General features: G+C 40.1%; 2 protein-coding genes across 5 annotated transcripts; one reads left to right on the top strand and one right to left on the bottom strand.

Moving 5' to 3' along the window:
* Positions 1-20,704: 20,704 nt before the first annotated feature.
* On the bottom strand, positions 20,705-32,796 carry LOC148039486 (uncharacterized). Of its 4 annotated transcripts, XM_087691114.1 has the most exons (9): positions 23,033-24,487; positions 22,744-22,907; positions 22,177-22,364; positions 21,949-22,080; positions 21,671-21,847; positions 21,454-21,582; positions 21,280-21,370; positions 21,105-21,206; positions 20,705-21,015 (listed from the first exon to the last, which is right to left on the bottom strand). In XM_087691114.1, the coding sequence occupies exons 3-9, from the start codon at positions 22,203-22,205 to the stop codon at positions 20,956-20,958; spliced, it is 720 nt and encodes a 239-aa protein (XP_087547240.1). In that variant the 5' UTR covers positions 22,206-22,364; positions 22,744-22,907; positions 23,033-24,487; the 3' UTR covers positions 20,705-20,955. The 4 variants fall into 4 exon arrangements, with proteins under 4 accessions (XP_087547240.1, XP_087547222.1, XP_087547231.1 ...); XM_087691096.1 differs by having other exon boundaries at positions 21,949-22,364; XM_087691105.1 differs by lacking the exons at positions 22,744-22,907; positions 23,033-24,487 and adding an exon at positions 32,739-32,796 and having other exon boundaries at positions 21,949-22,364.
* Positions 29,652-32,459, top strand: LOC148039487 (FAD/NAD(P)-binding oxidoreductase family protein). The gene is made up of 4 exons (XM_087691083.1): positions 29,652-30,019; positions 30,541-30,842; positions 31,389-31,599; positions 31,909-32,459. The coding sequence occupies exons 1-4, from the start codon at positions 29,720-29,722 to the stop codon at positions 32,419-32,421; spliced, it is 1,326 nt and encodes a 441-aa protein (XP_087547209.1). The 5' UTR covers positions 29,652-29,719; the 3' UTR covers positions 32,422-32,459.
* Positions 32,797-72,089: the final 39,293 nt, after the last annotated feature.

Raw genomic sequence — 72,089 nt, 5'->3', positions numbered from 1 at the left:
CATTAAATCCTTTGTGCATTAATTCTTTTCCTTTAAATGTATACACTAAGATTCAAATAACCACACATGCTACATTTAATGACTACCCATATGTAGTGCACAAGTTGTTAGGGCCTTTCCTTCTTCCCATAGTGTATTCTTTCCCATAGTGCATTCTTTCCCTACTTGGAGAACATTGAGTCACATGTGATTATTGGGGATCCTCTTTAACAACTAGTGCATCCTTGACTTTATAAAATTAATGCTCTACATAATGGATTTTAATGCATACATATTGTAGTGTGGTGGCTATGGTAGTGATGTGACAAGGAAGCTCTGCTCATTCTTGAAGGTGACTTCTCCCTCTCTTCTTGGAGCAAAGAGGAAGAAGGTGATGGTTGTGATGAAGGGGAACTAATAGAGGTGAAAGCAATAAGGTAAGAGAAAAAGCACAAGTGAAGGAGATGGAAGAGATGAATGCTCTTGCTGATGTTGATCCCACTGTTTTTAAAAGCTACTAAAAGTTGTATCACTATAGCCAAATGTTTCCCACAAAGCTGGAGAGCAAAGTAGAAACAAAGAGAATGACCATCCACGGGAGATTTACCCTTCATTGAATAATTTCTAGACATCATCAAGTGGAAGATTATGAAGAAGCTGTAGAATGTGAGCTCACCGCCAAGACCCATGGACCGCTTATTCCTTCAAGCGTTTCAAGCGAGCACCTATGGCTATCTCTCACCTAGTTGATGCGCCTTCAATCCTACCAAGGTGTAGTGAGCTTACCTCGATGCCCAAATGAGTTGCCTCCTCGTTCAAGCACACCGGTAGCTCCATGATTCTTGATGCAAGGTCAAGCATTCTCAAACCTCCACCTCCAAGCTCCATCCTCCATAGTCGTGCATGAGACAAGAGAAGAGAAGAAGAAGAGAAGAGATGGTGGAGAGCTTCACCTCCTTGATTCCTCATCCTCACACTCTCACACTTCCTCTCTCAGTCACACACAAGTAAGCAAGGAGAAGAGAAGAAGAGAAGAAGAAGAGTCTCTTGCTGCCACACACCAAAGAATGATCTTTCATTCACTTTTTGAACTTTATATACATGCCCTAAAATCCCATGGGCGGTCATCCCCTTCTTTACATGACCGGCCATTATGGCAAGGCCCTCTTTTTCATTCCCTTGTACTTGGGCTATTTCTTTAGCCTATGCCCATCTACCCTTTTACAATTTGCATAGGAGGGAGCTTTGCACTCTTTTACCAAAGTTTTGGGGCGTCTTTCACTTAAAAATGCGCTTTTGCCTTTAATTTAATTTTAGAGGGCGTCCTTGTGGCTTTGCTTGTTCTCCGTCCTACTTTTTGCGTCTCGAGTTGGGGTTAATATGTGGAGTGGTTGGTAGGAGGGACGGGTGTAGTGGGGTGGCTTTATTGAGTTTGTATATAGGCCCTTGCAAGGGTTTTTGGTGCTGGGTGGACTAGCCCTTGAAATTGAAGATGAAGTTGGGGTGGGTCCCTCTTTGCTACTAGTGTTGAGGAGATTTGTCCTTTGAAATTGAATATCGTGTTGGACGAATCCCTGTGTGGGGAGAGGCTACTGATGGACAAATCCAACTTTGAAATTGACGATGGTATTAGACGGATCCATCTTTTGGCCCTTCATGGTTGGCTTCTCCTACACTGTTCCAAATGAGCTTCTTCATTCACTTTTTGACTAGGGTTGCCTCGGTCTGTCTCTGTTATGTTTCGTCTGCATGGTGACATCGTCGCATAAGATGTCCCCATTCTTAAGCGGGTGCTGATTCCAAGACACTTGCAATTTTGAGCTGGTGAAGGTTCGGTGAGAAAGGGCCAACGTGTGACTCGATGTTGATGGGGTATCAAGGGAATTGGGCTTGGAAAGAAACGGATCGCCTGGTTAAGGTGATGGAAGCCAGGGGCACATTGCATGGATGATGGGGCTTTTGAAGCTGGTGGTTGGGGCCTTTGTTTGTACCTGAAAAGAAAAGAAGATGCACTACCTGGGTGTATCTACTTTGTTGTGTGGTGCATTGCGCTTGTGCTAGTGGAACTGGGAGTTGGGTCAACCATAGGCAAAATCTTGGGTGTTGTCCCCCACTTGAGGACCCAGTGAGTGCATAATGGGGGTGCGATGCGAGTAACTTAGGGTGACATGCCTAACCATAGGTGAGTGTTACCTCCTTAGGTATGTATTGCCCTTGAGGTGCCTTAACTGTGTGTAGTGGGGCATCAAAAAGGGGCTAAGGGGTTAGACATGAAGTCAGTTGAACGAGGCCACCGAACGCACCTAACTTGAGAACCCATAGGTATAGTCACTATGGTCGACGTGTAACTTGCAGTGTCTTGTGTGATATCTCTTTCCATTTCCATTTTCTTTGTTCCCCTTTTTTTGTTTTTTGTTTTTTTGAGTTACATAGTTATGATACAAGCTAGTCTTCATCATAAGAGTGAGGCAGAGAAGGCTTAATAGATTTGTAAAGGAATTGGTGGCTTTAGAGATATCCCTTGAGGTATAGGTCGACTTCAAGGGTGGTGATGGAGAGGAATGGATGATTGTAGCAGGTGAAGTGGCTATCATTCATATCCTCTAGAAGAGCTAAGCAAAACGAAAATAGTAGGATATCTTGAATCATTAGTTGAGCCATCACGCAACTATCTATAGCATTAGGATCAAAATGGAGGACTGGGAGGCCATGCTCCTAGGGAGTGGGGTCTTGCCTAAGGAGTATCCTAAGAAATCTAAGGTAATTACAGGTGGTAATAAAGGCAGGGTCTGGGCATGAAGAGAATTCATTGGATGAAGTGGATCATGGTATCATAGAAATTTTTTTAAGTAAAAATAAGGGCATCTTCATATGTAGTACAATGTAGATTATAGATTATCGGGAAGTCATAGTGGCTGTGGACATTGGAGTCAAAATCCACTCCCACACTTCGAGGGTAGGGCATGAAAGTTGGGTCGTTCTGCTCGAAGGGTTGAGTGTTGCAAAAGGTCATCCAAGTGTCCATGTTGATGTCACAGATCCTCCTTCTCCATGTAGGTTGGCATTCATAACCAAGCGCAAACATTGGCATGTCAAAAACTTTATTTTGCCAAAATTTTGCATCTTCGGTGCCCCATAGTCTGGGGTTCTACATTCTCTCCTTTAGCCACTTCTCCCCAAGCCTGCCTCCGAATTAATCACCTCCTCCACCACCTTGATGGAAAAAACTCTACGCAGGGTGGTGGGGGATTGGAAATTAAAGTCGAAGGGGTGCTTGACTATTTCTTGCCTCCCCCAGATTACAAGGTTGGCGTGGAAGCTTGTTGGGATTTTGTTGGAGGTAAAGGCGCCTCTGCCTAGCCGTCCATGTATTACTACACTAACAATACCCGCCACTGCACACTACAGTAGCGGGTGCCTATCATAGTCACTTATTCTTTTTTTTTTTAGTGACAATTTGAATAAAGGAAGGCTTGGCCGCACATTGTGGTTGTTGGAGTTTCCACTTTGAGTTTCACTCTCTCTCTTGCTCTTGCTCTCCATCTGCCATTGCTCTCACTACCAAGCTTCTTCCTTCTGGGTTCCACTTCCCTTTCAACTAGTATCAGAGCAAAGGCATTGGAGCTTGCCCGGCATTCTCTTCAGCCCAGATTTGAATAGCTTCAACCCAAGCTTCAATGGCAGCCATGGCACCTTCATTTGCAGGTATGTTTTGATCTCTCACCTCCTCCTCGAGCTTTCAGACTTCCATTGGCACCTTCCAGGGCTGCATCGGAGCCCCCTCGACATTGCCAAGTGCTCCCAAGCACTGTTGAAGACCCCCCATTCCCCACGAGAAGCCATTGCAAAATGCGGCACATTTTTTGGGGGACTGGGTTGATCTGCTCCTGGCACTTCCTGCTTCTTTCTCGGCTTCCCGACACTCTTGGCAACCTTTCCGATCATTTTTTGACTCCCCGGCATTAGTTCTTGGCTCCGAGTGATCGATTCTAGTTCTTTCCCCCTTCAGCCATTGCTGTATACATAGTCCCAGGACTATCAAAATAGGGCAGCACTTAAGATTTACTATTTGATGCTTCTTGGCATTACCCATTTGATGCCTATTGATGCCTATTGATGCCCGATGATGCCCAGATGTTATGGGATGCTATGTCTATGCTTTGGGACTGATTTGAAGAAGATTTGGACACCAATTCTACTTCATTTAATAGTAAATATGATGTTGTAATATAGTGGGCTAAAGCTCATTTACTTGGTGTATGCATTGGCTCTTGGATACGGGGTGCTTACTAGAGGTTTGAATGATCATACCGATGTATTTGGAGATTGTCAAATGCTTCTTTTTGGTTCCGGAATGCTTTTGAGATTGGATTAGGCTCCGACTTGGTCGTCCTTCATTGGCATTTGGCTTCAGTTGGCATGCTTTGGATTGGTTTATGCCTATTGTCACTACTTGCCATTTAGGCTTCTTGCATTTATGCTTTGGTCAGATATGGATGCCACTTGGTTTGCCCATGCTTAACAGTTACTTGGAGCTTCGTCTTTAGATGTATTTGAACATTTTGGACCTACTGGGAATTATATTTGGTTGTCAGCTACATGCTCTTTGAATGCTTTCAGGTTTATGCTTTACAAGTCTGAGATAGCTTGGGATTTATGCTCTGGATGTATCCTACTGGGATTTGGCATGTTTAATGCTATGTACTCCATGTATTAGAGCATTTCTTGCTCTATTTGCATCTGAATTTACTTCCAGTGGGAGCCTCTTGGTATATTCGGATGTACATAGAGTCTTACTTACACTTGAGCTTGAACTTGTGGGACAAAGACATGCATTTGCTCTCTTAAGAGCTTTATGTCTGCAGTTAGCCTGTAGTGGATTGATTTGATATGCCTATTGAAGCAGGCACCTATCTCTATCATAGGTTTGTCAGTTTTTTATGCATCTTGGATGGTTATGCATTGAGCTTCTTTCTCTATCAGTTGTGCTTGTGCTTGGTCTCTTCTCTTACCTCGAGACCCATGACATTGCATGACTTCTAGACCTATGAGATGTCTCTTGCCTAAGAGGTTATTGGTTTGATAGTTCTTGGTACCTTCTTGCCCCTTGACACTCATTGTTGGATGCATCCTTCTACCTGGGAGTTGCAATGACATATGTATCAGTGATTGCTTCACTTTGGGACAGTTTTACATACTAGTGTCATTTATTACAGCAAGTTGAAATCTGCAGATTTCGAGCACTTCTATGAGGGTAATGCTTACTATTTGATGTTATCTTGGTCATATTTGGTGGACAGGTGCTTCTCTTGTTGATATCCACTCTTCAGCCAGTTTTAGCAGTGGTTTTAATGTATTTTCTGCTAATTATAGCAACTTGCAATTTTGCTTTTTGCTTTGATTTGGGATAGTATGGCTGGTCATTTGAAAGACACAGCTCTCTTTAACATTGCCAAGTTTGGATGGTACCAACTATGGGTATTGGAAGTCCCAAAATATGGCAGGTTCTAGTACAAAAGTTGCAGATTAAACCCTTGTGTTTCAAGGGTGTTAAACTCGAGGATATGGATGATGATGTTTGGATGGAAGTTGATGAGCTATGCAAGTCTACCATTATCTTGTCACTCTCAGAAGAGGTGCATCATAATGTTGTTGAAGATGAGAATCATAGTGCATGGGATTTATGGGAGAAGATTCAGGAGCTCTATGCGCAGCAGAGTCCTACGTCACAGATGTATTGGCTGAAGTAGTTAATGGACCTTTGCATGAAGGAGGGGACCTCCCTATCATCTCATTTCAGTCAGTTTCATGCTATCATGAAGAGTCTGTTGTCACAGGATATTAAGTTCAAAGACAACTTACACCCATTGTTTCTGCTTGGCACCTTGCCTAAATCATGGGATGTCTTCCGTACTGCTATATGCATGAACCAGCTTGATGGGCTGAAAATAAAAGATGCTGAGAGTGCTTTATTGACTGAGAAAATGAACAGGAGAAATAATGATGCTTCTCGCTCTTCACATGCATTGACCATTAGAGGTGGCAAACATGGCAGGCATAATAATGATCATAAGGGCAGGGACTCTCAAAAGTCCAGGTCCAAGTCACATGGTCATAGTTAGTCCCGTGGACGAGTTCTGAACTTACCTGTTATTATTGTGGGAAAGCATGACATATTAGGCTGCAGTGCCATAAGATGTGCGATGATAAGCACAAGGAAAACGGAAAAGAGAAAGTGTAGGAAAAGTCTTCTGAGCGCAGTATTGTACCTGCAAAGTCTAGTGTGAAGATAGAAGAGGTTAATGTCATGCAAGCCATTGATTCAGATGATGATTATATACTTGCAGCTTCTTCATACGATGCCTTACAGGCTTCTAAGATACATTCGATGTATGCGCAGTGCTGGCTCTTGGATTCGGGTGGGTCATTTCATGTGGCATCATGTAGAGATTGGTCTCATACCTATCGTACCATCTCTGGTTCTGTGTGTCTTGGTGATGACATGTCTCTTAACATTGTGGGCATTGGAGATGTTAGACTATGGTTTCCTTCTGGCAGTTCTTTTGTTTTGCATGATGTATGCCATGTACTTGCGTTGACTCAAAGCCTTATGTAAGTTGGACAGCTTGATGATGCAGGGAATTTTGTGTCTTTGGGAGACTCTGCATGGAAGATTACTTGTGGTAGGCTTGTGCTTGCAAGAGGTGCAAGTTTGGTAGCCTCTATCCCTTACTTGTATCTGGAGTTGCATTGGATAATGTTTCATCTGTGGGTTCTATCCCCCATATATCCCTCTGGCATGCTCGTTTGGGGCATATGTCCCTTAAAGGAACGAAAATGCTCCGTGCTTTGCAGTATCTTCCACCTTTTGACTCTTCGCATTTTGATTCTTGTGATCATTGTTTGTATGGCAGGAAGATTAGAAATACGCATAAAAAGTCTGGTAAGAAATGCATGGGTGAGACCTTGGCTCTTCTGCACCACTCAGATGTATGTGGGCCCATGCCCCCTGTCAGTCACTCGGTGGGGCAAAGTACTTTGTTACTTTCATAGATGATTACTCAAGTAAGGTTTGGGCTTATCCCATAAAGAGAAAATCCGATGTTTTAGACACATTTCAACATTGGCTTGCATTGGCAGAGAACCAGTCTGGGAAAATGCTAAAATGCCTAAGGTCAGATAATGGGGGTGAGTATGTATCATGTGCTTTTGAGTAGTTTTGTGATGAGTGGGGTATTAAGCGTCAGTTGAGCTTTGTTGTTGCTAGAGAGCAATGTATCATAAAGATTATGAAACTCACAAGCCATTTCTAGATGGCAAGAGGGCCTCATCTCACTCACCATTTTGGAATTGGAGAGAGAGAGAGAGAGAGAGAGAGAGAGAAGAGGGGGGGATTTCATGTATGGCAAGTCATCGATGCTAGGTTGTAATTACATGCATGTATGGAAGGGATTGGCCTACTCCTTGAAGCTTCCAATGAGGGAGAGCTGACATCTATGGAGGCAAGATTGTAAGAGATTTCTCTCACCTCTTTGTTTCCACATCAAGGTGCACTCAACTAATGTTGCATCACACAGTTCAATTGCTAGAAAAAAGGTAGAGGTAAATGCATAATCATAGCATCTCTCTCTCTCTCTCTCTCTCTCTCTACCCCCTTCAAATCTAGCAGAGTAGAGTCTTCATATTCTAGCAATGGAGAAGGTGAGCTATCCCAATCAAAAAAGAGAAGCACATATTCAGGGTTATTCTGAGCTAGCCATGTTGAGAAACACATAACTTGAGCAAGGTTAGCTATGGAGGTCGAAAATTATAGATAAGAAGCATGATGACTAAAACTCTTAGGTTCCAAGATTAATTGACTTGGACTCATAAAAACAATCTTGAGTAGACAAATACTTAGAATAAAATTACAAAGTACAATTGCATTGCATTCAAATGATTGTCATGTACACTCTTTTATAGTTGCAGGATGGTACCACTTTTCTCTCACTAAGTGTATGGGATACAAAGTAGCTCTTCTAGATTGTTGCACGTTCCTTGCCTTACTGGTCCATACAAAGAGGCTATCCTATCGTTCCTTGCCTTACTGGTCCATACAAAGAGGCTATCATAGGATTGTGATTGCATATTTCTCAACACCCCTCCTCAATCACAACCATTAAAAAACACTGAGTATACAAAGGTTGTCATGAGTAGAACCTTGCTAAGTGTAGACATGGAAAAACCAACCATATAAAGATAGAGGTTGTTACAAGGCCTCACTAAGGGTGCAAAGATAATAGTGCACAAGTCACATGAGGTCTACAAGTCTTATGATTGGAGCATTAATGCAAGTACGTTCAAGGCTTTAAAAAGTCGATCTGAATAGTGGGAATAAGGATTTACAAGACTTATTCTTCTTCTCTTGAGTGTCTTCTTTTTCTATTTCATAGTCTTCTTCTTCTTTGATAGTTGCAAGGTTGGCCTTCTGTGATATTTTTCTAGCATGACCAATTTTTTCAATGTGCCTAGTTTTTTTTGCAGAAGTCACAAACAATATCTTTCTTGCATTTGTACTTATTATTGACATAGAGCAACAGTTCTTCATTTGAAGTGCTTTCTTTCTCTTTACCTTTGAGCTTCTTCTCTTCGTCAAGAGTGATGCTTTGATGTCTACCAAATTTGGATTTGGCATATCAATTAGTGTGGTGGAGACGTTACCAAATTCTAGATGAAGACTCTTGAGCAAGACTCCAATGCATATGTCTTCTTCCATTTTTAAGTTAATCCTTATAAGTTGAGTTAGAAAACTCTCCATATAATTAAGATGAGTTGCAAGGAATGATTTAGCCTTCATATCCAACCTAAAAAACTAAATCAACAATCCATAAACAATGCAGTACTTTACTAGCTCTTTCCAACAACCACTGTAGGTGAGCTCTCAGTTATTCCTATGTTAGATCCTGTTTAGGCAATTCGGGTTCACCCCCATACATAAATTTCAATAGCATCTGCCAATCAAGAAATTTTGCATCCCAAACTTCCATAAAGCAAAGTTTTTGTTATCAAGCTTCTCTCCCACAATTTGAGTGATTTGTCAATGCCTTGAGCATTTTCCATATTTGCAACTAAGATATTTGATGTTATATGCAATCTGTAAGTGTTTTCAGGTTATACTTGGCCTATCCCTTGTGGATTTTCATGCGGCCTTGATTTTGTCAGGGATAAGGGTGAGAGTCATTCTTGTGCTTTGTTAAGTATTATGTTTTTGTGGTAACTTGATGCTTTTTATGATTGTTGTTTGTGCAGATTAGTTCGTGGGATTTGACGGCATGAGTCACCCTGTTTCGTTGTTGCCAATGAGAACAAGATTTACATTTCCAAGTCATGCCAAAAAAGAGTGGAATGATGCAAATTTTACATAGAATTTAAAGCTCAACAAAAGCGAAAGATGCGGATTTGATGATATTAAGTGACCGTGGAAGACAGGAATGAAAATTTCAACCTTTGCAATGGTTGTGGATTTTTCATAATTTTTATGAGTGCCAGATTGAAGTAAGGCAACTTCTCAATAATTCAAGACCTCAAGCTGGACTGATGTGCAAGATTTTTTGGATCTCAAATCAATTATTAGACGGGGAATAAGCTAAAAGTCGAGTACCTAGAAGGCCAAAGAATGCCCAAAATTGAGTGGGCATGACCCTTAGGAGGCCTTAGGCCCAAAACTAATCACGTGGGGCGAGGGGGAGGAGTGTTTTTAAAACGGCACCTCCTTTACGTCGATTTATGGAATGGGGGGTGAAGAGACTACAAACTAGTCATCAAATTAATCATTACTATGGAATCCTTGATTTTTTCGCTTCTAATTGTTAGCTTCATCGCATGAAATGGCTGCTTGGATGGAGATCTCCAAATTTAATCTCTCTCTCTCTCTCTCTCTCTCTCTCTCTCTCTCTCTCTCTCTCTCTCTCTCTCTCTCTCTCTCTCTCTCTCTCTCTCTCTCTCTCTCTCTCTCTCTCTCTCTCTCTCTCTTAACGCATGTTTCTATGGGTTAATTTATGAGAGAAGGGGGTGGACTGATTTGAAAGATTTTGATTTTGGAAGATGATTCTAAGACACAATGAAGCATAGATTGATGTTCGAAGGAGTGTTAGCGGCTATTAGTGAGCATCAATGGCCTTCTAAATATGAGATACGTGTGGGATAAGATGTGGTTTTATGAGAGTGATAAATTTCATTGTTCTATGATAGATCTTGATTTACAAATGGTTGAAAATGATTGCTCTTGATTGTGAATGACCAGTTTTATGAGAACATTAAGAAAATAAGTGAGAATCTGTCGTATATTGATTTTTCCATAAACATGCAAAACTTGTAAAATTGGATTTTAGGGTAAAGCATGGATTTTGGGGTTTTGATGTGTTAATGGTGTTCACTTGGGATGAAAATAATTATCAACAAGTTTAATCAAGTCACATGATAAAATCAAGAAATATCAATATTTATAAATAAATAAATAAATAAATTTGGTTTTTATGTGCTTGAAAAATAGAAAAAAAATATATATGTGTCCGTGGATGTATGGTTAGGCTGAAGCATGATGTTTAGCCTCAGTAGTTTAGCTCTATATTTATGTTGAAGTGAGTATGTATCGCTCTGAAGAAAGATACATTAAACCGCTCTCTAAACCTACCATCAAATGCACAACACTAAATCGTAGGGAGGATGGGGTAATAAGTGTTGATTAAATGCTAATTCCGATTATTTCTAATGCACTTTGCATATAGGTTACGAGTGTTTTGAGAATTAAGGGGTACGATCATGCTCAGTGCTGACCCTATGCATGACACAACAATAACACTTAGAATGAAAGCATGAAAAGAAATGGTTTTGCACTGTCACAATAGTGTTGTAAATTAATAAAAATGGTTGAGTACTATGAATCATTCATAGTTGCATTGCATTCAACACATGGTATCATCCTAGACGCATGGCAATTATCTTCATGAACTTTGATCCACTTTGAGACTGAGGTATCCCAAGCCATAGGGCTAGCAATCAATTTCTTTAATAAGTGTGTAGTGAGAATCATATTCTATCTCCTCGAACGATTGATTAAAAGAGAGGACTATGTATCATACGTGCTTTATGTGTTCACAGTGCATCTTGGGGCCAATCCCTGAGGTGTAGGAGAGTCGTAGAAGAGCTGCGGCAATTAGCTGGAGGGGTGCTCTCTGTGTCTGTTTTACATGGTGTACAACACCAATATGTGTAGGAGCTCCTTGTAAGGATTTTGGAAAGGTTATCCATTGGACTATGAGCCATACAAATGCTTATTTGATTAGAGCACTATGTAGCCTCTGGACGCTCTTGGCTGTGAGGCCGTGGGTTGTTTTGGTTGAGCATAGAGGCTAGCTAGAGCCTTAGAGCTAGTGTTGGGCCCGTTTTAGGTCTCAATAGAATGGGACGATTGCCCATGGGAGGTTGATGAATTGGGTTATCTGCAGCACACCGATGATGTTGATGCTCTCTATAGTAGGGGGTACATTTCCTTATTGTAAAGCTAGAAGTCAGCCATAGCCATACATGTAGTGAAGGGTGCATAGAGGGCATAGAGAGGGAAGATTGGGGAGCTAAGATGATAATCACAATAGGGAGATAAAAAATGAGATTAGTGAGAGAGAAAAACCTCCTTAAAAGGTTGGTGAATTAATGCATAGGGTATGTGGCCAATGCATGTGTACCATGTCAACAACAAAACCCATAACCACTTATCATTGCAGTTGAGATTCTCAAGAAATCATGCAGCTCTTAGGCATATTCTCAAATAAGTGGATGTCATAAATGTATGCCACATCAGTAGGACTTGCAACTTCTAGATTGAATTCAATTTGAAGGCACACAACCAATGGAGAAGAAAAATTGAAATCCGATGGTGTAGAAGGAGAAGTGGGGGAATCCAGATTGAGGGGAAATGGGCACTAGAAGCTTCCTACATGGTAATATCATAGTCGAAATCCATTAGAATGCCTCCGCAGCAACTTACCCTTGTGACATCTGGTGAGATAGAGCCAAAGACGCATTAGGTGGAGCGTGGATTTTTCCAAAACACTAAAATCATCCAAGAAGACCCTCATGAAATCCATGAGGTAGGGCTCAAATATCTCTTGTATATCTCTGTGAAAGGATGTCAAAGCATTCTTGAGGCTGGAATCACAACATTGTGCATACATATACTCCCCATATAGTGATGAAAGTTGTCTTAGATTGGGCTTCTAGGACAAGGCACACTTGATTGTATCCGCTTAAACCATCGAGGAAAGAATATATCTCATGGCTAGCTACTTCATCCAGTATGGTATCTAGGTAAGGGATAGGGAAAGAATTTGGAATTGTGGCTACATTCAACTTCTAGTAATCCACACATATCCGTAGCTTCTTGTTCTTTTTGGAAACAATGATGATCATAGATATCCAATTTGCACGATCAACTAAAGTGATTAAACCTATCCTCAGGAGTCAATGCAACTCCTCTTTGACTAATTTTTCCATATGAGGGGTTCATTTTGTATGCTACCGACTTGCTTGCGGTCCATTTGGCCACTTCAGAGTGGACTTTCTCTTGCTCGGCCCACGAAGTGCCTATGTGGCACAACGCAGCCTCCTTGTAGGTCCTACTGGACTAGGTGATCACATGCATCTTTGGTTTTGATAACTCTTTAATCCCCACTATATTAGCTCATGGCATCTGTGTTGTGCCTTTTCCTTTCCTCTTTTGAGTAGCATATGCTTGAAAGGATTTGTTGAGGGTTAATAATAGGGGCTTAGTTATGATTACTTCTAAGCAACAATCTGCTCAAAAGAAGTGAAGGGCTAACAACCAAGAGTGCTTCTTATGTTTCTCATATGAGAAGGTGATGTGGCTCTAAAGGATCTAATAGGGCATGGATACACTAGCGTTTCTCTAGTTTTCTATCATTTCTGTCATTTCTTCACAGATACTAGCCCTTGACTTGCCATACCTGCTTTACAAGACCCTACGTCTTCTAGCCATTATGCACATAATGCTCCGACATCTTTGGTAAGCCCTATTTGAAGCTGGGATAAAGAGTTAGGTATGGATGTAAGTGCAAATATGCTTTCTTGGTAAGATATGCAACAAGTCCTCGATTACATTATACATATGCTTGATTTTAGGTATATAGATTATGCAATTGGGAAGAAACTTTTGAATTTATGTTAGAGGCCCATTGTAGCATATAAGTGCGTAGTGACACAATAAGGTTCTATGGATGAAAATATGCTATTTGCACAAAATATACTGCAAGTGGTGGATTCCAATATAAGATGATTTAGCTTGGACATGTAACTTTCAAATTTTGGAAGAAACTTGTGGATGTATGCACGAGGCTTGTTGTGCATATAATTATCAACAATGGGTGAAATGGGAAGAGGAAAAACAAAGGATGTGGGATGAGGAGTATATAAAGTTGCAAATGTAGCCCGAGGAGGATGAACTTAGAGAGGAAGCACATGATTTTTCCCAAATTTCAGTACTTCTTATTGAGGTTGAGAGTAACCCTACTACGGATGTTTTTGATCAGCCTACTAAGGTTTTGAGTACTTATGTAGTGGATGCCTATGCTAAAAGTACTAAGGATATGATTGGCCATACAAAGGATACTTGTACAAAGATTAGTGGTGCTTTGAGTTGTCTAACTCATACATATGATGACTATACTAATCCTATTAATGTTTTGTGTAACCATGCAGAAAATATATTGGGAGAATCTAAAGGAAAGGAGGTAAACATTGCATATACTAATTCTATGAGTGCTTCTACAGAAGCCTATGAGGCTCATGCACTCCTAGATGCAAAAAAGTAAAAACTGATTTCAAAGACTATTGATGCCTTGAAGAGCCAGGCCGCAGATGCCTTGGGAGAGCTGAAAGTAGAGGAGACAACCCTTGCATATGCAGATTTTCTTAGTACATATTAAAGAGGCTTATGAAGCTCATGTTTTACTTGATGTAGGGACTTAGAGGGAGATTGGTGACTTGGTGGATGCACATGATTTGCAGGACATTGTTGCAATCTATGAGACCGTTCATGAGTTAGAGGCTATGCAGATAGAGGATACTAGGTATGATGCTCCACAAGTGGAGAATATGTTGGATGATTTTTCTGAAGCCTTGACAAGAAATGTTGAGGTGCTTTAGGATATTGCATGTCTCGATTTTTTAGTGATGGTCAAAGTGTGTTGCATGCGAGTGATGCTTAGATTAAGTTAGATGTGGATCGAAAAGGGCAATGGAAGCAGCTTCTAGAGCGATGGATTCACAAAGAGTTGGGATGTTGCTATATCTTTGTTGATGGTGGGCACATTTCGAGTATGCATGTGGAGGTTCGTGTATGAGAACTACCTATGAGCTTATGATCCTAGAGGGGGTGCTTGGTATGGTATTAGAGTTGTGCGGATGATTGTGATTTTCATCTATGATCTTGGTGGATACTTGCTTCAATGCATGTTTAGCAAAGTACTCATTATTTGGGCATTTGACTTGGGTGGATGCACAAGTAGCACAGACTTTAGTGCATACTCAGCAAAGAGCTCGTTATTTGGATGTTTGACTTGGGTGGATGCACAAGTGGCACATCTGGGGGATGTGCAGGTTCGGAGGGGTGGATATTGGGCAGAATATTGCCCATAATGTGAAACTCCTGAGCATTATGTATTGAGGTAACTTCAAGCTGATGGTGATCATGCAATGATGACCCTAGAGGAGTGGTTCACAATAAAACTTCTAGGTCTATTGAGTAACATCTACCAATAAAACTTTGCATTGGTACGCAATGGGTCATGCAAGAAAAAGGATTATGTGTTTGTTGGACCTTGAAGTCCTGGAAGTGTCAATGGAGAATGTGCACTCTTAAGTGCTTACCGAATTCTTTTGCTCGAAAAGAAGCAGTACATTCAACATGCTTTATGTAAGATTCTTATTATCGTTTGGGTTAGACCAACCAAGAGTGTATGAATGGTTGGTATGGTTATCAACGTAAAAAGAAAAACAAAACAAGAACATGGCAAAAAGCTTTCTAGCTTTAAGCTAGCTTGTGAAGCAACGATTGCATGGTGGAAGAAGAGGGAGAGCTTTTTTGGGATAGAGTAGAAGGAGAGAGTGCATGGATTAATGAGAGGAGCTCTCTTGACTAAAAAAAGTAAACTATGGGGAAAAGAGGACTCTCTCGCTTGCTTGAGCTCTACCACCAATGACAAATAGGGGCTTGATAATTGGAGGAGGGAGCATTATGAGTTGTTGTTGAGGGAGGGAGAGAGGATCGTAGAGTGTCTGATTTCGATCAAAAGGGGGGCTCCTGCTACTACTGACATATCGGGGGGAAGCCTGGCAGACAACCCTCAGCACTATCTCCCACGAGGTCTTTAAGACCCCGGGGAGTTGGGATCAACGGCTGTCGTTGACCCCGAAGAAAGGCACACATCCGAACCGCTACTTTATGCAAAAGTAAACCCAACCACATTTAAAAACTCACCCAATAATCGCAAACCCAACCAACCGGGAAAATGGGAGTTGACGGAGGAACGACGTCTCGAAATTCGAGGTTATTTGCTGCCACATACAAAAGTAAACCCATCCCAGGTTTATAAATGCAACCAGCCGATGAAATTGATTGCATGGGTTGCCAATGTAAGAAGATAATAGATTCTGTGAGGCCCACTATCTCTAATACAAGTTTTTGAATCGTAGAACAAAAGTAAACCTAGCCATTATAGTAAACCCGGTCTTGGAAGTAAACTATCCCGACCTAGAACCGAAAGCCGAAAAGCTCTTGGTATTACCCACAGGAAAATCCTGCATGCAGGGCGCATTCGTGTGATGTTGTGAACGGAGGTTTGAGGCCCATATTGGTACCGCATACAAGCTCACGAGATCATTGGAACAAAGGTTTGAGGTTCATATTGCGATTTCTTGCTCATGGCTTCCACTACAAGGTGCATATCTCTCTCTCTTTCTTCCTCTCATATTTGCATTGGATGCATTATGACATTGGAATGTTGTTTTGATGATATATACGTATGTAGTCAACACACATGGATTATGGAAAGTGACATTGAGATCGATGATCTCGACATCGATGAAGAGACATCAGATGTATCATCAAGTGATGAGGTTGAGATGCTTGATTTCTTAAGTGGAGACAATGATTCGGCACCACAAGAAATCACTATCAATGCACCAAGCCCAGCTACCTATACCTCATCGAAGTACTTCTCTTTCAATAGATAGACTTACAGCTTGATGGTCAGTGATTTGAGTGGGCAGAAGGCCATCACATTGGAGGTGCTCAAGCAACTCCATAGGAGGGAGTTGCTCGACTTGAAGAAGTGGAGAAGAATTAGAGAAGGTCTTTGCATTGGTAGAAATGGCGATGGACACATTACATTGGCCTTGAAATCAGACCCATCATTGCGCATTGCATGTATAGAGGAGTGGGAGAGCATATTCCTTGAAAATCACATAAACAAGGTTACAGGTGCTCACGAGGGTATCAATGTCACAATTGATTCCATCAAATCCACGTGGTGTACGGACTTGAGAAGGCATGGCATTCCTCTTCCATATGTGAGAGATCTCATCGGGTGGGTGTACTTGCAAGGTGTTCACAAGGCCCCATGGTTATAAAGGCCCATTTCTATTTCATGGGAATGTTCTGGAAAGAAGAGCACCCATCTTGGAGCTTACTGTAGATAGATCTCTTGTCGAGCGAAGGCTTCAAGAAATCATGCTTGAACACAAAGTTAGGTTGGGCAAGGTCCGCTCGACCAAAAAGCATGGTTTAGGAAAGACAATAGTGGAATATGCATGTCATCGCAGTGGTAGAGCAACTCGAAAGGGCTCCCAAATCCATAGGTTGCGAACCTTGAAGAAACGTGGTTGCCCTTTCAAGGTGCAGATCGAGTATAAAGACGATCTCCATGATGTCACTATACGGGTCCATGGACCACACGAGGGTCATATACCTGGATCTCGTGCTGACTTGTATCACTTGCCGGTGCATCCATCTGTGATTGATTGCTGCAAGGATGACCTGTTTGACGTGGTTTCATTTGAAAAATGCATCTCCATTGGATCGTGTCATTTATAGGTTCTTCATGATACCAAGGGAGGTGCAGACACTATCATAGCAAATGCGAACTGAAGGTATATTACCTTCTAAGCCATTGCTCTATGATATTAGGTTGCTTTTGAGCGTCAATGTTCTGCGTGTTATCCTGCTGCAGGCAAACTTTCGAAGGATGATTGGACGACAATGTATTTGAAGGCTCTCCGTCTACGAGATCAAAACAAGGTATTTGTCATATTCTCATTAATGTTTATACGCTGCGAAAATTAGTACATCTATTTGATAGTATCATCTACATGGTCTTTTAGGTACTCTATTGCCAACCATATAATCCTCATGCAAAAGAGGACAAGGACAAACAATTCGTATTGATAGTCCAGGATGAATGGATGTTGCAAATGAGTAAGAGGTTCTCAAAGAACAATGCTTGGGCAATTGATAGCACATTCAAGACCAATGTGTTTGGTTTTCCACTTTATGCGGCGGTTTTACCAAACCAACATGGGGTGGGTATCCCTATTTGGTTTATGCTATGCACTAGTGACAATGGGTCAAACCAAGAGATTATGGCTTTGCAACTCACCATAAGACTAGTCCTCTCTAGGATGGGAGATATTTGCCCTGCTGCCCTGGTGATTGATAAGTCCTAGCTAGAGCTGGAGACACTCTCGAAGGTTGTTCTGGAAGACCCTCATTGTTAGACCACTGACTACCTTGGTGGCAACAAACGTCAACATGCATGCCATATTATTCTATGCCGGTTCCACACAAAGAAAGCATGGGTTGAAAATCTCTTGCCACAGGTACACCTTTTCAATATCATTTTACTTTTAAGCATTACCTTTTTGTGAATTCCATGAGCTTGAAAGTGAGTACTTCACATGTTCTTGCATGAATCAAGATCCCCTACAGATGATCGCGATCATGTGTATGCCTCTTTGTCCAATCTTATGCATTGCCCTACAGAGTCGCAGTTTGATGATATGTTTGAGCAATTGCTTCATCATTATTCCGCTCATCCAAATGTGGTCTGATACGTTACCAATGGATGGTGTGGGAAAGATTATATTTGGCGTGCCAAATGGCGCAAGTTTGGTCGCATGTTTCCACATGGCAATGTCGACACAACCAACCTCATTGAGAGACTTTGGCAATATATCAAGTACACTCTACTTGATGCTAGGATCAACAGGTCCATTTTGGATCTGTTGCACGCCCTTGTCGGTGACTCATCATCAGGGTCTAGAATGGGTGGATCGGCTCTGGAGTTTTTCAAGCAAAAGAAAGAGATAGGTAATGTGGTCAATTTCCTTTCTATTTCCACATTTGACCTTTCCTTGAAACACATTGTTATCTTATACATGTTTTTTATGCCAGCTGATTCTGAGCACTTCAAAGTCTATGGGTCAAGCAAGAGTCATACGGCTAGATTGGCAACAGGGGATAAGATTCTTCAGTGGTATGAGCAAGATCCCTCCTCTCTTCAAGTCATTAACGAGGGGACCATGTTGTTTAAAATAGCGAGCACAACCCAACATGCAAAATGGTATCATGTAAGTGTACAATCAAACCACTATGATTGCCCTGATTGGTCAACTGACTGTAAACATCTTCATGGTTTGAGGCTCATCTTGAAGAGCTATTTTCCTCACCTTCATGAGGTTCTCCCCATCATCGATAGTGCGCATGCCTTTGATGACATAAAGGAAAGACTAGGTGGCGATGAAATCCCAGGATTGGAGAGGCCATATTCCGATGGTGGTGTGCAGGAAGGGATCTCGTGTCCTCCATTGTAGACTTTAGAGGGATCCTTCAGAGGATCGAGGATGGGATTCCATCCTACATAGCGGCACAGATGGATGCTTGTATGCGCCAATTGGAAAGTGCTAAAGAGTCTCTTGTTCACATGTTCACTCCACAGGAGATTGACATGCCTAAAAAGGGTGGGATCTATCAGATCCAAGAAAATGTCACACAGACACGCCTAGGGCATGGCAAGGATCATCGTCATCGTCCAAACGAGAGGGGGGAGTCTTCATCACAACCCAAGCGTCCATCTATCACAAGCGTGTTAAGGCGCAAGTATCAATGAGGGAGGGGCCATGTGAGGTTTAGCCCAAAACCTTGCATATATTGTCCTCATTACTGCACCAAAACATTTTTGGTGGACCCTCTGGCAGTGTATTCATGCCATAATTGCCATGCACTGCTCCTTCTGTCCTTGCGGTATGCTCCTCGTCTAGCGGATTCTATCTTGATCGGCAAGGCGGTGCGACTATATGGTGAGTCTTACATTGGCACTTGTCGTATTTTGTATTGCACCTACACCAGTGAGAATGAGAAGCGACAATTTTCTCTCTCATTCCCTGATGGGTCCACGATCACAGAAGTTTTGGCATCTAGGTTCAGAATGTTTGTATTGTACACATGATTGTCCATTTAAGTGAAATCCCATTGGCATCTCATTATTGATTTTGGTGTCTCATTCTTGCATATGTTCTATTCATTGTCCAAACACTAAAGCCTAAACCATTACCATAAACCATATCATAAGATCCTAAAGCATTAACCATGTGCTCGTTGCGCGAGGATGTAACCATGTGCTCGTTGCTTTCATTGCATTCGTTCTATTCATTGACATAATAAACAATGACATAATATACCTTGACACAATAAACTTTGCATTTGTCTCTAACAATGTGTATGCCAAACTTTGCATTCGTCTCTAACAATGTGTTCACACAAACTTTGATGGTAGAAAATTTGCATGTGATTGCATAATGTATGGCAAATGACAACAATTCATCATGGACACATAGATGCATACAAGGAAACTTTACATATGCAAATGCCACTCTTGGTCCTCTTTTTTGGCTAAAAGTATACAACAATATTCACTTCCAAGGGTAGGTCATAATTTCAATATAAGCCTATTACTTAGATAGCTCTAGAGCTTTAAGACTTGTATGTAGTTTTCAAGTTCTCATTTGAGCTAAAAGAGGATTTAGGATTTCTTCTTAATCTTGAGTTTTGGAAGAGTTAAACTTCCACACCTTATTTGTGTCCATGTACCTCTCCTCCTTCTTTCTCATGCAACTCTTCATTAAACCTTGGAAAAGCATCATCTTTCATTTTGCATTTGAGTATTTTGGTTCATAGCTCTTTTTAGTTTACTTTATTTCATGTTTCATGGTTGGAATTAGCTTAAAGATCAAGTGTTTAGCAATGTGTGTTAGCTTATGGGTGTCCCAAAGCTAATGTTGTGCCTCAAAAGAGAGGTAGCTCAACCCCCCTCACTTAGCAATTCTAAATCTATCATCCAATTTTAGCCATGTACATGAAACAAAGAACTATGTTGGTGAGTTGAGTAAGACTATGTCAAACAAAAAGGCATGAACAAGAATGCAGCATAAGATAATGTCTCTTAATATTCAATAAGTGTTGCATGAAAATAAAAGCATGTAGATGGAGGAGAATAGCTCCATGACATTCTAGTCACTCTCTCTCCCTCTCTCCCCCCCTCTCTCACACACACACACACACACACACACACACATAGATATAATAAACCATGACATAATAAACCTTGACACAATAAACCATGACGTAATAAACCCCAAACCATAGCATAAAAGCATTACCTTGACATTAAAAAACTTGACATAAAAGAAACCTTGCATAAGTATCATTACATAAGAGACCATAAGACCTTGACAAGTGAGTACATGTCTACTGCAAACCAAGTACATGACCATAAGTGAGACCATAAGTCCATGACTGCCACAAACCAAGTAAATGTCCATAACCATATAATCCACACAAGATCGCCTCTCCAACACTCCAAGTGCCCACTAGTAAAGGTCCTCCTTCAAAGTTGTAACATATGCGGTATTGAACCATTTTCTTGTTAACTGCAATATGATAAGTTGATTATGGATTGACGTATGCACACTAGACCATTCAAAGTCGCATAGCAAAAGCTATACCAGTATAGGCTTACCCAATTATTGGTTGGTTTCCCAACCACGCCGCCCTCGATGAGTAGTCTTATGTAAGCCATCACGTAGAATTCACAGTCTATTGCATTTGTTTGTTGAGGGGCCTGTGAAAAGAGATTCTAGTCATCTTTATGTGAACAACCCTATGTTACATTTCTAAGTGACAACATTGCACACCTTAATGTGGACGAGCTTCATTTTATCCACGTCCGATAGAAACTTGGCACACGTTGGGTCTGTACAAGGCCTCGATAATGCAAACACAACCCTGAAACACAGACACAAAAGCAATGAACATAATACACATGTGACACAACATATTACATGGATGCATATAGATTGTTAAGATACCTGTGTACATAGGGTAGACATTTCGTGAAATCAGTGCATTCCAATGAGTCAAGGCATAGGATGGCGCCCTGATCACCAGGTAATTTTTCAACCCTTTTTAGCATAGGGTCAAAAAGGCACCAATGTGACCTATACATCAAAGATTGCTATTAAAACTAGTGCATCAAAGGGCTATGATTTGTCATTTCCATTAAGTATGCATGCAGGAACTACAAACCCCACAAGCATTGGAAGAAATATAAATGTGGCCCTCGTGGGATCGCAGCTATCAAAGTAATTTCTCAATGACACACCATCGTCTTGTGGCTCAACTATATTGATGTATGGAAACCACAGACTATCCACGAAACATACATCATGCACGTGCTCTCTTGGAATCACATACTCCATCCAACTATGAATGAAAGCTAAAATTAGTTTAGTAAAATAATAAAACCCCTAGCCCTAATCATCCGGCAACCACCAAGAAAGCTATAACTAGTTTAGTAAACTTACATGGCGAAAAAATTCATAGTACAGGTGGATGCTTCCTCTACGCACCAAAATGCATCCAACAAAGCATGGTCGACATCCACACGGAGTTTTGAACATAGAGCCACGAACTCGGTATGTACGGAACTCTCTAACCTAAAATAATACGAGAAAGCAACCACACACAATGCAACCAAGCACAAGTACAAGAAATACAACACAATGAAAGCATTACAATTAATAAGAACGCACCTTGAGGTGGTACTTTTTTGCCCCCTCATCTTGATAAAAGAGCCATTTTTAAAGATGTCAACTGAACTACATCCAATTGTGAATATGCAACGGGGTGCGTCACTTGGATACTCAAGAGGGGAGGAGATGGTGATTGAGGTGGGTCGAGGTGATAGGAGGAGCGACGTGAAGCACTTACTCCCCTCGCCCTACAATGCCATAACCATAACCATAATCCATAACCATAACCTTGACATAATCCATTACATAATCCATAACCATAACATAATCCATAAGCTGTAATCCATAACATAATCCATAACCCTAAAGCATTAACCTAACATAACCATAACATAAGCCATAATCCATAACATAATCCATAATCCTAAAGCATTAACTTAACATGACATAACATAACCATAACCATAACTATAACCATAACCTAACATAACCATTGCACAACCATGACATAACATAACCATAACCATAACCATAACTATAACCATAACCTAACATAAACATAGCACATCCTAGCATAAGCATAACATAATCCATAACCATAAGCCACAAACTTGCCCATAAACTAACCTAAAAATCCATAACATCGCCAGTGGAGGACCAGTCCGCAACAAGCTATCCATCTCCATCTAAAAGTTTCGCTCCACTGTTTGCAACTCAAGATGGTGGTCTAGGACTTGAGCCTCATCCTCAATATGAGGCACATCCTCAGACTCTCGTGTGCAAGGCCGTTTCTAAGGAAGGCAACTTGTGAGTGAATATACATATATAAAAAACGATAAGCTCAAGGCCAAGGTAAAAAAAAAGCATTCGCATATGACACTATAGAAGGGAAAACAATATTAGGTAAGAGACTTACATGTTTTTCGTAGCCATCCGCTATTCGACTTTGAGTTCTCTACACACGCTCATCTCTTTTGGAATCATATTTTTCCATCTGTCTACTCACAAATGCCTCCACATACTCCTGCCTCTCCATGGTACGCTCAACATCTTCGAGTAAGTCCCATAATGAGCTCGCTCTCACATACTGAGCCTCCTTGTACTTACTCCGGGACAAACTCAACTTTCTTTCAAGGTTAGAGAACCGAGCCTCTGCCTGGCGGTGCCAAGCACCAACAGTATGGCGAGCATGCTGTGTGCCTATGGGACAGCCGGTCTTTCGACATGGAATATCAAAGTGGATACCATGCTCATCCTTCAAATGCTCTATCTTCCTTGCCCGTCTCTTTATGTTGATATGCCTCTTCGGACAAAGAATATCAACACGGCACTGACGGGCAAGAGACCCATCAGGCAGTGTGATCTCCATGTACGATGGGTTTTCCTATGTAAAATGACATTCTATTAAGTATCACATCTTAGGAGTATGCTTACTAACAATATCAAAAGTAGAATAAACACTTACCTAAGTGTAGCTCGGCACATCTATTTTGATGGATGTGCGTCACAAGAACCCCTCTACGAGTACGTTGAGGAGATGATGCAACGTTAAAAAAAAGAAACGGAACTACACAATATGTGAGAAATCAATAATGAATTTCAAGAAAACCCTAAACTAATATTAAATAAGGCATCTTACTCTCGTATTTTTTCGCAAATGGACATCCAACGAAGGATGGCTGCGAGTGCGTGGAGCCATTTGCCGGATGTAAAAGCATGCCTACCTACTCATAACCATAACATAATCCATGTCACAAAACAACAAAAAGTGAGTAGTTTATAACTACTCATAACTAAGTACATGTCAACTAAGTGCAAAGGAAGTGAGTACTCCATGACATAATCTATGACACAGTATCGTCCATAAATACTCATAATCCATAACAAAATCCATGTCACATAATCCATGACAAGTACGTTACAACAAAAAGTGAGTAGTTCATAACTACTCATAACCATGACATAAACCATGTAACATAACAGAATCCATAAAGTAATCCATCATGACAAGTACATGACAACAAGAAATGAGTAATTCATAATGCTTCCCAAATATTATGAGCCCCATCCTAGATTAGCAAAATAATCAACATGCTCTTCAAAAAATGAGTAGCATGGCTTACTTTTGTGGACATGCTCGATGAAAGACCAAAGATTGAATATGTCATGATTCGTGACCAATGGTGGATGCCACATCCAATCTAATGACTAGATGTGTTCTATTTAGTAACAATTAAAAAGTCCATCCATCAAATAATTGATGTATCCTATTCAAAAAATTGGTAGGCCATCAATAGTAGGTCAGATACCTCTAATGTAACAATTCTTCACCAAGCTATCACCTCACTACAACCACTTCCAAGTACTAGTGCCTTGCCTTATTGTTCCTAGTTCGATAATATATATTTTGACATTGTAACATGGTTGTTGGGCTTCTTATATGATTCCAATTAATGAATTTTGAGAAGGATTGAGACTCAACACATTCATACAATTCCCAATACTCGCCAAAATTGACCTATATAGATGATCTATAGGTAGATCTATGCTTTGCACATGTATTAATTGCCATATCCCTAATGGCATGCGGCCATTAAGTAGATTTTGGGGCATGGAAAAAGCTAAAAGTGATGATTGGTGGGCTTGCAACTACATCAAGGATAGTCCCATTAATGTGGATGCAACCAAGATCGAGGTTCTACATTGTAATCATATTTGAAAATGACATTAGGCTCGTGACTACATTAGGGGTAGTTGCATTACTATGATTGTAACCAAGATTGAGGTTTTTCATTATAATCATATTCCAAAATGATAGTGACGTTAGCAACATAGAGACCTAATCAAGAAACCTTGAAAATGCCAAGTGATGGCACTTGGACTATGCTTAGCATGTATGCAATATGGTACTACTAACTCCAAGCATTGGCACTTCCAACATAAGTAACTCTTCCAACATCAATATGTTTGCATCCAAAGAGAGCATTGTTATGATATTATTGTGAAATTATACAAAAGGATTGAAAGATGCAAGGTTTCCCAAATATTGTGAGCCCCAAATGCTAGTCTAATCCATATTCAATCACATTGACACTAGTCTAATCCATTTTATTGATCGAGGCAATCAACCAAGAGCGAGAGACCAAGACAAAATGAGACAAGGTGTGGCAATTTATTAATAGATAAAAAATCATTACTTGGTGACATGAAAAGGTTACAACATTCTAATCCATCGTACTGCCTTGAATCCTTCAAAGGCACCAAGAATACATAATATGGCTTCAACACACACATAATTTAGGATCCTCATCTATTGCGTATTGAGACATAGACAGTGAAGCGTAAGACATCTACAAAGAAGACAACATGATGAGGATCATTACCTTCTGTCTTAGCCCGAACCCAACAAACAGAGGCTCCCCCTTGCCCAACAAAGCGCGCTCGAACAGCGACTAGCCACAAGTCGTAGGCCTCGACACTATCTCCCACGCTGCAGGTAACGGGACGCGGTTGACCACAAATGTGCAGAGAAATGGCCGTTTGAGTGGGTAAGGGTTTTGCAGGTTCAAATCTTTAAACGGGGCAAAAGATGTCGCTTGAGTTTGCGATTTACAAAGACATGTATGGAAACTGCCCGCGACCAGTCCGCAGAGAGGACAAACTTGTCATAACTAACCAATCTGCAGAGAGGGTGTTACCATGCATGCAGGGCCAGCTAGGTAGGCGAAGAAGAACAAGCGCCTCTTGTGTAGGCCTGTGTAGGCGAAGAAGAACGGGTGCCTCCTATTCCACCTGTGTAGGCTTGTGTAGGCAAAGAAGAACGGGCTGTGTGTAGGCGAAGAAGAATGGGGTCCAGTGTAGAACGGCCTATGTAGATGCTGAGGGAAGTCGAGGCGCCTCAGCTAGATTGGCGCCTCCTGCGGTAGAGTGCTGATGGCGCATCCTGCAGCCTCCTATGGTAGAGTACTGATGGCGCCTCCTGCGGTATAGTGCCGATGGAAGTCATAGAGCCTTCTCACGAATGCGCCTTCAATCGGAAATAGAGCTGCGCGAAGCAATGGACGAAGCGCATTCGTGAGAAACAAGGTGCATCTCCAGCTTCGCATGCACACACAAGTGTCGAGGCCACGCAGTTTGTTGGCGGCGCTATATTCTCTGGGCCCCTCCCAATTATAAGGAGTTAAGGCATCTCCAGTTTTGCATGCACACACGCGCCTCGCCAGCACTATCGACGTATACTTTTCTGGCTGGACGGGTTTAAAATTGTGGGTGGGCTCACAAATTTAGGATGGGATTACTTAAATGTGGATAGACGTCCGCGATGTGGTCGTGAGGATGGGGGTCAACAACAGCTGTTGATCCCAACTCCCCGGGGTCTTAAAGACCCCGTGGGAGATAGTGCTGAGGGGAGACGACGGCCTACCCAACTATTTTAAATGCAAGAGCAGCGAACTGAACAGAAGGATAACTACACCAAACTCGGATAATAAGTAGGATTCCTTAGTAACAAATAGACTGAACAACAAGCCCCAGTGTGCCTTCATGGTGATTCTTACCTCACAATTTGCTACAACATTTTGTCAATCTTCATCTATGTGTCATCACAGGTTGGCGGCCATGGCTACCAAACAGCTATGCCAATAACCCAAGGGGAGCATGTGCTGGTTCTGAAAAGGTGTACAAGAAACGAGCTATTATGTTAGTGTGTTGAGCCGGCATGAAGGGGAAGACATCGTTGCTTTTGGTTTTTTTTTTAAAACCCAAGGGAGAAGGATGTACATGAAAGGTTGATGCAACCTTGAGGAAGAGAATCTTGGCTCTCAGCTTGGGACTTTCTAATCAAGAGCTGCAGGGAATGCCATGTATTGCCTCTATCTTCTTTCCATATGCATTACTAGGTTACTCCAGAAAATCAACAACAAGACATACAAGCTACAGGGACAGGATTCGAGGATGTTATGCTTAGGAGTCTTGTTCGTAAACAAATGTATATTACAATAAGGTTTCAGGATGAGTTGACATGATGAAGTCCTGGGGATGGCACGCTGAACATGTGACCTGAGGTATTCTTAGTGCATAAACTCTACTTCAAAGACATGCTTTGAATGAAAGCCACTATTGTCTACCCATTACCTTCTTATGTGAAGGTTAGGCAAATTATTCCCAATTAGATTATGAGAGGGTCAAGATGGCCAAGTTCCCATATGCATCTGAAGTGGACAATTTGATGTATGCCATAACAGTCACTCGACTTGACACCGCATTTGCAGTGGAAGTTGTGGCATGTTATATGGCTATATCTGGTAAGTGACATTGGGACACCATGAAAGGTATCATGAGATACCTTAAAAGCACTGCAAATATATACATTTGCTATGGTAGCCACACTAACTAAGATTATGTAGGCCATATAGATAGTAGGAAGCCTACCTCTGGGTATGTCTTTACCTTTGTTGGAGGTGCTATCTCTTGGATGTCTAAGGTGTAGAAATGCATGGCATTGTCCAATAAAGAAGTTGAGCACATTACAGCCACTAAGGCTTGCAAGGAAACCCTATAGTTAAGTCACTATATTCAAATTCGATGAGTGTTATTCAATTAGCTCATATTCAGGTATTTCATGTGAAAACAAAGCACATTGAGGTGTGCTATCACTTCATCAAAGAGGTGGTAGAGGACAAGTCCATTGAGCTTGTCAAGATCCCCTACGAATACTAATCTTGTAGATTTTCTCACCAAAATTCTCCTAGTAAAACTATATATCTTCCTTACGAAGATGATGGATGTAGAATGAGATGACATATTTCCTCATCTAGTTGTACTTATATATGTGTTGTACTTTTCTTTTATTTTTTTCTTTTTTCTCATTACTCAAGGCACATTTGCCTTTAAGTGGGAGGTTGTAGGCACATGTGCCTAGCTACCCACATTTACTTTGTATATGGTACTCATACACCTATACACCATAGGTGGCGGGTGCCCATCATAGTCACTCTATTCTTTATTCTTTCAGTGGCAATAGAATAAAGAAAGGTACATCATATATTGTGATTGTTGGAGTTCCCACATATAATCTCGTCCTCTCTTGCTTGAACCTCCATAGCTCTTGCTTCTTTCTTGCTTTCATTTGTGCTTCCACTCTTGCTCCACCTTTTACCCTTTGCTCATAAAAGTGCAAAGCGAACGAGGCGAAGCCTTGTGAGCTTTGTAAGTTCACAAACCATGCAACGCTTTGTTAATGAGTCTGAATGGTAGCTAGTTATTACGTATGGTGCTTGTTCATAGGAGCATTGAGTGGAGTACATTTGCTTGAGAATCCATGGTGCATCCTTGGTGCCACTTTGAACTTGGTCCTCTAGCATGTGATTGCATACAATTATGTAAGGGAGGGTGTAAATAGTTAGGGGTTTTTCTAATGGTAAAAGTGCATATATGTAAGATATTTAGATGACCACATAAATCTTGCATATACATGTACTTTGAAGTGTAACATGTTGATAGTTTTAAGGAATAATTAGGTGTCCATTGGTGCCCAATGGTCCATGACTCTCAAAAGGCACTAAATGTGCTAAACCATAAGGGCTAGGTCATGCTAACATTTGCAGCCTTATGTGGAGTTTTCAGTATCCATGCTAGCCTGGTGGTTGCACCACAAAGAGAGGGTGAAGTTATGACTCAATCTACCACATGATGCTCATTATTGACGAAAAGCAAATGAAAGCCATTGGCTCTCTCACGAATGACAGGATCATCCCCACCAATGAGATGCCTTAACCTTATAGCCCATGGTAACCCACCTTTTAAACTACACTTTTTGACGTTCTTAGCAAGGCTAGTAGTGGGTTTACAAAACCCCATCGCCCCCACATCCTCATGGTGCGATAGAGGGTGCCACTCCCACCACTAGCCCTCGGTGCGACCCAATCTAACAATGATCTATGCATGAGCATAACAACAACAAAAGCCCTAGCTTTTTGTAACTCCAAGGGTGGATTCAGACCCGACAGACAAATAGGCATCCCAAATACAAATGGCCAATCAAATTTCAACATGGAAAACTGTATGTTCACACACATGGTGGAAGGCCAAAAAATTTAGGGGCCTTTTTCGACACGTCATGGCCAAGTTTTTGCTCCTCTCTTTCGGCCTGCCCAGCACGGATACTTCTCCTTCATGCCATGTCTTCTCTTTGGCTCCTTTCCTTGTCCACCACTAATGTAATGAGATGGCGGACAACTCTTGGGAAATCCTTGTAGATGGGTGGAAAATTGGATTTTTCACCCTTTTGTCCACCGGGCAAGTGTGAACCCACCCCAAGTATTTCCTATTAACACACATGAAAAGCTCGAAGAATCTTGAGGTGGGCATTTGAAAAGAAAGAGGTGGTTAACTTCATGTTTATTTTAGAAGGCCAAAAAAGAAAAAGAAAAAGACAAAAGGTCTCCCTAGATGTGAACGAAAGTTTCAGCCATGCTTACAACAAAGTGCGTGGTCTGAGAGCATCTTCTTCTCTCTCTCTCTCTCTCTTTTTTTTTCGTAAATCTCTCTCTCTCTCTCTCTGTGTCTGTGTCTCATGTATCGGCGATCGTAAAGCACGTGCAGGATGAGAGGGAGGAGAACGACGATGCTGAGAGTGGTGGTGGTGGGGGGCAGCGTGGGAGGGCTGAGCTGCGCGCACGCCCTGCTGAGGGCGGGGGGCTCCTCATCCTCGTCAGGCGTCACGTCGAAGGACGAGGCACAGACAGAGGCGGAGGTGGAGGTGGTGGTGCTGGAGAAGGCCCGGAGCATCTCGCCACAGGGCGCCGGCCTCGCCCTCGACGAAGTCGAGTGCTGCCCTGCCCTTCGCCACTGGGGCTTCGCGGACTCCCTTGCTCACCACACCATAGCTCTGGCCGTGGAAGAGGTTCTCTCTCTCTCTCTCTCTCTCTCACACACACACACACACACACACACAATGCATTCTACAACTTATCTTCTGTCTTGTGCATCAAAACATACAGCAATTGATCATGAGAGTGGAGAATGCTCTCCATAGCCACCAAATTCAATTCAATGCCCCCGCGAGTCTCATCTAGGAGCATGCCTGTGGACGAGAGTGCATAAGAACACGACCATAGATCACAGTGGTAGGATCAATAAAGATGGATATGGATGGTGATTTGGGAAATGTTGTGCATTAACCTGTTCATGTTTCCTTTGCTTCTTTGCATCACTTGTCTTGAGCTACTGTAGCATAAATACACACTGTCATTATGGACCTTACACGTAGTTGCAACAGTTTAGAAGTATGCCTACATCGATGATGAAATTATTAGAGGGTCCTACAACAATTAGTCAGGGTAAAACATACCATGCAAACACTTATATAATTGTTATGCACAGACATTCTCTTCCTTAATATGATGGTGCATAACTAACTTACAGAATCGTGTCATCGAGCCCTACACCAAATCCCCCCTTCTCTTGGTTCGCAATCCTTCTCACAATTGCAAAGCAATGCACTGGAGCGACCTCCACAAGCTCCTCTATGATGGCCTGCCTGACCCGAGCATAGTCCGCTTTGGCCATGAGGTCATCGGCTTCGAAGAGATCGAAGGTGGAACTCAAATCAAAGCCCTTGTTAAGACCGACAACGGCCAAGTAGACTTCATAGGGGATCTGCTTGTTGCTGCAGATGGGTGCAATTCGCGAATCCGCACCCACTTTCTACCTGATGAAAAGAGAAGGTTTGGCTCATACAAACTTCCATCACAAATACCCAAGACTATATTATGATTTTCCTATTCCAAGTCCATCATGTAGAGACTACATGATTTTCCTATTCCAAGTACATCATGTAACAGGAACATCAGCATTAGTTCTCAAAAGCTAACTAGGTTAATGGATGCATTGCTCAAATGTTGCCTAAACATCAAAGTCTTACCTGTTTAAGTTGCCCAAAGGTGATTGACATAAAACAGTTAAGCGTGCCCTTGGTATTTTTTTTGTTAATAATGTTGCTCAGAGGAGCACCCCATTGAGAAGCTAAATCCCACACTAATAAACTGTTACATAAGTCTAAATCAACTCACAACTACTTACCTTTCTAGGTGACAAACCAACTTATCAGGTATGGACTACTCAACATTTAAGTATGTATTTAGGTATATCTTCCTATACTGTATGCTCTCTCTCTCTCTCTCTCTCTCTCTCAACATGTGTTTTGTGTGTGCCCCTCTAGGGGGAGAGAGAGAATTAATCAATCAATAAAGAGAGGCATGTCTATATGGCAGGTATTCAGGATATAGTGCTTGGCGAGGAGTAGTCGACAAATCAGCAAGTTTAGCCAAGGAAGTGATGGACAGCATGCACGATCAGTATCCTGACCTTGGTAAAACAGTTTACGTTGAAATGGCCGGAGACTCCCATTCTGCTGTGTTTGAAATTCCCGGAGGAAGAATAAATTGGCTGTGGTATGTCAACCAAGAAGAGCCAAGATTCAAGGTACTTTTCACTGGCAATGACTGTTTGCTTGAAAGCACAACTTTGTTCAGTATTCATGCTGCCGTTGGATCCATTTATCTCAGGCTAGTCTTGGTTAGTGAGAAGACGTAAAAGAAATTTCTAGTACTGATAAGGGCATGATTCCACTTGTATAAGTACATTCCTTGTTTTGCAACAGTTAGTTCCCCATATCTAAGCAATAGGTGATTATGTTGGTATTTTGGATGAATGCAGATTCCATAATACTTGTCCAAATCTAGAATTAATCTTGAGCTATTGTTGTGTGGTATATGCGGTGCGTGGATGCAGGGCACATCCTTAACACGAAGGGCACGAGATGAAGACATAGCAAAGATGATAAGAGATGCAGAAGGTCTGTTGACCCCCGAGATGGTGGGCTTGATAAAGGCAACAGAAGCGCCATTTTTGCAGGCAATATGTGACAGGGATCCGATCAAGAGGATGGTATGGGGCAGGGTTGTTCTGCTAGGAGAGGCTGCACACCCCACCACTCCTCATGCTGCACGCAGCACCAACATGTCCATCATGGATGCGGTCACTCTGGGAAACTGCCTCTCCTCTCTTCTCTCCTCCTCTGAATGTGTAGATACTACAAGTTCCTTATCTGCTGCCCTTTCTCAGTATGAGGCGATACGATTGCCTCAGACCAACCATCAGCTTCTCTTCTCTCGCTACCTTGGCCAACTGAAGCAAGGCCATCTGCATCCCAAAAACTTCTCTTGGCTGGAGGCATCTCCCATGGAGTGTCAAAAGCTTATACAAGCACATTGGCATATGCAAAAGGGTGGCATGATGTATTGAAAAACCTTGTGACCTCATTTCATTATCACTTGCCTTGACGTGTAGCCTTAACGTAATGATTAATTCCCAATGTGGGTACCCTATTCCTCTATTAAAGAACACAGAGCAAGAGGCCCTTGCTATTCAGGAGATCTAGCGTCTATTGGTATACCTAAGCTACAAATGATGTGTTTGCTTCAGACAAAAGCAATCACGACGGATGCAAAATCAATCAATGCGGTAGCATATCCACATATCTGTAAGCTTCTCTGTTTAACTCCAACAACAGCAGCAAAAGAAATCGGTTCTTCTGTAGTGAGTGATGAAAGAGCGCTCACGCGAGACGAGTAGATTGTGTTAGTGCTAGAGAAGCCATCCTCTCTCGAAGTGAACCAAATGTAGGTATGCTTCTCTCTTCACCAATCTTGACAGCAAGGCCTTGTAGAGCCAAGAAACCTATTCATGAACCAACATATGTTGTATTCGTATTTGTGTGCCCCCTCCTCCCTTTCCTACTCGTCCCCTGCACATGTCACATTCCATATTCTTGTCTCATAACCTTGTCTTTCTTGCAGGCCCATTGCTCAAAATATAAAATCTCTAAGAAAGCTCCTCAAACTCTTGCGGCTACATCCCTACACCTTTCTCGACCATCATAAGAAGTTGCTTCTCTATTATTAGGATGTGGATCAACCATACGAAATGGTTCGACCTCTCTCATTTAGCAAAGTTGCATAGCTCAACAACATGATAAAGCAAGAATAGGTGCAAATTGTACATCCCATCTACTATGCAAAAATGCCGAAAGCATTCTCAACCACTACTCATCCATTGCACATGTGCTTACCAAACAAGTCTTTCTCTTGTTAATACTACCTATGGCTATTGTTAATAACCTTTGCTTTGCTTTGTATATCGAATTTGCAACAACACGAGGGCTTTACATTCTCTTCTTGTGTATACAACATGACAAAATGTGCTCTCTAAAATGTGTCCAGTCAATCATGTGTATCAACTACTATGCTACATATCACACTCCAACTACGACAATCTGGACATTCCATCCATTATTTTTTGAACAATTATGCTAGGGAGCCCATACTTAAACGCATCTTTTACTTGCTAGTCTCCATTAATAGGTGAGCATTGAAATTGAATGTGGTAATTTTCACCACTCCATACATGTTGAGTAACAAGGTGAACCCTCTAAATTCATAGATGGTCCTTTATAGCTACTTGCTGCTTGGAATAGATAGTTTGTACCTTTCCAAACTATTTCTTGAATGGTTGCAATGGCTTCCACGTACTTTGTTATGGTCAAATTGTCTATTCTCAAAACCTCAATTATTGTGCAAGTGAAATGGCTATAAGCAAAGTGCCACAACATGCATGCAAGGGATTTCTCACTCATTGGGACCAACATCCAAGCCAAACAAGCCTTTTGATTAGCTTTCACTAATGATGAGATTTGCGAACTGAGAAATAGGACAATGCCATGTGTGGTCGAATATAACATTTGACTTTCTACTAATTTGGTCAAACTTCATCTATATTTGTGAAAGGTTAAAAGCAACCCTAAAATTATCTCACAAGGCAATTCCATCCCAAAGGTTTGTTCTTCACATGATCTTTTTCAGTTCCCCTTTTCTTACTTTCGGCATCCTTGATGTGACTTTTTGAAAAGTAGGATTCTTTTAAGCCACCTCAAAATTTAGAAATGTTTTTTTTTCTCAATCTAAGAGATATTTCAATATGCCAAAAGCCTTGTCCTTGACACGATGTTTTTCACCTCCCTTTTCCTTGATTTTAGTACCCTTAATGTGACTTTTTAAAAAGTGAGATTATTTCAAGTTGTCTCAAAATTAAAAAGCTTTAAAAAAGTATATTCTCCAATAGATATTTGAACATTTTATTGCTTGCACCCTTTTTGTGTGTACATTTATCTCGTAGCTCGCCTTATTTTGCCACCTCAGCTCCTCCAATCTCATTTTTTTATTACATCTACTCTATTCCAACCTCATTTCTTAAAAATACACTAGACTTCTTCCATGTGACAATCTACATCTATATATGTGTGTATATGCTTAAGGGAGGATGATATGTAATATCCAACAACCTACAAGCTTCATGATTGGATAACAATGTTTCCCTATTATAAAGGTCCTCACAAGATCATTAAATGGAAAAGAGAACATGTGAGCTTTCACTAGAAAAGACAAATTCTGGGATTTAAGTTATAGAATAAAAAAAGGTATACAAACATGCAACACATGTATTCTATGAAGGATCTTCACCTAACACCTTCTATACATCAATATTTTCCACCTCATTATGACACAATGGAATTTAACTTTGAAGGAAGTTTAACATTAAGTGTATATTTTCTTGGGTTTTTATTGTTCCATTGAGCCGTAAGAGTAACTTTGAGAACTTTGTGATGAAGATGTATTTTCATCAACAAGTGTGGAATGGTAGCCACTAGAGTCACTCACAAGTACATTCATTGATATACATATTGAATTCAACGACCTTATTTACCCCTACTATCCTTCATTTTTCTTCATTGAAAAGAGATTTAAAAAAAAACTTTGTATTATACATTATTCCAAAAAATATATGAGCATTAGGAAGGTTGAAAAAGCTTCCTTCAGTTAATCTCAATTCAATTACAAATTGGGGTACTCAGAATGATGGAACCATCTAAGGCTTCAAGTTGAAGGTCATCGAAGATGTTCAAAGTTCTATGAATATTGGGCAACATCAAGGAGAGTCCATTTATCTTGGTCCATTCTTATTCATGTTCTTTCAATGAACAATTTTCGAAAGAATAAATACGGTATGGTTAGATAGGAAAATATCATCTACCACATTAGTTAAAATCTTTGGACTAGATTGGAGGTCAATGTACAATGGTGATTTATTTCTCTACAAATGTTTCGAGAAACTCATTATGTTATCATACAATATTCAAAGACAAACACTACATCTAGCTTCCCATTACAAAGGATGAAAGAAGACTTGAGGCACATAGACACTTGTGGACTCGACTCTAAGGGAAACACTGATCAATGTACTATTACTTTTCATTTGAATGATGAGGGTCCAAAGTTTCATTTGAATGATGAGGATCCAAAATATCTGTCTATAAATAAGAAATAGACATTAGTCAATGTAAGAGAAGCGCCCCAAAAAGGCATTGTAAAATTTTCAAATCCTTAAAACTACCAACATAGTGAAATTTCATGTGCCTTTTTAGTGCTTTAGCTGATAAAAGATTCGGGCCTTACAATGAGACACTTCAAGTTCTACATATTTATTAGGACCTATGAGAGTATCACAAGTGCATATATAAAATGTAGAACAAACATATACATAAAATTTTCCTAATGTAACTCATAGAACACAAGTATATTTGAGAGAACAAATGAATACAATGTCAAAAATCATTTAGGTTGTATCGATTTTTGTTGTATACAAGTAGCCACATATATACAATGACATATTTTACTCTTTTTTTTCAAACATTCTCTTGCTAAGGTCTTTCTAGGAGATGTCCCAATGTCTGCCTCCTTTTGTTGGCATCCTCTGAGTTGTAATGACTCTCCATCAATAGGAGGATGTGTTTGGTTGGTGAGGGACTTGAATGATATAAAGAAATAAGTGAGGGGTGCTTCTCCTCCAGTATAGCATACACTCTTTTTGAAAACTTGTTGGGAATTTTATTAGTAGTCAAGTAAAGAATATTGCAAACACTGTAACATTCCCATGGAAACCATGGAGGAATTTATGAGGCAAATCTTCATGAACCTAAGGTCTGAGATGACAGTACTCCAATTTGATATACATGAGAGAAAATTTAATAAAAGGTAACTAAAAGATTTCAAACCTTTTTCTAATCAATCATCTTCTAGCATGAAATAATTCCCTCATTATAAGGAATAATAACATACTAGACTTTTCCCACAGTTTGGTTCCTACAAGAATTCCATTATATTTGCATTGGTCTTTTCTAAGATGAGAGGATCCACTATAACACTATTTTCTACTTGTCAACTAGTAGTGTGCAATTAGATACCTTATAAAACAACATTTTAAGGTTCAAATAGTTTGCACCCAAGATTTGTAAAAACTAAGCAAAAAAGGTATTATATTCATTGATGGAGGGCTCCAAGTTATTATGGAAACACATTATGAATGTAATATATGTACAAAAGAACTCATTTTGGAGACTAGATCATATGGTGCATAGGTCACGTTGCCTCCCTATGCACTGTAGGATCCACTCTCCAAACATAGTTCTTTTGTGCATATTGTATTCTCATAACGGTTGAGCCCTTTATTAGCAAATATCATGCATATGATAATTAAGAGAAATATGAGATTGGTATATCTTGAAAATGGAGAAATGTGGTGTCCTTTAGAAATATAGTCAAGTATTATGGAGTGCCTCTCAACCCCAACATCAACCACTACCTAACCTAGTTTTTAGGTCCTACACTGGCTCTAAGGCACTAACTGGGCCTCTACTACTCACCTCAAACCACTCCCATGGCCTCGCGGCCAGGAGAGTCTAAGAACTTTGCATTTGTACATTTTTGTAGTCCAACAAATAATTCTTCCCCACACTCCTCAGAGGGAGTCCCTAAACATGTTGATGTTATACATCACATAAGTATACACAAAGGGAGCACCCCTCGGCTGATCACCACAGCTCCATTAAGGCTCTCCTACACCTCAAGGATTGGCCCCAAGATGCATTGTGAACATAGAATGCATTCGAAACAAACTCCACTCTTTTGATTTATTGATCTAGGAGATAATGAATAATCCTCACCAAATAAACCCTAAGGAATGGAATTTCTAGCCCTATGGCCTAGGGTAGCTCAAACTCTCAATGTAGGGCATCGCTCATATGAACAGGTGCTACGCATCCAAAATATGATATCATATGGTGTGTGCAATGTTATTGTGTATGACTATTGTGCTAAAAAAAATACATATTCATTAGCAATATCAACAAGGTGAAAGTGCGAAGATAATTTTTTTTCATGCTTCTCTTCTAATATGATAGTGCTTTGTTGCTTAGGGTTAGTATCGACCTTTCTCGTGATACTAGACCCTTTAAATTTTAGAAAACATCGAACCCTATATGATATGCATAATGAAACATCAAAATTCAACGTACTTTAAACACACAACAGCCCCCTTCTCCCTACCATTTAGAGTTATGCATTCGTTGGTAGGTTTAAGGCGTGTTTTTCATGTATTTTTCTTTTACAAAAGTGATAAAAACTCACTTCAATAAAGCCATAGGTCTGAAACCTCATGCTTCAGCTCTACCATACATTCACAAACATAAATCTTATTTTTTCTTCTTTTTCTGATGCAAAAATTCTATTTTTTTCTCATTTTTACTTATTTTCACAACTTATTTACAAAAAGTACTAATATTTACTGATTTCTTGGTTTAGATTGATTGATCTTACTGAACAACAAAAACCCAAAAATCGCATATTTTCTCTTAAACAACATAGTCTTGGGTTTTCGGTGTTTAGCATAAAATTATTGTACGACTAAATTTTAATGATTTCTTCAACATGTTGATAAATCATAACATTGGCAATCAAATCCAAGCATTTCTAACCATTTTCAACCAAAATTGATCATAAACCAATGAAAATGATGACTTGCGTACATGAAATCGTGCATTATAACGTACGTATTTTGCAATTGGGGGACCCCTGATGCTCTTTAAAGGTTGTTGATGATCCATCCAACCTTGATTCGCGTTTGTTTTCACTCTCGCATCATCGCACGATCAAAATCATTCATCTCAGCAAGCCCACCCCATTCTCTCATACACTAATCCACGAGAACAAACCACAAGAGGAGAGAGAAATACCAAAATCAGATCTTTTTTCTCAGTGCATTGTTTTTGTTCATTTCTACAATGATGGAGGGCAAGGAAATTATTCATCTTGCTACCTGAAGCATTCACATGATGGTGCACAATAGAAAAATTGTATAAAATTACCAAATTTGGGGAACACAAAAAAAATGCCCCCCCTCCCACACACATTCCAAAAATTGTGACTTATCATATCCTAAAGCTTGATTAAGCTTTAAGCTTTGTTTTAGAAAAACTAGTTCAATTTATTTTTGTGTTCACACTTTGCTAAGTGGTTTTTCCAATTTAGGAGGGGCAAACAAGCTTGGATTTAAGATTCGTTTAGACGGCTAACTTCGTAATGTCAAAATCTATACATCTAACCACTGTCACATACTTTCTGGCTCCCAGGTCACATAGCTGCTTCATAACATGAAACCTTTTTGTGAGGATTAAATGGGGGGTCAGACGAACTCATATCGACAAACCGAGACTTACATTGGATTACTGGCATTGAACTCTACCTAGGAAAGTCCAGCTCATCGATATGCAATCGTTTCATTTTGCTTGGAAAATTGGTTTTCTACGGCCTCCCGCACTCTTTTCCGCTTCAAAACAACATGCTCTAAAAATCCACTCTCATTGGCGACCACAGGATAGGGCGACTAAGCATGTTGAATCCTATGAACTGATCTGCACAAACAACAACCATAAAAAGCATCAATCTACCACAAAAAATATACTCAACAAAGCACAAGAATAACTCTCACCCTACCCCCTGATAAAATCAAGGCATGAAAATCCACAAGGGATAGGCCCAGCATAATCTGATAGAAATCTAGAGCGAATCACTAACCAACTGCTCCAACACAAATTGATGAAAAGAACCATCAAAGAAATCATCCTATTGGTGGCCTGAACTACCTATCTAACTTAGGACAACTAGACTAGGAACTCCTACTAGGGCAAGGACTCCTATAGCTTGGCCATCACAAATTTTCTTTTAACACACTTTCTTTCCAAATTTCCATACTCGGGAGTGTGAAAAGGAGGGAGCTAAGCATAGAGTGACACAAGGAGAATAGGGCATTGGCCTCAAGTCCTGTCTCGGTACTACCCAAGAACCTAGCAAGCTCTCGCAAGGACGCACTTAATCCTTTTCTTTTCCGCTCACTTTTATTTTCACTCAACCTTTCAAATTTCTTTATTTTGGCTAGTTGCTACCCCTAGGAAGACAAGGCATTGGCCCTGAGTCTGTCTCATCCCCAGGAACCTACCAAGTCTTCCCAAGGTGACAATCAACTACTCATAGATATTTTCTTTCTCTTTTTTTCTTTTTGAGGGGTTAGAATCCCTTTTTACACATCTCTGTATTGGTTTATCTTTCAAATATATTCAGATTTTCCTCTTCTTTATACTTCGACAGGCTTCTCTAGTTGCCTCACACTAGTAGAGACTCCTAGAACAGGTGCCTAGCAGGCTAGTAGAATAAGGTCACTAGGACTGCCTTCTAAAACAGGTCTTTAATGCCTAACAATGTCGTGACAAGAGGTAAATAACTACTTGAACCTCCCCCAGATATACCTAGCCTAACCCTAGGACTTCAGTCCTTGATTGCATATCCTCGAAAAGAAAATAAACCCCACGTACACATATAACACTATCAACTTGAGGGAAAAACTTGGAAAGGCAATGACACCACCTGGAATGGCCACACAAGAACCTCCCACGTAGCAAAGGCTCCCTCCGGACACTTCATCAAACTAATGCAATCACTAAAATAGAAAACCATTGCACCAAACAGACGCATGACCCTCTTGGCCTTCCTTAAGGAATATAACAGTTCACAACCAACAAATTGACCGTCTTGGCCTTATGAAATATAACATTAGAACCTAACAAAGATGGCCCTCTTGGCATTACGAGATAATCCACTTCATTACCATTGAGCATCATATTTGTTGAAACAAGTCCTTGGTCCTAACATAACTCTACGAAAGCATAAAATCGACCAAGGATAAGGGCTTCACAACCCCTATACTAAATGCATCAGGTTACTAGCTAATCCCCATGTATAAATAACAATGGGTATTCGACGAATATGGCGATTAATAATCCTATGTGTCCATGACAGAGTAGGAAGGTGCTCAATTGCTACCTGACTCATAACCCAAACTAACCATCAGTGGCCAAAATAGAGCATGTCAATAAGAAGACCCCAAAGTAGTCCTGGGCTAATGTTGGGAGATAATTGCAAGTGCTCCCCTAGACCACAATTGAAAAAGACATCTTCAACGAAAGCATAATTAGCTAGGGAATCCACAAAGTAATTCCTCTGTCAAGAAACTAGCTGACAAGTCACCGTCTTAAAAATATACAACATATCAAAGGCTACACAATAGTACATTGGTAGAATGCGATCCCGCACACTATACGTCCCATTCAGCTAATTGATTACCAACTGCGAGTCACCTTTTATCAATAATCTGTAGATACCACCACATCAAGCTATATTCAGCCCCATGATCAAGGCCTTGTATTCTGTCATATTATTAGTAAAAGAGGGTCCTAAATAGACTCCCATCATCATGACAACCCTACATTGGGGGACTTTAATGTCCACACCAATGCTTGCATAATTAGGAAGTCCTCTAGAAGATCCGCCAAAGTATAAAAAGTATAGACCCAGTCTTCAGCAATAGGCCATGACATATTAATAAGCTCACTCATACTTATGATAATCAAAATCAAGATAAGAGAGAGGATGTATAATAGGTACAACCCCTCCTTTCTCACTAAACTACTCGATAGGAATGCTAGTCAGAATTCTATGACAATGGTAGCAATAGACCTTAATTTTCCACGTGAAAAATCCGTTTTGCCACTCAATAACATGATAACCTTTACTCCACCAGACCACTTGACCTTGGTGGTAACGTTGCTCTAGATACTGATACTCAAGATAGGGAATGATTCATCCCATCCGATCATCTTGGTAGCTACTATACATTAAAGCTAAATCATGAAGGACTTGCACAGGCACCAAGCCTAACGTTAGCCCTTACACATAGTAAGGTTTTAGCTTATTAAAGTTAACTTTATTCCTGAACTCTATTACCTGCAAATATGGTAAAAGGGCTATAGAGTTGTTCTTCCCCAAACGTAAAATTTTGTATGGTCCATCCCATTTGGGTTCCAACTGTCGGGACCTAAAACAGGCTCGACACTAGCTATAGGCACTAGCCGGGCCTCTAAGACACACAAGATACCCCATATGACCTCGCGCCTAGGAGCGTCTAAGGGACACGCTACACTAAACTCTAATATCAATCTTACGTTTGTAATAGGACACAGTCCAATGTTTGCCCTCCCCTACTCCTCAAAGGGAGATCCCATACATATTGGTATAATATACCACGTATCACATACATAGAAGGCAACCTCTCGATCGAGTGTTGCGACCCCACTTGCAACTCTTCTACATCTCGGGGATTGGCCCCTTGATGTGCTACTCCAACATAAATAATAAACGTACAAGCTCCACTATTTTGTATATTGAATGATCTAGGAGTTGATTTTTCCTCACTAGACTTACCCCAAGAAACCGATCGTCTATCCTACAGCCTAGGAATCCTCACACACTCCACATTGGTCATTTATTAGGCAATCAAGTGCTATGCATCCAAGTTTTATACCATGTGGCATGCAAAATGTAGAAGTGTACGATCGTTGTGTGAGTGTTCTATGATTAGAAATGAGCCACTCCACGTTGGTCATTTATTAGGCAATCAAGTGCTATGCATCCAGGTTTTATACCATGTGGCATGCAAAATGCAGAAGTGTATGACTATTACGCGAAAGCATTCTATGATTAGAAATCAGTCACATGGTATGCAAAACAATTCTTTAATGATTTTCAGTCTCCTGCGCATTATTGCAGTGTTGCTAAAGACTAGCACCGAGTTTCCTTGTGCTATTAGTCTCCTTAAACTTAAATTATTATCGGCCTATGTGCTATGCATAAACCAAATGAATCAGAATTTGATGTGTTTCTAGCAACCTCTCACTTTGACAATCCCTCTTCTCCCTAACCGTTTAGGTTTTGCAACGTTGCATAGATGTAGCGTTCATTTTGTGTCATTTTTCGTATGGAAAGCAATAAATAATACACTAAAACATACAAACAAGGATGACATGAGGCTTAATCCTCATGCCTCAACCTTGTCACACATCAACAAACATGGATCACATTTTTCCTTATTTATTTATCGCGAAAAACCTAAATTTTCTCATTTTTCTCTATTTATTTCTTCAAAAATTATGAAAAATAAAAATTGTGAGCTCTCATTGATCAAAAGCACTCAATCCCACTTTTATATTCATTTTTCATTCCATGGGAACTCAAAACACTCACTAAAACCCCCAATTTTCATTATTTCTTCAAAAATCGCACTTTGCGAGTTTTACGTGTTTTGAGGAAAAATTATTATGTCATCAAAAATTTTGGTTTTTTTCTTTCATTTTAGAGATAATTCAGCATATGCAACCAATATCAATCACGATCAACCATTTCCTTGAATTATCTTTCATCAAACAAAGAAAAAGAACACTTACTTATAGAAACCCGCATGTTCAAGGTGTGTATCCCGAGATTGGGAGGCCGCTGACGCTTCCCTCTTGCCGCTGACATACTCCTCAGCCCCGACCTATGTCCTCTACCGCTCCATCAACATCGTTTGCTTCAAAATCGCCATCACCCTCCCACCCCTTTTTCTCTCTATCATTGATGCATATGAACATCCCACAAGAGGAGAGAGGAAGAAGGAGAGAGAAAGACTAAAAATTAGAATTTCATTCCCTTCATCATATTACACATGGTTACCATCAAAAACTTACCCTTTCTGCATAGATCAGGGATCTCCCTCTCTCTCTCTACATGATTGAGCATCTAAGAGGCACACAAGTCCCCAAAAAATGGGACGCCAATTAAAAAACGCCCCTCCCTGCATCTCAACATGTTTTTTGCATGTTTTCTTCATTAAGAGTTTCATTTCATTTCATTTATAAAATGTTCACTTCCAAAAAACCACTTTCACACTACTGCGGAAGGGTTTTTGGCCTCTTTGGGGGTGCAAACGGACTCCGATTCAAGATCTGACTAGACCGCTATGAAGTTGGGCCCCGCCATGCACTTTCCGGCTCCCGGATCCAGTAGCTGCTTTATAACACCAACCCTTACAAGGATTAAATGGGGGGTCAAACGACCTCCAATTGACGAACCGAGACTTGCATTGGATTCCTGACATCGAAATGCATCTTGGAAAACTCTAGCTCAACCATCCGCCATCGTTTGATTTTTCATGAAAATTGGCTTTTTAACGTCTCTCGGGCTTTTTTCAGCTCCAAAAACGAGCTCAACGCTTCAAGAACGGGTCCAAATCGGGTCCTAAAATCCAACTCTCACCAACTTACGTGGGAATAACTCTTGACAAGCGCCATAATACAACACTAACTAACCCTTCACAAATTTACACTTCTTATGAAGGGCTTTCATTCTCTTCTTTCCTACTTTTTGATGTAGTAAAGCCTACAACGGAATCTCATCAAGATATGTAAGAGAAGTATATCTTTCGTGTAATGCCTCTACCTCTCCCAATGAATGATTGAGAGTGAATCGCACAGTAGGCAGCGCTATTTCCAATGCAAAACGCACTGCTCCCCATACACTAGCTTGAACAGGGTGTGGCATGTAGCTCTTTTGAATGTCGTGTTGTAAGCCCACACTACCACATATAATTATTATTCCAATCGCACTTAAATTTTTATACTATTTTGGATAAGACTCCCACCAGCTGTTTGTTTGTACTCTCAACTTGACCATTGGCTTGAGGATTATACGAGGTAGTTTTATTATGTTTAATCTTCAAAGCTTCAATCAAGGCTATGATAACCTTGTTCAAGAAGTGTGTACCTCGATCAAACACTATCTCCTTAGGTGGACCAAAATGGCAAACAATTTGCTCTATAATGAAACCGATCGTTTCCTTAGCATTATGCTTCACCATTGCTCGAGCTTCAGACCACTTTGTAAAGTAGTCCATTGCTACAATAATATACCACTTACATGTAGTTAATGAAGGGTATATTGGTCCTACAAAATTAATGTCCCATTTTTCAAAGGGTAATATAATGAAAATGGGATTTAGGGGCTGCTTATGATTCTCCCTGGCATCATGTCTTTGACAGAAATCACATCACTTAACATAACTGAAAGCATCTTGAAAATCAATGGCCACCAATATCTACCACAAAGAGTTTTCTCTGGGTAGTAAGCTGTCTAGCAAAATGTCCCCCACATGCTGAGTCATGGCACTCCTTAAGAATGAATGGTACCTCATCAGGTACTACACAACGTTGATAAATGTCATCTACTCCTCTTTGATATAAAACACCCGCTATAATCGAAAAGCATAGAGATTGTTGCTTAATCTTTCTCTTTTCTGACTTTGATAAAGCATCCCCAAATCCCCTATAGATAAATAATGCATTACAGCTGCATACCAAGAAGAAATGGAAGCTGTATCAATTTTAAATAGACCTTCAATGTCACTTCTTTCAACTAGAATTTCCTTTGGCTCCTCGAAATCCACAAGACATTCCACAATATCCTGCAGCTTCGATGGCTTGTTCCTAATGTCATAATCAAACTCCTGCAAAGTGATTAACCACTTTGCTAAACAGTTAGGCGGTTGCAACTTATTCATCAACAATCTAAGTCCTTTCGCCTTTGTAAAGAATACTACTTTCTCATAGAGAACATAGTGCCATTGTGAAAACCATTCCAAGGCACAATTTCTCCATATAAGTATAGTGACTTCAGATATCCCCAACTTCCTACTAGCAAAGGAAATTGGATGATACCATTCCTCTTCCCAAATTTGGGCTAAGCAATAGCTAATATTATGCATTGTTGCATTGGTACTTTTAGAATCAGTGCTTTCGCTAGTTCCTACTTTATATACTCAAAGGATACTTGACGCGCTTCATTCTACTCAAACAGACAATTAAAAGATAGGAGGTTCATCAATGGCAATGCTCTTTTTACCAATGCATTGATAAATCTTCGATTTTATCCTATTGATGGTGACAAACAACTGAGAACCTCTTTTGGATTATGTGGCAGACTCATAACGACTATAACCTTTATCTTTTTAGGGTCAATCACAATACCAGCCGAACTAACCACATGGCCGCTCAACAATCCATAAGGCCTACCAAAGACACACTTCCATGGATTAAGAGCAATGCAAAACTACCTACAACACTCAAATAATTTCCTTAGAATGATCAGTTGCCTTTCCCTTGCGATAGTTACCCCTAGACCATCAATAAATACTTTTAATTCCTCAGGGGAGATGTCACCAAAAGTCTTATTAGTTGTATGTTGCCTAGAACTAGGTGCATTGCATAACCCAAAGGCCATCACATGATACGTGAAGGTACTGAAGATAGTGATAAATGTTGTTTTCAATTTGTCGTCCTTCGCAATAGCCATTTGGTTGTATCCAGCAAAGTAATCCATAAAGAAATAGATTTCCCTACCTGCTAATTGATCCAAAATTTGATCAATAAATGGCAACTGTTAGTAATCTTTAACCATATGCTTATTTAGCTCTCTAAAATCTACGCAAAGTCGAATCTAGTTATTCTTCTTCTTTCTAACAACAGATGGTGAACACCATTCTGTGTGTTGAACCGAAAATATCAGGCCAATTTTTTGTAGTTTTGTCAATTCTTCGAATAGCCCATCTCTTAATTAAAAAACCATACGCCTCACTTTTTGATGCACAGGGCGGCGGCTAACAATCTATGATATACAAAATGCAATAATTTGGGCCATGTACACGTTGAATGTGGCGTGAATATGTGGTGGTGTAGCATTTGTAATATGACCACTCACAACACAATCTACTATCTGTACAATGGAAAATATCAGATGGCCCACCCTAGAGGATGGCAAGGTACTAGAGCATCGTAGTCCCTAGCCAATGAAATACCATGCCAACCAATCATGCTTAGACACCCACAATAGCTTATACTAATCATGAGTATTAGCAACCTCTGATGAAGGCCATGGCATATGTAGTAGGAGAGAAAGAAGCCCATGAATTTTTTTGCCAATTTTTAAACATTTTTTCTTCTATATAAAAGAAGGGCACTAGAGATCAAAGTGTCCTGAAGTCGAGGTATATGATACCCATAGAAGGCAAGAGCAAGGTTCAACATCAATGCCTAGAGACAATACAATGGAAATCAAGGAGCTAATAGAGCTGGATGTCAACATGGTAACCTGGTTTAGAAAGGCTTACAAGGAAGCAATATTGAAACCCAAACTTCATGGATTGAGTAGGAGAGAGTTTTCCATCAAATGGCCAGATGGACAACGCGTGAACCAACTGTAATGAAATATCTGCCGCCGGAGTTCTAGTCCAAATGTACAACTCAAAAGATGGTCTAGAAATTCATGGGCAGTGACAAATCCTCTGCAGCAAAATTATGGTCAGGATGATAAAACTCAAGAGGAGTAAATGGAAGCCACACTGTGAGATGAACTATCCATAGTATAACTTGCAAGGAGATACACAACTCCCCCCCCTCGATTTAGGGAGCAAAACCAGATGTAAAGATAAATCTGCACTATAGTTCATAATGGAATCAACAAACCAAAGAATGGCCATGTGTCTGAATAGTGCAAAGTCTAACCCACAATAGGAGAATGCCTGGGAAGTACTTGCCTTGAAGTAAGATAAATCTAAGCAAGTTATGAAGAAGGATCTGCAACCTAGTGGTGTCATTGAAGTTTTACCCCCAAAGGTAGAAACCCCACAAACTATGAGTATTAATATGTAGTTTAACAATTCATAAGTCTCTCTTGGAATAGGACTAAACAAGCATGCAAGTAGTCATCCTAGAATCTAGAAAGGTAAGTATCAAGAGGTTTATCTTGGTAAACAAAAGAGTTATACACCAGAAGTTCATCCCAATAAGGAGTAGGACAAGCATTCAGAAGATCATCTTGGATAGAAGCATAGTAAGACTATGGAAGGTAATCTTAGAGGCAATAAGAAATAGAAGTCCAATTTTGATCCCACATAAGAGGGAGGGGATAAGCCAAGAGTTGCAGTTGTTTTAGAGTCATCCAAAGAATTAACTAGGTGGGGATCAATTAATATCACCATTCCATTAGGTGATCTTTTAAATCTTGTACTAGCTTTCAAGGATCACCTTTTGAAACTTATCTAGCTAGATCGACCAATATTACTAGAGCCCCAATTAGTAGCTACTATGACTGCAATCTCTTTGAAGGAGATAGTCCAAAGGGTATGGTAGGAGCTAGTACCACTAGGCCCATTGTCTAGCCTGAAAAATCCTATACTCCCTATTCGGTGCAAGGATAGAATCATCCAAAACGTCCTACTCAAATAGTGAATCTAGTGTCAACATCATCACCTTAGCAACTTGTAAGGAATTTAGATTGATGGATTGGAAACCAGCTCCAATTTTTATAAGAATAGCAAATCAACAAAGAGTGATACCGCTTGGCATTATTTGCTCTGTGTGTTTGGAAATTGGTACCATTCCCTTCTTGGTTTCTTTAGTTGTTTTGAATATGGAGCATGTAGGCATAGATTACCACCTAGGAAGGCCCTTGCTTTTCCAAGCATGAGTAGATCACAATTGAGATCAAGAAAAACTTACTATTCACTAGATAAAACACAAAGTTACTATTTTCTTGTAAAATGTTGTCCTTCCCTTAGCACAATGTAGAGAGACCATGATAGAAATAGTCAACATGGTGGAAGGATTGAGTGATGATGAGAGAGGAGTTTCTAAATGCCAATGCAAATTTACAGTCATGGCATCTAGTTGAGGTTTTGTAGATCAGTGAATAGAATTTCTAACTACAAAGTCTACCAGATAAACCCCTAGAGAAGGACGAGGATTGATCTTCAAAGACTTCTAGAATCCAAAACCTAGAATCTGAAATAGAAGATGAAGACATTGTAGAAGTAGAGATAACAGAAGTATTGAGACAAGAGAGAGAGTTTGAAGCTCAAATAAAAAGAGTCACGAGAGTAAAAGAGGATGAATTAGCTATATTATTTCTTGGTCTGGAGGGGACCAAACCGGTGAAAATCAGTACTCACCTTGAGCCAAAATTCTCAAAGCAATTGATCAGTTTATTGAAAGAGTTCAAGGATGTGTTCACTTTGGGATTATTTAGAAATGAAAGGATTGTATTCATGATTCTACCAACATCGGATTCCCTTGAAGCCAGATGTTGTTCTAAGCCAAATGCAGATATACCAGATAAATCTACATATAGACAAACAAGTCAAAGAAGAATTGAACCGACTATTGCATGTTGGCTTCATAGCGCCAATAGATTGAGTTGATTGGATCTCCCTAATTGTCATTGTCGCCAAGAACAAGAAGTTGAGGCACCACCGTTCCAAATCCATTCCCTATTCCTTACCTAGACAATATTCTAGATGAAGTAGTTGGCCATGAGATGTATTCTTTTTTGCATAGATTTAGTGGCTACAACTAGGTTCAACTTGGTCCTCAGCTTTCTCTAGAGGATCAATCCAAAATGGATTTTGTTATAGCATGGGGTGTCTTCGTGTGTACAATGATGTGGTTTGGGCTAAAGAATGCTCTGACTTCTTTTTAAAAGGACATGTAGGAGATATTTGGCCCCTATCTAATTGGTTTCATAAGATTTTTTTTAGATGACTTCATTGTGTTTGGGAAAGTATTACTCCACTTGCTACACCTCTCGTTATGTCTAATAAGGTGCTGAGAGGTGAGTTTGAGTCTGAATCCTTTAAAGTGCGTATTTGTTACTCGAGGAGGTATTTTTCTTGGTTATATTATATTCAAACATGGCATTATTGCCAACACCACAAAGGTTGCAGCCATCATGCAGGTCACAGTATCAGATTTACAATTTGTAGTTCTTTGATTTGTGGGCCAAATCTAATGGCATGACCATCACCAAAAACTCTTGGCACATTTAGCTATTCCCTTGAATCAATTGGCACATATAGCAAAATTGATTTTTAAGTGGAATGAGGAGGCAAGCCTAGCATTCTGGTGCCTTAGATAGTTATTATCTCGCGCCCCTAATCTTGATCCCACCAAATTGGAAAAAACTACTTCATGCCTTTGTTGATGCATTTGATGTGGCTATTGGCAGTGTGCTCATGCAGGAGGATTCCAATGGGTGGTTCTGGCTAGTCTTCTATGCAAGCTGGAGATTATACAATGCGGAGAAGAATTACTCTGTCACTAAAAGGGATTGCCTTGTAATGATTTATCCTATTAAAAATTTAAGCATTATTTTGCTATGGCATGCTTTTATTTTCCATGTGGATCACTCAACCTTGGTGTACCTGCTTAAGTAGTACAAAAGCCAGCAAGTGTAGGGACTCATTATTTGAGGGGGGGTTGAGAAATAACAAATGATGTATGCTCCAGGAAGAGATACCCTAAATCCCATATGCACGATGAGGATAGTGGAGAAACTGTCGAAAGCTATAAAAGCATGTACTTGGTTCATTTTTCTAATGCATTTCTAATTGTACTTTGTACTTAGAGTCTGTAACTCTATCCACTCAAGATTGTGTTTATGAGTCTAAGATAATCTATCTTGGAACCTAATTCACTTGAGTGAAAGTCTGTGTCTAGTCATCAGTCTTCTTCATGTATCTTTCTTACGAGTTCAAGCCTCCATAGCTAAATTGTGTTCAAGATCCATGTTTATTAACAACCCAGAGACTCATGCATTGGAGAGGAGAAAGTGTCAAGAATCGCGTGATGGGGGGATTTGCTTGAGCTGTTGCGCCAAACACACATTGTATACACAAGAGGAAGCTCACTCAAGAACACAAAAAGAGAGATGGAGGCCAAATTTTTTTCTTGCCGATTTCTTCTTCTTCTTCTTCTTCCACGCACTATACAATGTACACAAAGTATAGATAAGATATAGCATAAATGAAATAGGCCTTCTAAGTCAAACAATGTATAACCGACTACACTAATTGACTTGCGTTATATCTTTGCCAGTTGTAGATAGGTGTAACAAACTAAATATAATAAGTGATAAGTCAGTGGCCATGTGAGTATCATAATGACCACCAACGTAGTAAGTGTAGACATGTGGACTCATTTAGCCAGGCGATTCATCATCAATATCTGCACGTGTTGAGCTTGCCATCTCAACACTCCCCCTCAAGCTCAACTCTATCTCTGCAACTCCAAGTAAGCTTTGAAACTTCAAGTAAGCTTTGAAACTTTCGAAGCTTCTCTGCACCTAATGCCTTTGTGAAAATTTCAGCTATCTGATCATGCGTGCTGACATATACCAAGTCAATCTCTCTTGCAAGTACCTTCTCTCTGACAAAGTGGTAGTGCACCTCAATGTTTTTGTCCTAGCATGGAACACTAGATTCCTAATGAGGGCTGAAATGATGAATGGGTTGCCTCTTACCCATCCAACCTCCAATCCTTACTAAGAGAATTAAAGAGGGGCACCACTTAGCCAAAGGGAGGATAGGCTAGGACATCCCTTTTCTCAAAGAGAATCAAAAGAACCAAGACACAACTTCACAAGAGAGAATATATGTACTAGACACCATATTATAATATGAGAGAGAGAGAGAGGAGAGGAGAGGGAGACAAGAGGAGAAGAGGTAGAGAAAGCTTGCCATTATGTATTCATGGAATGAGAAGATGAGAAGAAAGGGAGACAAGAGGAGAAGAGATAGAGGAAGCTTGCCATTATTCTACATAATAAAAGAACTCACTCATAGCTTACCTCAAAGAGATGGACTAGCATGAGGGTATTCTAGAGTGCTCTCATGTGCTTGTCATTGTCATTGTTCCTTTTACATCTCCATGGGTTCCTTATATAGCTTCCATAAGGGATTAGATTAAGCTAATCTTCTTGATTAATATAATCCTAGATGATGTATAATATCTTTGAAAATATGGAGAATAATGGATGGGAGAAGTCCCCACCTTTGTCATCATGCAAGAAGCCAAGGGTGATGGTAGACAAAATAGAGAAAGGGCACTACATTACAAGAGGTGGGTGCCCAAAGCACATTATTATAATATATTTACAAGAAGGATAAAATGGAAAGTTGATGTGGTGAAAGAGAGAAGAAAATTGCATGTAGCCAACCGTTTGCGCTTTCATAACTTCAAATCGGTGAAGAATCTGAAAAAAGTTTCTTCTGCAACTTTGTAGACCAGGTCAAAACCGATCAGGTAGCATGGGAATTTTCTTGAAATTTGCTTTCCCTTGGGAGTTATTGAGATTATAATAAACGGCTTCCAAAAGCTACTTTGACTTTAGTTCTTTATATATATATAAATACATATATACATGTCACAGAAGGGGTCCATGATTGTAAACTTTTGTGTAAGATCCAAATGACACCATGATGTGGATATTGACTTGTGTACCAGGGTGAGGTGTCCTCTAATGATGGTGATAGATTCCAAATCTTAGTGATGCAGGCACAACCCACGTGTAGTTGGAGGCTAGTCCTTTGAAAAATCTATGCACTCACTCAACTCCTAGGTATAATCCATTTCCATCTTCACTAAGATAACCATCCCTTTTACCCTTTACATTGACATCCCTCCTAAGAACTTGTTCCCCCCATTTGCTAGAGGTATCATAATCGAGAAGCAATGTAGCATGCCTAGTGCTTGAAGAGTAAACCCAAACTGATATGGTAAGGCTCTTGATAGGGGTTTTGGCCAAATTTTGTGGTAGAAATCCAATTTGTAAAAAACCCAGATCACTAGCTAGCTGTATGCTGCTCATGTTGTCACAATGAATGACAACTAGACCATCTCCCTGCACGTCCAAATCACTTAATAGCCATACCACCTCACATGTTGCCATAGCAGCACCTCTATACTCAACCTCTGTACTCGATAGAGCAACTGTAGGTTGCTTTTTGCTGCTCCATGTAGCTGCTGCAAGACCAAGGGAAAACATGAATCCACTAGTAGATCTTTTGTCTGACATGCTACTAGCCCAATCTGCATCTGTGTATCCAAAGACATGTACATCCTTACCTACCTCATAAAAAAGTCCATAATGTAAAGTGGACTTCACATACCTCAATATATGTCTAACTGTATCCAAATGAGGCTTTCTACGCATCTGCATAAACAGACTGACAAGGCCAATAGCATAGCTCAAGTCTGGCCTTGTGATAGTCACATAAATCAAACTCCCTACTATCCTCCTAAACAAAGTAGGGTCTTCTATCTCATCCCCAATGTAGACACTCAACTTCATATTTTTCTCCAATGGTATTGAAAGAGGCTTACATGATGTCATACCATACTTGGATAACATATCCAAAGCTATACTGCCTTTGGGATAGCCATATACCATCATCACATCTAATCATCTCAATACCAAGAAAGTATCTCAGCTCACCCAAATCTTTCATCTCAAACTTCTTCTTCAAGAAGTCTTTAACTTCAGCAATCCCATTGTCATTGTCACCTGTAATAATCAAGTCATCCACATAGATGACTATGATGACCAAACCTGTATCTCCCTTTCTCACATAGAGTGAGTGATCAGCATCAGAAATACAAAATCCAATATTGACAAGATACTCTCCAATCTTGTCAGACCATGCTCTAGGTGCTTGCTTCATCCCATAGAGTGCCTTCTTTAACCTACACACATATGTGGCATGCTCTAAATCCTCATAACCTGCTGGCTGCTCCATATACACTTCTTCTTGTAATTCACCATGCAAGAAGGAATTATTAATATCCATTTGCTGCAAACTCCAACCTTTGGTTATTGCCAAGGCAATCACACATCTAACAGTTGCCATCCTAGCAACTGGGCTGAATGTCTCTTCATAATCTATGCCATATGTTTGAGCATAGCCTTTTGCCCAGTCTAGCCTTATACATGCTAACTGAACCATCTGTATTATGCTTGACTTTGTAAACACACTTACAACCAATATCTTTCTTACCATTATGTAAGGGTACTAAATCCCAAGTCTTATTGGCTTCTAATGCAGCCATCTCCTCATCCATTGATGCATCCTAATGAGCATGACCAATGGCATCCTCAAAATAAGTGGGCTCAACATCCTCAACTACAACATCCTCAACTAGTTTCACCATATAAGGATAATGGTGAGCTACATAACCTTCAAAACCAAATCTTTTAACAGGGTATCTGTCTCTGCTAGATCTGCGTACCATCGAATCACTCAATGGAGCCTTTACATTACTATGAGCTCTCTGTACACCTGGTGTCCTGATTGAAGGAATACCAAGCTCATCATCCAAACTCTCCGAACCACTAGAATCTCCATCAAATCCCGAATGACTAGTAGATGCATTATTACCATCTAGCACTTTCTTCTTTCCTTTGTCCTTCCCTGCAACACTTATAGATCTACTTGAAGATGTGTAGCTACTCCTTAGTCTCCCACACCAAGGGCTCACTGTAGGTATAGTACCAAATGATATGTCTAGTCCACTAAGACTCCGTGATTCTTGTTTTTCTTTTTGTACATAGTTGTCCTGATCATTATCATCATCTAATATATCACTATCAGGTGCATATCAGTTGCCCATCTCATCAAAGGTAACATCCCTGCTCACTTTGAACTCACCTGTGATAGGGTTATAATAGCAATACCCTTTCTGCTCTAAAGAGTATCCAATAAAAATACATTTTTCTACCTTTGGATCAAGCTTCTTTCATAGCTCATCAGGCACATGAACATATGCAAAACATACAAATACCTTCAAGTGCGATACATCGAACTTCTTGCTAGTAAAGCATTCTTCAGGAGTCATCCCATGAACTGCAGTTGTGGGAGTTCTATTCATAATGTAGACGGCAGTATGGACAGCCTAAGACCAAAAATGTTTGGGCATATTCTTTTCAGCCATTAATACCCGCACAACTTCTGCAATATGCCTATTTTTTCTTTCTGCAATCCCATTTTGTTGTGGGGTATAAGTAAATTGTCTCTTTATTCCATGAGTCCTCAAGAAGCCACTAAACTCATTAGAGAGGTACTCTTCCCCTCCATCTGATCTCAAGCACTTCACTTTTAAGTTTTTTTCTATTTCAATAGCTGCCTTAAAAGATTTGAAGTGCTCAAACTCATCACTCTTTTCCTTCATGAAGTATACTCATAACTTCCTTGAACAGTCATCAATAAATGTGACAAAGTATTTGCTGCCACCAATAGATACATTCTGTGTAGGCCCTCAAACATCTGTACGCACTACATCAAGTATTTTTCTACTCACTTCTTTGTCATGCGAGAAGGGTTGTCTTGTCTACTTACCAAACTGGCATGCTTCACAGACTTTATGTAATTCTACAACTCTAAAAGAAGGCAACCCTGTAACCAATCCTTTGGACTACATTAATTTCAGTCTTTGCACATTTGCATGTCCAATACATTTATGCCATACTGCAACTACTCCTTAACCTTTATATACATAGCAGCATCCATTGCAGGAATTCCAGCATCTAAAGTGAATATGCGGCCAACTCTACTTCCTTTTGCGACCAACCTACACTCATCATTAAAGTCTTCTATAAAACAACCTTTTGCATTGAATCGGACTTGCAACCCCTGCTCTACCATTTGGCCAACAGACACTAGATTCTTTGTGATTGAAGGCACATGTAATACATCTCTCAAACTCTTTGTTTGGCCATCATAGAAGGACAAGGGAACCTTTCCAATGTGTGAAATTGGGTGGCATGAATCATCACCCGTCTGTATATAACCTGGATTTTGTAAGTCCTGCATCTCTCCAAACCATTCAACATGATTAGTCATATGATTAGATGCACCTGAATCGACATACCATACATCATCATGTGCCCCTTTCATGTAACTGCATTCATCATATGTTGCATAACAAACATACACTCATTTTTGTCTTCATTCCGTCGTGAGAAGATGATGCATAGTTTCCTTGCTGCAATTTACCACTGCGAATATCATCCTTCTTAACATAACAATTGGCTGCAATATGACATATTTTTCCACAATAATGGCAAACAATAGCAGAATTTCCAGAACCTCTATTCTGCCATCCACCTCTACCTCTAGAGCTCCCCCTGCCTCTAAAGTTTCCTTGATCTCCTGAAACCTGCATTTCGCCAAATTGCTGATTGAACCTATTTTGTTAGTTATCGCCAACACGCCCCATACCATGGCCTCTTGAAGAGGATCTACCACATCCCCTTCTTGAACTTGAGTAAAATGCTTGAACATGTTCACCATTTTTTTCAGATGATGCATATTGATCTCTTCAGTAATCATGAGAGAGATCAGCTCATCAAAATCTGGAAATGGTTTCCGTACGTATACTGAAGTAACAAATGATTTCCATGCCTTCTCATTATTAAGGCCACTCAAAGTGGATGAAACCAAATCATCATCATCGGGCATTGCGTCAATCGCTGCTAAAGCATATGCAATGCTTCTCACCTTCAACACATACTCATTGACAGACATTTTCCCTTTCTTCAAGGCATTCAACTCTTGCTTGAGTTGAATCTTTTGTGCCTTTGTATTTACTGAAAACATGTTCTCAAAAATTGTTCAAGCTGCATGTGAAGTTTCTGCATTCCTGATATGTCCCAACATCGTATTATCAATGATTGCAGATAACTAGTACATCACCTTTTTATCTTTCACAATCCATTCTTTCCATGCTTTTAAGGAGAGAGGGAGAAGAAGAAAGAGAGAGAGAGAGAGAGAGAGAGAGAGAGAGAGAGAGAGAGAGAGAGAGAGAGAGAGAGAGAGAGAGAGAGAGAGAGAGAGAGAGAGAGAGAGAAGATGAAAGATAACAAAGTGAGAGAGAGAGGAAGGGAAAGAGGAGAATGAGTGAGAAAAACAACGAAGGGGCGGAGAGAAACAAAGAGAGAGGCAACAAAGAAAGAGAAAGAGAGGGGGGGAGAGAAAAAGAAATGGAGAGTGAAGGGAGAGGTGGATAAAAGAGTGAAGCAAAGAGAGAAAGGAGAGTGGAAAAAAAAAAGAGAGAGCTAGAAAGAGAAGGGGAGAAAAAGGGACAAAAAGAGAGAGTAAAAGAGAAAGAGAGAAAATAACAAATAGAGAGTGAGAAAAAGATAGAAAAACGGAAACAACGAGAGAATTAGAGAGAACAAAATGATAGAAAGAGAATGACAGAGGGGGAAGAGAGGCACAAAGACGGGTGGGGAGAGAAAGTCTTTCAATGTCTTATTTTATGAGTTTTTTATTTTCTATCTTTGATTTTGATTTTAACAAGATGTGTCGCATGTGAGTGGAGAGGAAACAAGAGAAAGACATAAAGAAAAGAAGGGAGGGAAAGGAAAAGAGAGAAGAAGTGAGAGTGGGGAGGAAAGATGGGGGAGATAAAGAAACATTTATAGAAAGAGAGGGGGAGAGAGAAGCAAAGAAGGATGAAGGGAGGAAAAGAAAAAAAAGAGAAAGAGAAAGAGAATGTGAAAGGTGGGAAGATAAATAAGGAGAAAGGGAGGTAAATAAAAAAAGGGAAGAGAGAGAGATAGAAAAAGAGAGACGAGGATGTTAGGACTTGAACTTCACTATATATTTAGTACTATTTTACACCTTAGTATTAGTATGCATGTAGTCTTTTGGATCAACATATGTAAAGCGGTCCTTATATTTCATATGATCTTTCACCTGAAAGTCAGGACGCATGTAAAAAAGGTAAGGCAGTTGTATTCGAGCCGTTACTTTTTGATAAAAAATGGAATACGACTAAGTGCAACACCCAGAACTGGCGGGCTGATGTTTTGATCCCATTATCTTTTGATTGTCTCTTGAGTGTTAATGTTATTCTCTTTCAAGTTGTTCAATCAACGATGGCTATGGAGATGGGAAATAGCGTAGTATTTGATTATCAACAACTATATCTTGTTGAGTATGATGTGTGCTTTTTGTTTGAATGTATTTCTTGAACATTATGAAGTGCTAATGATTGTAAATCCATTCAGGAAGTTCTCTACTATATTGTGATGTTCTCTCAGGTAGAACATTGTGTCTGAATTGTTATGATATTCTAAGAGGGTAGAATAGAGGAGAGAAAAAAAAAGGGTATAGATAAAGACAGAGGGACATAGAGAGAAAAGGAATGGATAAAGAGATATGGAGGGAGGTAAACAAATAAAGGGAAAGGGAGGGAAAGGATTAGATATTAAAATAAAGGAAGATCATCAATAAGGGGAACAAAAACCTCTTGTTTATCATAATGTAGACCAAATGGAAAACGATGATGGTCACATGATGTCCAAGATCACGAGGCGTATCTTAATCAACATGTCCCGTGTCCTTGTTCTCAATGCAAGTTGGCAATTAGACGAAAGAATCACTTGTTAATAGAATGCATACGACGCTTTGGCGAACAAGTTCCAATTCAGAGATCATTGATAAGGCAATCTCAAACTTTGAGTGAATAGTAAGAAAAGTGTGTATCAATCATGCCTTATAGTCACAAACTAATTGAATATCAAATATAAAAACATTAGACATGCCCATAAAATTTATACAGGGAGGTGACACCTCATTCCAAGAAGGAATGCACCTATTGTAGCCAGTTAAAAGATTTTGTGGGCATGTGATGGATGGAGTGCTTGAGCCAATCCACTTGTTGGAATGCACGACTCAATCTATACCCTTGATACCAGAGAAGACAGTCAGCCTTTCAGACCTTCCTTCAATCTTGGAGCTTGAGATGGAGGCAATGATCGATGCATTGATGCCCATGGATGTGAAGTCATCTAATCCACTGAGAGAGGAAGCATCCATACCATTATATGGTGGGTGCCGAGTATCTTGCTTGAAGACGTTGCATGTGCTCCTAAGTGTGTAGGCAAAATATGGATGGAGCGATGGAAGTATGATCAAGTTGTTCAAGTACATTCTACGTACACTCTGTTGAACTTTTTGACTCCACTATAAAAAACACTAATGCTTTTTCAAGGTGTTTTATGATTTTTTTCAAGTTTCTAAAGTATTATATATTGCCACTTGGAAATATGATGCTTAAGTCTCATGATAAAGCACAACACGTTTTACGAAAGCTTGGCATAGACTACAACACCATCCATGCATGTATCAATGATTGCGTGCTATTTCGAGGAGACTATGGGACTATGGAGACATCTCCAAAGTGTGGTGCTCATAGGTATCAAATAGGACTTGCAAGGGCAAACCATTCTTAAACACTTTTCACTTATACCGCATATACATCACATGTTTCGTACATCAGGCATGCAAGCTTGACAACGTGGCATGCGCAAAATAGATCCGCAGATGGAGTCCAACAAATATCAGCAAATTAACGCACATGGAGCCACATTGACTCTACCTTTCCAGGCTTTGCACGAGAGCTAAGGAATCTTTGGCTTGGTCTTGCTATGGATGGGATGGCAGAACCCATTTGTTCTCCGCTCAACTTCTAACAATGTGTGGCATGTAGTCCTTATTAACTGCACCATCCCGCCATGGCTTTCTATAAAGAAAAGATACTTGATCCTTGCTCATTCCTAGGCGCTACAAAATCAAGAATATGAACGTCTATCTCAATCCATTATTTGATGAGCTCAAGATTTTGTGGGAGGAGGGGGTTTGTCGTGGAAGATATGAGCAAGCATGATGGTCGACGGTCTACCAATATACGAGTCATTCTCATGTGAACCATGCATGAATTTCTGGGATTCAGGGAGTACTCAAGTAGGCTTCCATTCTCGTTGGTGATATCTAACATAACTCGTTCAAGTTTATGTTGACTAAATAGGGGTATTGGGACACGTCTTCTTACCTCAAGTTATCATGCATGTCCATTGTGTGGGCCGCAGTTACTCCCAAAGGTCACGAACCATGAAGAAGATGGTATATCAAGGACACACCGCTTTCTTGCTGAAGGGTCATGAACTAAGGGAAGGTTTTATTGGACGACCTCTAACACGAATGAATGCCCAAAGCTGGTATGAGTTGAAAATGGCCCACACGGAGTCACATCCAAATGGAATGTGATGGTTCTCGATTTTCTACGAGTTTCCATATTGGACCCACTTATAGATCAACCACTTATTGGACCCCATGCATATTTTCAAGAATGTGGGTAGCTTATTATGGGACCACATCATAGGAAAGAGAGATACTGTAGGGGCATGAATGGATTTGAAGGAGGTAGGCAAGATGGAGGTGCTTATCGAGTAGTACTGATGGTCTCTTGCAACTACCTCGTGCTCCTTGGGATCTATTCACTAAAGAAAAGCACATTGCGAAGCAAATTATCAAGTTTTATCCGCACCCCGATGGGTATGATGCATTCCCTTAAATCCTCTTTTTCTAAAGATGAGCAAGTATGAGGGCTAAAATCCCATGATTGGCATAAGATATATCAAGTTTGTACTAGCCTCAATTGTAAGTGGCTTGCATATTGCTATTTAGCATCTAGTTGGTATTCATAATGCTTCTTTATTTGTGGTAGCTTGTACTACCGATCGCGATCATGGGATGCCTCACTCCAGAAATACGTGAGGTAATTTACAAGTTGTGAAATTTAGTGCAATGGATCTCATAGAAGGAGATCAAGACATCCTCTATTGAATCCTCAAGGCGAGGAGAGGTGGAGACAGTCTATCTCTTTGAGAAGTACATGCCCACCAGCATGCTTACGATACAAACCCACCTTCTAGTGCATCTTGTAGATGAAGTGGAGATTGTGGTACCCATCCATATGCAATGGATGTTCTTCTTGGAGTGCTTCATGAAAACCCTGAGAGGCTTTGTATGTATGACAACAAGCTCAGCTAGAAGGTAGCATAGCAGAAGGTTGGCAGGTGTCAAAGGCGTTAGTGCATATTTCACAGTGGCTACCAATGGTGGATTCAGACAACAATATGCTATGGTCTCACTGAAGGATTATGATAGAATAATCGGAGATGTAATGGTTGGAAATGGGATAGAAAAAAAGATGGATGCTTCAATGGAAAAGAAAGTGAATCGTTTTTGTATGTTGCATCATGCATCCATGGAGACATGGCTTGCCAGGTATTTGCATGCCAGGAAAGATCATGAAGAAGTGCGATCAAAATTTCAATGCAGGATGTGCCATCAACCGATTCGATATCTTCAAGGCATAGAGGAGATGCCGAAGTTTGTCTATGTGATGGTTACATGGAGCTTTGATTGCAACTTCTCGTGAAGGGATGGAGGTCTCTACACTAAGGAGTTGGAATTCTCGAGGGGATGTAGTCCGAAGATGACCGCATTTTTTATAAGATATCGTATCTAGATTTTATATGTGACAACTAATCTAACCATTTCAATGTATAGTTCAAACTCTACAGTGGGCATGGTCGCGCAGGCGATATTTCTACGTTGAGCGCATCGACAAAATGCGATCCACAATAGATTGTGGTGTCATGGCAAAGTTCTAGCAAGAGAGCCGACCGTGAGCCACGGATCCAAACACCGTTATAGATGAGATGGAGTATTATGGGAACTTGCAAAGTGTTATCTCAATGGATTACCGTAGCTTCTCCATGATCATATTCGATGTACAATGGTTCAAAGTGGTATTGGAAGGAGCTAGGGCAACTGTTCGGTGAGGTCCATCTAGATTTTTGAAAATAGATCCTGAGAAAATATGGATGGATCTGCGCAACACATTTGTCTTGCTGCCCCATTATAAACAAATGCATGAACTATTTTTTTAATTTTTTTCACGACACAAAACAGTCACAAATGTTGAATCGCTCTCATATGTGATTTTAAACAGGTAATTTTCTATCCAAACCCACTACAACCTCAATGGTGGTATATTGTGCCGTCATCTTCCTAGAGTAGAGAGTGTATGAAGAAAGCAATATTCTTAACGTAGATGAGGAGAGTATGTAGGTGGAGGGGTTGATATTACAAAGGGTGGAGGTCAAAGAAGACTTGGAGCATGTAGAGGAGGTAGATTCGGGTAATGATGGCGGAAAGACATGAGGCCAGGAATCTTTGAGAACAAAGTGGACTCCTTCTATGGTGACCTATCTATATACCTTCTAGTGTACGTGAAGTTGTGCCAAGAGATTGACATGGGACCATAGGCTAGGTCATACTTTCTGCATCGAAGCCTATGGTCAATTCTAGATAGGGATGCTACTCCTTGCTCTCGTATAGGTTCCAAAGAGAGTGGCTCATGTGGGTGTTGTGGAGGCACCAATGAAGTGTTTCTGTCTCGTCCTTCTGGTGGATATATATCATCTCCAAGATTTTTCACACCTATGGGGACATCTACTCTAATGACTCTCAGCCATATGCAGGTGGCACCCTGTGCTACTCTGAGAGATACTACCCCTGTGGGTACACTAGATATATAGGGGTCTCCTGGTTATGCCCAGGAGCGCAGTTGTAGGTGGGAGATAACACACCTTAGACGTACCCTAGAGGGGTATGGATACCTCGTAGATGACAAGACAGGTGCTGTGATCATGAATGATGAGGGGAGGAGGGTGATATCTCGCATGAGAGAGTTGTGCCAACAAGTTTTTTGGCACAGTGTCTTAGACCATTGGAATAATATATCTGAGGGGAGCAAGGACTATATATTGGCATCCTTGCACGAGGAGTTTTCGGTACCTACCATGAGAAAGAGGTTTTCCACTGGGTAGATGATAGAGTGTATGCGTGCATACATGTCACATAGATTATCAAACACACACAAGGAACTCAAGAATGGTGCCTCAAAACCTGAGTGCCTAGACGAAAATGATTGGCGAAGACTTGGGGAGAAGGCTACAATTCTCTAAGACATTGGCGATAGCAGTGGAAGGCAGCGAGGGCACGATTGGAGGCAGGGGTAGTGCATCATCTGGGGAGAGTGGCGGCCACAAGACTTATCTGGAGGACTTTGTAAGTTTTTCTTTTGTTATTCTTGCTTTCTTATTTATCATATTACTTGTATCAACAATCGTGTTTCTACCAGTTGTATTCTATTTTCTTTGTAGCACGCAATAGCCTAGTAAGTCAATCATCTTTCTTGTCCGTAGTTACTATTTTTTTTAAATGCATTATGTATGGTGGACTGATGTGTACTTATTCATTTTGCAGAGTCCATGTTCAATGCTCCTTTGCATCGGGATGAGCTTTGTGATAGTGAGGATCTATAGCTCGCACTTGGATTCATGGAGTGCATACCCTCTTCTTTTTTGGTGTTATGGTCTGTACAGGCATCTTCCATGTACTATTCCTTAGATGTGCTTATCATCCTTTCTATCTTTTTATCTCAAATGCTGACTATAGGTTAAGATATTGGTGTCCACTTGTGTCAGTTTTGAATATGACCGCACTCTGCATTATGGCAATGATGCCTGAACCCTATTACAATACGGAAAATACTAGTAAATATTCTTGATGCACATTTTCTTTGAGAATTTTGATAATTTGAGAGCCATATATGAGCTCAAAAGACTTTATTTAATGGTTTTGACTATAAACATGAACCACTTTTGAGCTATGGAGTGAAAGTTATAGCATTTTTTATTGCAACCTAGGTCCTATAGGACATAGGATAGATTTAAAGGTGCCCGACCAAACTACACCACAAAAAATATCATAAGTTTCAATTCAAATCTTAGAATGGGATCATGTTTATACCAAAAGATGATCAAAGTAGGTTTTCTTAGCTCATCTATGGACTTAAAGTGATCAAAATGCTCTAAACAAAAAAAGTTTTCATATTTCTACTAGTGTCTACCTTGCATTTCAAATTTTGGCTCATGATCATTAGGGGAGTTTTGAGGTCTTAAAAATGCCTTTTAGGATGTAGAGAGAGTGTGCTCTAGACCAATGAGAGCAAAGCCTTTGTAACATTCTTACAAGTGTAGAGAATATATCACAAAAGGGAAGAGAAAAAGTGATTAAGCCACTTGGTGTGCTAGATGATTCTATAGGCTATTCACACATAGATGGTGAGTTTGATGACTTAGATTAAAGTATAGATCAAGATTTTGGTATTCTAGGTGTTCATACACTTGCTGTAAGGAAAACCATAGATCATGTTGTTACCCATAAATGCTTGCATGTTGGTCCATGAATATAATATTTTTTGTGGATGTAAATGAGCATTAAAAGCTCAAATGTGGACTGAAATACTCTTGGTTATAGCAGTGGACTTGGCTGTAAACAACCTGTGGCAAGAGTATTTGGCACTGCTACTTGCATACAATACAAACATTGATGCTTGTTTGGTCACATATTGAATCCCCAATGTACTGGGACATGCCTATGGTGATTTAATGATAATTTTGAGCTGAGAATACCCTGATTATTGCAGAGTTTATGTTGTTGGTCATAACAGGCTCCTTACTTGTCATAAACTCTAGGAACATCTAATGAATGTCAACATCGGTTCTATGCATCTATTGATGCTTGTATAGACATAGTTTGTTGCTCGGATGTTTTGCCACTATTGTAGAATGTTTTAAATTGATTTGAGCTTGATTTATGCTCAATTGATTGTGTTTTTTCATTGTCGGAATACAATTTACATCAAGTAGGTTGTCAAGAAACTGTACTTGAAGAACTGCAGGAAAGTGGTCCTGAATTGCAAGAAACTGTTCCGAAACTGCAAGAAGATTGTTCCTAAATTGTAGAAAGTCTATTCTCCTTATGCATTTCTAATGTGATGGCTATGCAGATTACCAGTTGCCATTCCTCAAAGGATTCTTGGGATGCACTCATGAAGATTTATGGTAATGTAATGCATGCAAGAAAGATACAACTAAAGTAGCCATTCAAAAGCATGTCTAGGAATGGTAGGAGCATTCAAGCATACACACAATGGAAATAAAGACCATAGATGACGTAGTTGGCCACTATTGGATCTCATGTTTCAGAGAATGATATGATTGCAGTGACATTGAATGGGTTAAGCAAGGAGTATAAGGCATTTGATACATCCATTTCTGTGAGAGTAGAATCTCTTATTGGGATGAGTTACTTGCACTACTGCTACATGAAGAAGTAAATCTTGGCTTGAATACATGTTAGGGTGGCAGAGACATTGTCTTTTACTCTAGTCAATGAGCTAGAGGTGGTAGAGCTCATGGAGCTTTTTGGGGTCGAGGAGACACAAGAAACACACATGGAGAGCAACAAAAAATGTTTGGCATAACTCAAAAATGCAAGGACAACGAGGATTTGGAGCCTTTAGAGGTAAGGGGAGATCACCTAGATGAAGAGGTGGCTCTTGGCAGTCGCATGAGCAATCTAACAAGGATAAACAATGTCATTATTGTGGAAGATATGGGCATATCGTAAAGGATTTCCATAAAAAGCAAGCTGATATGAAGGCAAAAGGTAGGCAATATGGACATTATGCATCTTCTAGTGGTTCTCAGTATGACCATGGAGATAGACTATTTGCTATGCAACATGTATCAAAGAATACACCTAAGAAAGGCAAAGATGAGAAATGGGTACATAGACTCAGGAGCATCCAATCATATGACTCCTCATGGAAAATGGTTTGATGAGTTAGTAGCAAGGTCTCATGGATTTGTATGTACTGGTGATAATACATAGCATGATATTCAGTATACATGTGTGGTTCCGTTGCTCATGCCTGATGGCAGAAAGAAGAGCCTACATGATGTACTACATGTACCTTCTATTACCAAGAAATTACTATCGATTGGACAAATGGTAGAACAAAATCTACAAGTTAGATTCAATAGGGATGGTTGTTTTATTGAAAAATATGGCAATGGCTGTAAATTGATTGCCAAAGGCAAGAGAGATGATTGAATGTTTACCTTGGATGCATCTATCCCAGAATTGAAGGCAGCCATGTTTGCCCATGATAATGGAGCAGTTTGGGATGTAGAAATTTGGCACAAATGCATCAGTCATGTTAATGTACAGAAGCTGAAAGGTACGCAATAGAAAGAGGTTGTACTTGGGTTGTTGAAGTTCAAGTACACTAATCTAGACATGTATGCTCTACTTGTCAGTTTGGGAAACAAGAGAGATTTCTGCTCATGAGACATGTTAGAAACGGTTCTCAGACTTTGCAATCGATACATTTGGATGTATGGGGTCCTACCTATAATGGGTCTTTTGGTGGTGCCAGGTATTATGTATCCTTCATTGATGATTTCAGCCCAATATACATGGCTGTACATTCTGAAGCACAAGGATGAGGTGCTTGATGTCTTTAAGGAATTTAGGAAGCATGTTGAAAATGAAATTGGTGGTTATATCTCATTTCTGAGATTTGATGGATGTGGAGAATATGCATCCAGAGAGTTTGATAGGTAGCTTGCTAAATATGGTATAAAAAGGTAACTCACATGCAATTACACACCTTAGTAGAATGCTGTGGTGGTAGAGAGAAAAACTCGGGTGCTTATGGAAGTTGCCAGGGCAATGCTTAATGAAAATAATTTGCCAAATTCTTATTGGGATGAAGCAATGGTTACTATAGTTTATGTGTTGAATCAAACACCTACAACTAGGGTTCATGATTTGACTCTGTATGAGAAATTGGATGGAACAAGCCCAACATTAGTCAACTAAAAGTATTTGGCTGCATTGCCTATGTACATGTGCCTGATGAAAAGAGGAAGAATTTAGACCCAAAAGATGTGAAAAGGGTTTTTCTTGGCTATGCACAAGAGAGAGAGGCTTACAAATGCTATGATCCGTCCATTTGAGAAACCCTGATCAACATGGATATAGTTTTTGATGAGCTGGCCTCATGGTATGGTAATCTGAATCTAGTGGTCTTTGATGGACCAACCAACCCTACTTATATTGAAAATTATCCTTCAGCTAGTACATCTATGAGTGGATTGATAGGTGATGGTTCGTTAGTCCTCCTTGGATAGGACGACTTCGTAGTTGTGCTACTGCATCTATTGACACAGATATGTCAATGAGGGGGAGATTGGATAAAGGCAAAGAAAATAAGTTTGATGATGTGACTGGCCCGCTTATAATAACTGGATATGAGTCACTTGGCAATGACACTCTTGATAGTGAATTGGGCATACCATCAATTATGACACCTGGTGTAAGGCAAAGTAGGTATGTACCGCCTCATGAGGGTTAGAATATCAAGCTCTTGCTACTCTTCAGTCAGTATATCTTTATGTGTGTGATAAAAAAAAGCTAGATATAACTGTACATGTGCATGATATTCAATAAGTCAGTGTAGTCAGTGACTTTTAATCACAGTTAGTCTTGGTTAATCATACCTATGTGTGTAAGTTTCTTTCAGTGAGTATGATGGAAGAATAATGGAAGAAGAACAACAATGAGTTGAGATTCATCTTCCACTCCACTCTGTCTCTCTCCCTCTCTTCCAACATGGTATCAGAGCTTGAATGCTTGAAGCCTAAAGGCTTGGTAGTGGCCATTTGACATCAAGACATCAGATCTGAAGAAAACGTCATCAAAGGAGACTGTGCCTGCAGCTCGTTTTTTTTTGCAGAAGCTATATCTTGCAAAAATGGTTTTTAGAGAAACGGCTTGTGATTCTTGACCATTTTGACATGGTCTACAACTTTACAGATTTTTTTTTTCAAATTTCTCATAGATTTTAAGATATTCAGCACAGACCTGTGTAGACTGGTTGTTTACCGCAGTAAACATCAGGTGATTCCAAGGCATTGGTGGCTTTCATCCTAACAATGTATATGCCCTTATTATCATGTATTTGAGCATGATATTTTAGTGTTAAATGCTCAGTTTTGGAGCTTATTTGTAGGTTGGAAACAATGAATTGGTTGTTGTCCCGAATTCGGAAACAATATACCTACAGGATTGAAGTATCTGTGATGCTTATTGGCTACTGACAAATGCTTGGATCATACCACTTGAGTGGTACATGATTTTTGGGATATTGTAAGTGGTGAAAGTCTAAATTTTGGACTGATTTGTTGCTCGTTATACCAAGGTATTGATTGGTTATTGTCTGTTGCTTTATGGAAGTTCCGTATGAAGAATTTTTTGGTTGGCAGAGGTTATTGGGACTGAGGCTAAACTTGAAATGCATGAAAGGAATTTGACAAATGATTAGAAAAGGGCTCATAAGCTATGGACTGAGAGAGCATGCAAGGTGTTACATTGGTTTTCCTTGTGTATATCAGATGCTATGGTTATACAGATTACTAGATGCAGTTCTCCAAAGGATGTGTGGGACATACTCATGAAGAATTATGGAAATGTAACACATGCAAGAAAGATTCAACTAAAGCAATAGTTCAATAACATGTCTAGGAATGATAGAAGCATTCCGGTCTACACTACAGAGATCAAGAACATAGTGGATCAGCTTGCCACCATTGGATCTTCAGTGTTTGAGGATGATATGATTGCAGTAACATTGAATGGACTTGGCAAAGAGTATAAAGCATTTGATACGTCTATTTCTATGAGAGCTGAATCCCCTGATTGTGATGAGCTGATTGCTTTGCTGCTGCATGAGGAAGTCAAGCTTGGGCTGAATATAGGTTCTAGTATTGTCTCAAAGTAGAGACACTATTCTTTAATGAGAGATGAATCCCCTGATTGGGATGAGCTGATTGCTTTGCTGCTGCATGAGGAAGTTAAGCTTGGGCTGAATATAGGTTCTAGTACTGTTTCAAAGTAGAGACACTATTCTTTACTCTAGCCAGTGTGGCAGAAGTGGTAGAGGCCGTGGCTCTTTTCGAGGTTGAGGAGACACATGAAACACTTATGGAAAGCATCAGCATAATGCCTAGCATGGCAAAAATATACAGGGCTAGTGTGGATCTAGCGGCTTTAGAGGTAAGGGAAGATCACCCCATGGTAGAGGTGGTGGATCTGGTTCATGGCATCAGCCAAACAGAGATAAGGACTGTCATTACTGCGACTGATATGGACACATTGCAAAGGATTGTTACAAGAAGCAGGGAGATATGAAGGCAACGTGCAAACAACATGGGCACTATGCATCTTCTAGCGGTGCTCATAATGAGTAGGTTGACAGATTGTTTACCATGCAACATGTGTCTAAGAATGCATCTAGGTAGAACAGAGATGAGAGGTGGTACATTGATTCAGGGGCTTCAAATCATATGACACCCCATGGAGAATGGCTTGATGAGATGGTTTCAGGTTCACATGGTTATATGTGTACTGGGGATGACACCCAACATGACATTCAATACACAGGAATTGTTCCATTGTTGATGCTTGATGGCAAGAAAAAGAGCCTACATGATGTAACCAAGAATCTTTTGTTAGTTGGACAGATGGCAAAACAAAATCTGTGGTTGAGATTTAATAGAGATGGATGCTTTGTTGAAGAATACGGTAATGGCTGCAAATTGATTGCTAGAGGCCGAAGAGATGGTAGAATGTTTGCTCTTGATGTGTCAATTCCAGAATTGAAAGTAGCCATGTTTACACATGATGATGGTGCTATACAGGATGTTGAGATATGGCATAAGCGGATTGGACATGTGAATGTACAAAAGCTGAAATCTATGCAGTAGAAGGAGATTGTGCTTGGACTGCCTAAGTTCAAGTATCATGACTTTGGACATGTATGTGATGCATGTCAGTTTGGAAAGCAGACAAGGTTTCCATTTATGAGACATGTACAGAATAGCTCACAACTCTTGAAATTGGTACATTCAGATGTATGGGGTCCATCTCATAATGCTTCGTTTGGTGGTGCTCGTTACTATGTATCCTTCATTGATGATTTCAGCAAAGGTATACTTGGATTTACATACTGAAACATAAGGATGATGTATTTGATGCATTCAAGGACTTCAAGAAGCATGTTGAAAATGAGTTGAGTTGTAAAATTTCATATCTTAGATTAGATGGAGGTGGAGAATATGTCTCTAATTGCTTTGACAAGTACCTTGAACACAATATTAGTGAGTTTGGGAATCTCCCAATTCCCATTTTTTGAATGCTAAAAAGGTGGCACATGGATAACATGCCCATAAGTTTCTCAAAACCAATTGATGTGACCTATCATTGGAAAGTGCTTGGAAAATGGAATCTATTGAGCTATAGAGCACTCAATTTGGAGTTATAGTGTTCAAGCTATGACAAACCCAAAGTTTTGACCACGTGTCCCAAACTTATGGGAAATTTCCATATTTCCCAATATGGTGTTCTTGCTAAATATGGGATCAGAAGATAGTTAACTTGTAGTTATACATTGTAGCAAAATGATGTAGAAAAAAGGAAAAATAGGGTACTGATGGAATTGGAAAGAGCTATGCTGAATGAGAAGAGTTTGCCAAATGGTTATTAGGCTGAAGTAGTAGTGACTGCTGTCTATGTGCTGAATAGAATCCCTACAGTAGGGATTCATGATGTAACTCCATATGAGAGGTTGTATGGTCATAAGCCTGACATTTCACACTTGAATGTATTTGGAACCATTGCATACGTGCATGTTCTTGATGAAAAGGGGAAGAAATTGGATCCTAAAGCTGTCAAGAGTGTGCTCCTTGGTTATGCATAAGACCGGAAAGCTTACAAGTGTTATGTACTATCTACACATGAGACATTGATTAAGCAGAGATATTGTTTTTGATGAGCTAGCATCGTGGTATGGTAATCCTATTGCAGTGGCTACTCATGGATCAACCAGCACTAGTAATTCTAAAAATACATCGACAGTGAGTACATCTATGAGTGGTCCTATATGTGATGGGTCACCTACAGTAAGTTCTTAGTCAAGACGCTTGCAGAATCGTACTCCTATATCCACTAACACGGGTATGTCAGTGAGGGGGAGATTGGATAAGGGAAAAGAAAAGATGCTTGAGGATGTGACATGTTCACTTACAACAGGTTATGAGTTGTCCAACAGTGATAGCTTGGATAGTGAGTTGGGCATTCCATCTATTATGAAGCCTGGAGAAAGGCAGAGTTGTTATGTACCACCTCATGAGAGGCAAGCTGAGCCACAATTACGAAGATCTAAGAGACTCAAAAAACTAGTTGACAGGTTTATATACATTGGTTATTCAGCCCGTCATTATGCATATATGGCTAGTGTGATAGGTTACAAAGAACCTACAAAGTTTGATGATGTAGTTACAGATGATAACTAGTGTGTTGCCATGGATGAGGAGTATGTAGCCTTGGCTGAAAATGAGACATTGAAATTGGTTGAGTTGCCTGAAGGCAAAGTCCTCAATGGTTGCAAATGGGTGTACAAGGTTAAGTGCAATTCAGATGGTTTGTTAGAACTCTATAAGGCCAGGCTGGTTACAAAAGGGTATGGACAACAATATGGCCTTGACTGTGAGGAGACTTTCATTATGGTGGCTAAAATGGCAACAATTAGAACTGTCATTGCTTTGGCAGCATGAAAAGGCTGGAAATTATGGAAAATGGATGTCAAGAATGCTTTCTTGAACAGTGATTTGATGCAAGCCTATGGAGACACCTCTTGATTAGAATGTCAAGCTGCAGATTGATGTTGGGAATGGCATAGAGAATGTGACCATGTATTGACAGATGGTGGGCAGCTTGATATACTTGACTATTACCCATCCTGACTTATGTTATGTAGTGGGGCTGATTAGTCAGTTCATGTAGAAGCCTCACAAATCACATTTAGATGCAATCAGGAGGGTCATGAGATATATAAAAAGGGATACTACAGATTATGGGCAGTTTTATGCATGTGGAAAATCCTTTGACTTGATAGGGTTTACTGATGCTGATTGGGCTGGTTGTGCCTATGACAGGAGGTAAACCGGTGGTTATGCATTTGGATTGGGCAATAGTATGATTAGTTGGCAGAGTAAGAAACAGCCTACGATTGCATTGTCTAGTACAGAAGCTGAGTACAAAGGAGCTACCTTAGTGGCTTGTGAAACAATTTGGTTAATGAAACTGTTGAAAGACTTGGTAATACAGTTGGAAAGTAGAGTGAGATTGCATTGTGATCACCTCAATAGTGTTATATTGGCTAGAAATCATATCTACCATGCTAGGTTCAAATATATTGAGGTTCACCACCATTTCATCAAAGAAATGGTTCTTACAGGCTAGATTGACTTGATTCATGTGAAGACTGAAGACCAGGTAGTCGACATATTTACCAAGTCTCTTAGTAAAGAAAAGTTCATATACTTCAGACAACTACTTAGAGTTTATAAGATGGTTTGAGCTTGAGGGGGAGTGTTAGAATATCAAGCTTCTGCTACTCTTCAGCCAATCTATCTTTATGTGTGTGACCAACATTAGTTGGATACAGCTGTACATGCGTGTGACATTCAATAAGTCGGTATAGTCAGTGACTTAACCACAATTAGTCTTTGTTAGTCATACCTATGTGTGCAAGTATCTTTCAATGAGTATGATGGAAGAATAATGGAAGAAGAACAACAATGAGATGAGACTCATCTTCCACTCCACTTTGTCTCTCTCCCTCTCTTCCAACAATGAGAGGCAAGCCCAGAGTGCACCGCAGTTGAGGAGGTTTGAAAGGGTTAGCAAACCATTTGATAAACTGACATATAGTGGATATTTAGCCAAACATTATGCATATATGACTAAAGTGTCAGGCTACAGAGAGCCTAGAAGTTCAGCGAGGTAGTTAGATGAGAAATGGTGTGCTGCCATGGATGAGGAATACATTGCATTGATTGAAAATGAGACATGAAAATTGGTTTGTTTGCCTAAAGGCAAAG

The sequence above is a fragment of the Lygodium microphyllum genome, chromosome 2 (genome assembly GCF_053477565.2).
Source record: "Lygodium microphyllum isolate KBCC chromosome 2, Lygodium_microphyllum_v1.1.10, whole genome shotgun sequence".
Lineage (NCBI taxonomy): Eukaryota > Viridiplantae > Streptophyta > Polypodiopsida > Schizaeales > Lygodiaceae > Lygodium > Lygodium microphyllum.
This window is presented reverse-complemented; position numbering and strand designations above follow the sequence as displayed.

What these genes read in the sequence shown, in the direction of transcription:
- LOC148039486 (XM_087691105.1), bottom strand. Translation starts at nt 22,205, where the DNA reads ATGAGGGGGCAAAAAAGTACCACCTCAAGGTGCGTTCTTATTAATTGT. An exon ending in TTTCTTCCAATGCTTGTGGG is followed by an intron (nt 21,583 to 21,670) that starts GTTTGTAGTTCC and finishes TTTGATGTATAG; the next exon opens with GTCACATTGGTGCCTTTTTG. An exon ending in TGTCTACCCTATGTACACAG is followed by an intron (nt 21,371 to 21,453) that starts GTATCTTAACAA and finishes TCTGTGTTTCAG; the next exon opens with GGTTGTGTTTGCATTATCGA.
- LOC148039487 (XM_087691083.1), top strand. Translation starts at nt 29,720, where the DNA reads ATGAGAGGGAGGAGAACGACGATGCTGAGAGTGGTGGTGGTGGGGGGC. An exon ending in CTACCTGATGAAAAGAGAAG is followed by an intron (nt 30,843 to 31,388) that starts GTTTGGCTCATA and finishes TCTATATGGCAG; the next exon opens with GTATTCAGGATATAGTGCTT. An exon ending in AAGAAGAGCCAAGATTCAAG is followed by an intron (nt 31,600 to 31,908) that starts GTACTTTTCACT and finishes GCGTGGATGCAG; the next exon opens with GGCACATCCTTAACACGAAG.